The sequence below is a fragment of the Trachypithecus francoisi genome, unplaced genomic scaffold (genome assembly GCF_009764315.1).
Source record: "Trachypithecus francoisi isolate TF-2019V2 unplaced genomic scaffold, Tfra_2.0 Lachesis_group2, whole genome shotgun sequence".
Classification (NCBI taxonomy): Eukaryota; Metazoa; Chordata; class Mammalia; order Primates; family Cercopithecidae; genus Trachypithecus; species Trachypithecus francoisi.
This window is the reverse complement of record NW_022681465.1, coordinates 2,128,074-2,200,162: the sequence shown is the minus strand read 5'-3', so window position 1 is coordinate 2,200,162 and position 72,089 is coordinate 2,128,074. Positions and strand designations below refer to the sequence as shown.

Below are 72,089 nucleotides of genomic sequence, written 5' to 3'. Positions count from 1 at the left end.
AGCAACAGGTCCATACCTCCCTGGGATGGAACTCCCAGTGGAAGGGGCAGGCTGCCATCTTTGCTGTATTGCAGCCTTCATTGTTGATACCTTCAGGTGCTGGAAAATCTGGGTTGACTAGGGAAAGGAGCAGACCCCAGCATACTGCAGCAGCCTTACTAATACGTAGGTCCCTGATCCTGTATCTCCTCACTGGGCAGGTCCTCCCAACTTGGGTCTTCAGCTACCCCCTGCTGAGGTCATTGAGTCTATAGCAGCTCTGCAACTCACTGAGGCAGAGCACTCAGAGGAAGGGAACTGTTGCCATCTTTGCTATCTCACACTTCTCGCCTTTGCTGTTGCCAAGCTCTGGAGAGTCTGCAGGGACCAGGGGCTGGTTCAGACCCCAAGCACAGAGTACCCACCTCACGGAAAAGTGGCCAGACTATTCTCCACATAGGTCCCGGTGTTCAGTTCTCCTCACTGGTCAGGCCACCCAACCTGAGACTTCAGCACAACCACCCTGCCCCCCAACCCCCCTCACCCCCCCCCAACCCCAGTTACTACAATCAGAGGCAACTCAGTGGTAAAAGGCTCACCTACACACAGAGATGAGAAAGAACCAGTGCAAGAACTCTGGCAACTCAAAGGGCCAGAGTGTCTTACATTCTCCAGATGATCACACTAGTTTTGCAATAAGGGTTCTTAACCAGACTAAGTTGGCTGAAATGACAGAAATAGAATTCAGAATATGCATAGGAATAAAGATTATCTAGATTCAGGAGAATGGCAAAACCCAATCCACGGAAACTAAAAATCACCATAAAATGATACAGGAGCAAACAGATGAAACAGCCAGGAGAAAAAGATCACCTAATTTATCTGATAGCACTGAAAAACCCACTAGCAGGATTTCACGATGCAATCACAAGTATTAACAGCAGATTAGACCAAGCTAAAGAAAGAATCTCAGAACTTGAAGACTACTCTCTAAAATAAAACAGACAAAAATAAAGGAAAAAAGAATAAAATTGAATGAACAAAACCTCTGAGAAATATTAGATTATGTGAAGAGGCCAAATCTATGAATCACTGGCATCCTTGAAGAGAATGAGGAGTAACCAAACAATTTGTAAAACAAATTTCAGGATAACATCCATGAAAACTTCCCCAACCTTGTTAGAGAAGCAAACAGTCAAACTCAGGAAATACAGATAAACCCTGCAAGATTCTACACAAGAAAATATCCCCAAGACACATAATCAGCAGATTTTCCAAGTTCAAAATGAAAGAGTGTTAAAGGCAGCTAGAGAGAAAGGGCAGGTCACCTACAAGGAAACCCCATCGGCTAACAGCAGACCTCTCAGCAGAAACCTTACAAATCACAAGAGATTGAGGGCCTATACTCATCATTCTTCAAGAAAAAAATCTTCAGCCAAGAATTTCATATCCAGTCGAACTAAGCTTCCTTAGTGAAGGAGAAATGAGATACTTTTCAGAGAAGCAAATGCTGGGGGTGTTTGTTACCACCAGACCCATCTTACAAGAGATCTTGAAAAGAGCTCTAAATGTGGAAAAGAGAGAGACGATTACCAGCGAATACAAAAACACATGTAAGTACACAGACCAGTGATGCCATAAAGGAACAACATACACAAGCCAGCAAAATAACCCACTAACAGCACAATGACAGAATCAGATCCGCACGTATAAATACTAACCTTGAATGTAAATGTGCTAAATGCCCCATTTTAAAGGCAAAGAGTGGCAAGCTGGATGAAAAGCAAGACCCAATGGTATACTGTCTTGAAAAGACCCATCTCACATGCAATGACACCCATAGCCTCAAAATAAAGGGATGATGGAAAATCTACAAAGCAAATGGAAATCAGAAAAAAAAAACAGATATTGTAATCCTAATTTCAGACCAAACAGACTTTAAATCAACAAAGATCAAAAAAGACAAAGATGGGCATTACGTAATGGTAAAGTGTTCAATTCAATAAGAAGAGTTAAATATTCTAAATATACATGCACCCAACACAAGAGCACCAAGATTCATAAAGCAAATCCTTAGAAACCTACAAAAAGACTTAGACTCCCACACAATAATAGCGGGAAACTTCAGCACTCCACTGACAGGACAGATCACTGAGGCAAGAAATTAACATACATATTTAGTATCTGAATTCAACATTGGACCAAATAGCTCTAATAGACTTCTACAGAACTCTTTATCCAAAAACAACAGAATAGACATTCTTCACACTCCACATGACATGTACTCTAAAATCACCCACACAATCAGACAAAACAATCCTCAGCAAATGTAAAAGAGCCAAAATCATACTAAACACACTCTTGGACAATAGCACAGTAAAAAAAGAAATCAAGACTGAAAAAAACTGCTAAACACCGTGCAATTACATGGAAATTAAACAATCTGTTCCTGAATGACTTTTGAATAGTGAAATTAAAGAAAATAATGAAATTAAGGAAGAAATTACGTTGTTTGAAACTAATGAGAAAAAAGAAAAAAGATACAAAAGTATCTTTGCAGCACAGAATCTTTGGAACACAGCCATTGCGGGGTTAAGAGGAAATTTATAGCACTAAATGCCACATCAAAAAGTTAGAAAAATCTCAAATTAACAATTTAACATCACAACTAAAAGAAATAGAGAAGCAAGAGCAAACTAATCCCAACTGAAGGAGACTGACACACAAAAAACAATTCAAAAGATTGATGAATCCAGTTGTTTGTTTGAAAAAAGAATCAATAAGATATGCCATTAGCTAGACTAATAAGAAGAGAAAGAAGTCCACATACACAATTCGAAATGACAAAAAGGGCCAGGCACCATGGCTCATGCCTATAATCCCAGCACTTTGGGAGGCCAAGGCAGGTGGATCACCTGAGGTCAGGAGTTTGAGACCAGCCTGGCCAGCATGGTGAAACTCCATCTCTACTAAAAATATAAAACAATTAGACAGATGTGCTGGCAGGTGCCTGTGATCGCAGCTTCTCGCTAGAACCCGAGAGGCAGAGGTTGCAGTGAGCAGAGATCGCATCATTGCACTCCAGCCTGGGTGACAGAGCAAGACTCTGTCTCAAAAAAAAAAAAAAAAAGAAGAAGAAGAAGAAAAGAAAAAAAATGACAAAGGAGATGTTACCACCAACCCGACAGACATACAAACAACCATCAAATACTACTATGAAAACCTATATGCACACAAACTAGAAAACCTAGAAGAATAGAAGAAATGAATAAATTCCTAGAAACACACAGCTTCCCAAGACTGAACCGGGAAGAAATTGATTCTCTGAACAGACTGATCATAAGTTCTAAAACTGAATCAGTAATAAATATCCTACCAATCAAAAATAGCTCAGGACCAGAAAAATTCATAGCCAAATTCTACCAGATGTATAAAGAAGAGATGGTACCATTTCAACTGAAACTATTTTTAAAAAATTGAGGAGGAGGGACTCCTTCCCAATCCATTTTATGAGACCAGCATCATCCTGATAAAGAAAAAAAAACTAGCAGAGACACAACAAAAAAAGAAATCTTCAGACCAATATCCTTAATGAACATTGATGCAAAAATCCCCAGCAAAATCCTTGCAAACAGAATCTAGCAGCACATCAAAAAAACTAATCTACCATGCTAAAGTAGACTTTATCCCTGGGTTGCAAGGTTGGTTCAACATATATGCAAATCAATAAATATGATTCATCACATAAACAGAACTGAAGACAAAAATCACATAATCATCTCAATAGATGCAGAAAAAATTTTCGATAAAATTTAACATCACTTCATGTTAAAAACTCTCAATTCAGATACTAAATATCTATGCTAATTTCTTGTCTCAGTGATCTGTCCTGTCTAGGCATTGAATAAATATACCTCAAAATACAAAGGGTCATCTATGACAAACCCACAGCCAACATTATACTGAATGAACAAAAGCTGGAAGCACTTCCCTTGAAAACTAGCACAAGACAAGTATTCCTTCTCTCACCACTCCTATTCAGCAAAGTACTGAGAGACCTGGCTACAGAAATTAGGCAAGAGAAAGAAATAAAGGACATCCAAATATGAAGAAAGGAAATCAAACAATCCTTGTTTGCAGACAACATGACTCTATACCTAGAAAACCCCATAACATTGGCCCAAAGTATCGTCAGCTGATAAACAACTTCAGCAAAGTTTCAGGATACAAAGTCAACATACAAAATCAGTAGCATGAGCAATTGCAACAAAAGCAAAAATTAAAAACTGAGCTCTAATTAAGCTTAAGAGCTTCTGCACAGCAAAATAAAGTATCAACAGAGTAAACAGACACTCTACAGAATGGGAGAAAATATTTGCAAACTATGCACCAGACAAAGGTCTAATATTCTGCATCTATAAGGAACTTGAACAAATTAACAAGCAAAAATCAACCAACATCATTAAAAGTGGGCAAAGGACATAAACAAACACTTTTCAAAAGAAGACATGCATGCAACCAACAAGCATATGAAAAAGTTTAATATTATTGATAGTTAGAGAAATGCACATCAAAACCACAGTGATATACCATCTCACACCAGTCAGAATGGCTATCATTAAAAGGCAAAAAAAAATATATATATATATATATAGCAGATTCTGGCTAGGTTGTAGAGCTTATACATTGTTGGTAGGAGTGTAAATTAGTTCAATCTTTGTGTAAGGCAGTGTGGTGATATCTGAAGGAGCGAAACAACAGAAGAACTACCATTCAACCCAGAAATCCCATTAGTGGGTGTATACCCAAAGGAATATAAATTGTTCTGTTATAAAGATCCATGCACATATATGTCCATCACTGCACTATTCACAATAGCAAAGACATGGAATTAACCTAAATGCCCATCAGTGGTAGACTGAATAAAGAAAATGTGGTACACATACACCATGGAATACTATGCAGTTATAAGAAAGAATGAGATCATGTTCTTTGCAAGAACATGGATGGAGCTGGGGGCTATTATCCTTAGCAAACTAATGAAGAACAGAAAACCAAATACTCCATGTTCTCACTTATAAGCTGAAGCTACATGATGAGAACAGATGAACCCAAAGAGGGGGACAACACTCGCTGGGGCCTACCTGAGGGTGGAGGGTGGGAGGTGGGAGAGAATCAGAAAAAATAACTATTGGGTACTAGGCTTAGTACCTGGGTGAGGAAATAATCTGTACAACAAACCCCCATGACAGGAGTTTCCCTGTAGAACACACCTGCACATGTACCCCTGAACCTACAATAAAAGTTTAAGAAACAAAAAAGAGAACTAATATTTAGCCTGATTACAAGCTATAAAGCAGTGGCCCTGAATCAGGAATTGCTGATGTGTTATCTGCATATGAGAAACACACAATGGGGAGTGAAAAGAATTCTGGAAACCTCAGACCAAAACATAATACCTAGAGAAATCTTGTTTTAGGCTGGGATCACCCACCCATATTGGTTATTTAGGCTGAATTAACTGGGAACTGGCAACAGACAAACCCCCTTCTCAGGCAAAGCTCTTCTCTGTGGCTTGGAAAAGAGGAATAAATATATTAATATACTTCTCTGGGTGCCTGGAGAATTTGCAGGATAATGTCTGTAATGAACTCTAAGCTTCTTAAAAAATAATCCTTGCAAAGTCATGCAGGGAGACTCATTATAATGGTGTCCTCAGGAGAAGCCAGGCCAGGTGAGAAGTGTGTGGCATCATAATGATGTCCTGGCGGTATGTGCAGAAAAAGACCCCTGTGGATACAGCAGAACAGCTGGTGTGTAACACAGAAGTCCAGAAAAGTCATTTTTGCACCATGACCAAATGTTTTTTCTGTCTAGGTAGAGCCCACACCTGTGTGGTGGGACTTGTATGCAGGCATCTCTGAATGTTCATCCTTACTGAACTCCTTCTATGTGCAAAGCAATCAATACAAAGGTCCTTGTCTTCGATTCCTTGACAGTGTCACATGGTAACACCCCTATTTAAACACAAACAAATAAAATGATAAAAACCAAACAACCCCTGTAAGATCTGTGACCCCTGTAGATTGCATGTGATTTTTAAAAGTGTCCCCAAAGCCCCTGGAGGGACAGCGAGCTGCGAATGGAACTATCATGTCCCTGGGCTTGTGCTTATGAAATCCAGAACAATGTTCACATTGTGTCCAGAACTGGGCGTTTCCATAGAGTCATGTCCTCCAAATGACTTTCTTTCTGAGGCAGGAAGGTGGCTGACAAGCTTCCTAATAAACTCCTGATTTCGTGAGCTGACCATGAGCTGGCTCAGTTTCCCCATCTGTGACTCACAGGAAGGGTCACATGACGCGTTTGGTGCCACTGTCATTGTGCACCCTGCGTTGCAGAGTTCCTGGTGTTCTGGATGGTCCGCTGGAAGGCGGGCAAGGGAGATTGGGGGTTCCCATGGGCTGGAGCCTTTGGGAGAAGTCACCTCCCACTTCTACTCAGGATGCTGAGGAACACCACCGTTTTGTGACGCTCAGCATCTTTCTTTCAGACGTCACTGAACTTGACGGGGCTTCACAGTCATTCTGACAGATCTGTGGAGCATGCAAGCAAACCGTGATGGGGCCAGCCCGGGCTGCGCCCTGGGCTCGCTGCCATTTCCTAGCAATCCTGACACATGGCTCAGGTCTGGGGAGGTGCTGAACATTAAAACATGCAGACAGTCCAGAATAGCAGCCATTGCCAAACTTTAGCAGTTATATGGGAAACCCACGTAGGTGCCACGACCTTCTTCGGTGCTATTTTCAATGTGAAATGGTTTTCTAAAATGTAAATGGGCCATTGTAAAGCCCCATGTTTATTTAATTCTGCACCACCTGACAGAACTGGGCATGGTGGTAACACACTCCAGCTGCCTCTGCTCATTCTTTTTGTTTGTTTTTTTTTTTTTTTCCTATTTGTCTGCGGTGCCCTCTCCTACTTCCATCCCCACTGTGTTCAGAGCAGTCATTTAACGAGGCGCTCTAATTAGCAGTGCTTTGGGTTAAGGTTGGACACTTAAAGTAGTTCCTCGCTCCCCAGGCTTTCTTCCTCAGTAATAATTAAAAACTGAGGACGAGATATTTAAACTGTTTTGCTGAGACGATGGCCACAGTTTCCCTGGAAATGTCAGGAGGGCACGAGGTGCGAGTCTTCAAAGCACCTCTGGAAAGTTTGCAGGCTCACGATGCGGCATCGAGAATTTCAATGAGATCTGTATTCAAATGACCAAGAAAGAGAAACTTACGCAAGTTGGAGGAAAAGGCATTGGTTACAGTTATAATAAAGATCTCAACTATATTTAAAATACATTGCTTATGAAAGGAAAATAAAGTTTTCCTTAATATCCAAGTGCATAATTACATGTTTTATTTTCATCACAATTTGTATAATTTTTCAGAAGGACTACCAATAGGAGAATTTAAAATTAAATTGAGGTGATTTGTGTCTCACACCTGCAGAGTGGAAGGAGATTTAACAGTGGGTCCATGCAGCTAACTCCAGTTTTAAACTGGACACCACGTGTTGGCCTGAAATCTGCCATAGCATTCACGCTACCAAAATTGACAAGTGCTATGCATCAGGCTGGATTTATTGTTTTTTGATCATCTAGACTTGAAAGAATAATGGATAAATGGTAATGATGCAGATATAACTAAGCTGTGGTGTTTCTACAGCTATTATGTTGTGAATGGCACAGAAAACTAAGGAAGCATTCTTTCAGTATTCAAAAACTACTGCACAATTCAGCAAAGAAGTTGCTCTCATTGTTGCATTGATGAACAAGCCCAACGTATGTTTTTGCTGTTTCACTTTTGTCTTATTAATGTAAATAAAACATCAACGAACATTCATGTCAAAACTTCAGTTCATTACGTGTGTGTGTGTGTGTGCATTTTGTTTTCCATGTAGCTACCACTGAATCTTTCAATTAGATCCTGCTGACTGTTGAGTTTGAATGCTCTCCATCAGCATCTCTCATGGGGACAGCAATATGTGTTATCTCCACCAATAGGAAAGTAAAGCAAAGTGCTATACAAAGTAAATTTCATTCGTCTCTACGTTCTCTGTTCTTTGACACCTTCTTATTTCTGGTTCTCTGAAGATTCTCCACCAAGGTTTCTCGTGTTTTTGTGCAGAGCTGTTTCTCCTGGCAGGTGTATTTTATTTTGTTTTTATTGTGCCTGTGTCTCCAGAGATATTTCTAATTTCTGCATCATAATTACTCACTGCTTCTTTACTGCCACCTTCCCCTCTCCTCATCTCTCAAACTGCAAGGAGTGGGAAGGCAGACAGGCAAGCCAAGATATGCACAACTGCCGTAAATGCAGCATCTTCGTGGGCAGGAGCAGGATTGCCAAGGAAAAGGGGCCCAGGGGCCTAGGATTCTCCATCCGTCTGCTGCAACTAAAGAGGAAAATACGCTTTTGATGTGACACTGATCACGGGAGCTGTCCCGGGTGGGCAGGATTTGCAGCCTGTATCCCAAGTCTTCCAGATTTGTGAGTGGATCAGGTCATAGACACAAAGGAGTGTGACTGTCCCTCCCTGGGCAAACTCCTCCTGGCTCTCTCGGAGGGTCCCCGGCATGCCTCGCCTCGCGTGAGTACCTTGGGATGACTCTCCGGGACCTACTTTTTATCTGTCCATCTCCTGGGGTTGTTTCTGATGCTGACGCCCAGATCAGCAGCTCTAACACCAGCGCCCTACACAGGTAGTGACAGTAGGCTGCAGTCCACAGACACCGTCTCACAACCACCAATGCCTCCTGCCAGGGCTGCTGTGGCCCAGACAGGGCCCATCCCGGCCGCAGGAGGAGCTGCTGGTGCCAAGTCAGTTGGTAGCTGGACCTTTCCATGAGCCACAGAGATCACAGGAAACAGGGGTTCCCCTTCCCTGTTTACCAGCCGTCCTTCCCTGGAGGCAGGTGAGAGTCCATGCGGTTTGGGCTGTAGGATTCAGAATCACCCTAAAATTTAATCCCATTCCCTCAGGGGGCTCTGGAGGCACATGCACTTGGGCCCTTCCATACTTGGACAGGCATACAGCCCTCTGGGTGCCACCGCCCAGGGCTTCTCCCTGGGACTGTCGTTGTGCGAGTCCTCCCCTGTTAGAGCAAGGAGCCCACAACTACCTCACAGGTGGCTTGTGTTGCACCAAAGTTAGCGTTTCTCCAGTCTCACCGCTGTGATGGGTTGAATCGGTTCCCTCAAAATTCACACTTTGACGTCCTCACTCCCAGCACCTCAAACGCTGACTGTGTTTGAAGACAGAGTCGTTAAAGAGGCAACTACCTGAAAATGAGATGATACACACAGGCCCTAATCCAATCCAGTGATGTCCTTAGAAGAAAGGAGAAATTAGGACGCAGACAGGCAGGGACAAAAATGCTGTGAGGACCCAGGAAGATAGGTGCAGTCTACAAGCCCAGGAGAGAGGCCTCTGGAGGAACCAGTCCTGCAGACACCTAACCCTTGGGTGGCAGCTTCCAGAACTGAGAGAATAAAGGTCTTGTTTAAGGCCCTGTCTGCGGCGTTTTGTCCTGGCAGCCCAAGCACATGAAGACAGCCACCAAGTGTCCCCAGGCACATTTATGTATCCAGGGCCTGGATGTTTGCAGCCCCCAAGGCAAAGGCTAGTGAAGTCCGATGTGACCACAGTTTGGATAACGTTAGAACGTGTGTCTGTTCTGTAATGTATCATGTCATTATGTGAACGGATGTTCAGTTTCTCAAAATACTCAACTAACATTCACAATTCTGAAAGGAGCCGTGTGTTCAGCCTGGATCCACGTGGTCGGAAGCCCATAGATCAGAGATGACACAGGAACAGAAGCTCAAGGCTACAGCACAATGCATAGCATGAGCCAGTCATGTGGACACTTCCAGAGGTCACAGGAAGGTTGGAGAAAGGACGTTAGTCCTCACCTCATTTCCATTCAATAGGTTTGCATTTAAAAAGAAAGGGAATCTGCAAAATCAGAGTCTGAAGGAGTCAGCTGCACTTTTTGCTTTTGTTCTTTTTAAAGCAGCGATTGCATTGATAACCCAAACATAGACTGAGGCATGCGCCCCGTGGGGGGAGCCCTCTTTAAAGCGTCTGAGAATAGGTGGTGCCGGGCAACACAGCAAGTGTCCTCGGGTGCTGGGGACCGACCTTTCCACACAGACCACAGGCGCAGGGGCGGGGAGGCCTTCCTGCCACATCCTGACAAAATGAGCCCCTTTTCAAAGGGAAACAGCATTATTGATCAAAGCGTAGGTGGCTCCATATGTACAGAAGAAACAGCCGGTGTCACCCTGGGCCACTCGCACCCACGGGCACAGACACCCCCTCTCATTAAAAGCGGGTTGGATTGCATTCCAGGCCCAGCCTACAAAGTTAATGATGAGCTCGCAATAAAGCACCCGCACGGGCAGGAGCCTTGTACTACCCCGCGATGGCCGGTGTTTTATTAGCGGGCCTGAGCAGCGTGCCTGGCCGGCTGGTATTTGACACGCAGACGGGGATGTTCCCAGGCGCGCTGCGCGGCTGACTCACTTCAAAGTCCCAGCCCTGCTGGCTTGGCTTACACCTGAGCCAATTAGCTCCGGAGATCAGAAGAGGCCTGAAAAAGGAGCCGAGCCCTTATTCCCGGGATGGAGAAAGTCACTTGATCCCAGGTAAGTGATACAGAAAGAACAATGGAGGCGGGGGGCGGGCGCAGCAGGGCAGGACGCTGTGCCCCTCCGGAGGAGCTGAGGCGCAGGGACTGGGTGTTGGCCAGCGCGGTGGCTCAGGGTGTTTGTTGGGCTTTTATTGGCAACAAAGGGGCAAATTGAAGTGAAGCCATCTGCATTCTGTTTGCTGCACATCAAATATGCTGTAAGATATGCTGATTCGCGCTTCTCCTGAATTATTGAACACTGAGGCTTCCAGAAATCAGGCGGTGGGGGGAGGCCCAGGAGGAGGGGCCCTGACAGAGCAGCCCTGCCTTTTGCACGCTCCGCTGCGTCTGCAGAAAAAAGGGAGGCCTCCAGTGCCCCCTGCACTCTCCTCAACTCCCCGTCAGTTGTGAAGTTGCTAAATGGGCCTAGGGCCGCAAGGCAGATGAGGCTTGCTGCCGTTTTTGTTTTTTGTTGTTGTTGTTTGTTTTGTTTGTGTTTGTTTGTTTTTGAGACGGAGTCTCGCTCTGTCGCCCAGGCTGGAGTGCAGTGGCGCGATCTCTGCTCACTGCAAGCTCCGCCTCCCGGGTTCACACCATTCTCTTGCCTCAGCCTCCCGAGTAGCTGGGACTACAGGCATCACCACCACGCCCGGCTAATTTTTTTTTTTTTTTTTTTTGTATTTTTAGTAGAAACGGGGTTTCACCGTGTTAGCCAGGATGGTCTCAATCTCCTGGCCTCGTGATCCATCTGCCTCGGCCTCCCAAAGTGCTGGGATTCCAGGCGAGAGCCACTGTGCCTGGCCTTGCTGCCGTTTTTTGGTTCCTGTTGGTCAAGGCTGCGGCTGGAGGAGCCTCCTACACAGAGCAGCTATCTATCCATAAGCCAGGTGGGATGTTTACACCTCCCACAGGTGGAGTAGGCCAAAGAACAGGATATACTTGAGCCAGGGCAAAGTTCTGCCCATTAAACGAATGTGTTCTGAACACCTTCCAGGGATGAGGCGACACCTTTTGGTGTTGGAGACACAGGATGAAGGGGGCACAGCCCCACTGGCATGGCAGCTTGGCCTCTGTCTGGCAGGGAGTGATTGACACAGGAGTCCCTGCTACTGGCATCACACAGGTATTGTGGAAACAAGAGTGGAAATGGAGTTCCCTTTAGAAAAAACATAAGAAGCAGCAGAATATATCTATTTTAAAGAACCAGTGCATGTATGTGGGTGCGTGTTCCTGTGTGTGGACACGTTTGTTTCTGTACAGTGAGATGAATGGTGCACAAGTGATGACAAGGGAAACATCAGGCAAACCCTTGTCACAGGGCCCCAAATACAGTGGCCAGAACAATTCACTTACTGAAAGCCTAAGGTTGTGTCTTGATTAAATTCCTTCATAACTTAAGATATGTTTTATTCCCATGGTAAGTTGGAACTACACTCCTGAATTTTGCAATAAGACAAAATCTCAGGCATTTTTTTTTCTGTGATGATTCCAGGTGACTGCATCTCCAGGAATGGAGAATCAACTCTTTGTCGGGTGGAATTAGAGATCATGCTAATTAGAAGGCCCTCTTTGGACAGCTCGCTTGGAGTTTAGCCAAGACGTCCATAATTATTTTTCTAATAATGGGAGTGTGGAGCCCATGGCCTGTGGGTACGTCTGGCTACGGAGTGAAGCTGTGACCACAGCCTCTGTGGGACAGGATGGGATGACATGAGGCCCCTCCCCTAGAGGAGAGCCTGCCCACTGCACATGGAGGGAGAAGAAGTTAGGGGCCCCTGGGGGACTCGAAGATGCTGCTGGCTGACTTGGGCCCCACTTCCCAGGATTTCCTTCCTTCCTCCTGCCACACCCTCCTAGAGAAGGGGCCTTTCTGGCTTCACTGGGTCCTGGATACTAACCTGCTCTACACTCATGGTGGACATTTGGCAGGGTCATTAAAGGAGAGGGGAGCAAACTTAGAGCACTCCAGGTTTTGTTTCCAAACATCATCCTCTTCTAGGACCCGTATACACAGTTCTAAGGAAAGTGAGGTGTGAGGGTTACTTTGAGGGTCCTGGAATCAATGTGAAATGTGTCCTTCCTTCTCTCCCTACTGCTCCACTGCTCCCACCGTCTCCTTCCAAGACAAGCACCAGCACGACCACACACGCATGTGCACACAGACACACACATGTATCATAAATACATACATGCATGCACACAGCAAGGCAAGGCACATATATGCATCACTGGTACATGCATGCATACACATAGCACACACACGCATCGCAGGTACATACACATATGCACACAGCAACACACAGGCATACACATGCATCACCGGTACGTGCACACACAAGTGCACACATGCATCATGGATACATGCATGCACATACAGGCACATACGTGCATCAGGGGTACGTGTGTACACACAGGTACACACAGGCATCACCCATACATGCATGCACACACAGGCACACACATGCGTCATGGATACACACACACACAGGCACACACAGGCACATGCATCATGGATACATGCATTCATGCACACAGCACAGGCACAGACACAGGCACACACATGTTGATATGATTTAGCTGTGTTCGCACCCAAATCTCATCTTGAATTTCCACCTGTTGTGGGAGGGACCTGGTCAGAGGTAATTGAATCATGCGGGTGGGTCTTTCCTGTGCTGTTCTCATGATAGTGAATAAGTCTCACAAGATATGTTGGTTTTAAAAATGGGAGTCTCCCTGCACAAGCTCTCTCTTTGCCTACTGCCATCTGTGTAAGACGTGACTTGCTCATCCTTGCCTTCTGCCATGATTGTGAGGTCTCCCCAGTCACATGGAACTCTGAGTCCAGTTAAACTTCTTTCTTTTATAAATTGCCCAGTCTTGGGTATGTCTTTGTCAGCAGCATGAAAACGGACTAATATACAAGTCTACTGCTTTCCTTTGTGTGCAGCTGCCCAAGGTTCTTGTGGGTTGTCTGTACTCACTCTCCAGGCAAAACCCTTTCTGCTGCCTCCTCGCAGCTCAGCACTACACAACCCTCTCTGTGCAGCCACATGGCCACCTTCCCCAGAGAGCCTTGATTGTCTCCCCTGAAAAGAACAGTCTGCATTGCATTTTTCCCATAGCATTTCTGTTTGGTAAAGCAGTGAAGCAGACAGATCATCTCCCAACTGGACAAAAAGTTTTCCAAATGCAGGATTACTTCATTATTTTAGTAAATGTGTATTGAACGTCGACCACATGCCAGAACCCACACCAAATGCTGAAGTGGGAGGGGTGGCAGGTGCTCAGAGACAACGTCATCACTGGTGAGGGGCACCCGGTGAGGAGCAGAGACCCATCTGCCAGGCATTGGCTTGGTCCTGCTGTGATTCAAGGCTCACTGTTAGTAATAGACACAGACAAACATTCCAATGGCAGTGACTTGCAACAATCATCATTTTAGTTTAGTCTTCACAAACTTGTATTATTAAAATGGCTAAATACTTTCCAGATAGGAATTAGGTGTTAAAAATTAGAGCTGAAGTAACAAACGTGTCTCATACTGAGACATCTTTTCCTTCTGACAACTTTTGGTTCTGCTGAAACGCTGTTAAAACACGCATGCCGAGATAGTTGGAGTGGGTGGCTGTACAGGTGAGTGGCTGAGCTTTTAGAGTGGCAGCTGGACACTTTCCAGCCCTCTTAGCCAGGTGTGCGTGGGGCCACCCATTGACCAAGCAGCCCTGGATCCCTTCCTGTGTCCTAGGGTTCACGGGTTAGATTCAACAACATGGATACAACTTCACAGTGAGGTCTTTAACTGCATCCCCAAGTTTAAAAACATTGATTTCAGTTGTTTGTTTGTTTGTTTGTGATGGAGTCTCAATCTGTTGCCCAGATGGAGTGCAGTGACACCATGTCGGCTCACTGCAACCTCCCAGGTTCAAGTAATTCTCCTGCCTCAGCATCCCGAGTAGCTGGGATTATAGGTGCCCACCACTACGCCCAGCTAATTTTTGTATTTCTTTTAGTAGAGATGGGGTTTCACCATATTGGCCAGGCTGGTCTCAAACTCCTGACCTCAGGTAATACGACTGCCTCAGTCTCCCAAAGTGCTGGGATTACAGGCATGAGCCATTGTGCCCGGCCTAAGTGCAGTTTTAGGAAGGGGCTCCTCCCCACTTTTACCAGGGCTGGGCTCTGGTGGAGGGCAAGTGTTACCCATTTTGTAAATAAACGAGCAGAGCCTGTGACGCCGACTGGGGAGAGCTGAGATTCCTGGGGAGCTGAGAGATTTGCTGCCGGGACCTGAGCCCCTAGACCACATCTCCCACCCACAGTTGGCTCTCGGGGCCCCCACGGCTGCTGTAGAGGATGAGGTCAGGCAGGCATGCGCTCTTTTCATTATTAGTCTTTAGCTCCAAATGCTTCTGCAGGAACCCAGGCTCTGGGGAGCTGGACTGACCACACAGGAGCCCAGAGACCTAAACCTGACGAGACCCAGCCTCCCTCCAAGGCTGCCTCCCCTCTGACCCACTGCCTGCTTGCCACAAAGGCAGGGAGCATCACTGGCCTAAGCCAGCTTGCTGGCAGGGAGGGTCCCCAGGGCACAGGCCAGCGCAGACCCCCAACAGCAGCAGGGTGGGTGGCTCCAGGAAGCAAAGCCATCATGTGGCTTGGACATGCAGCAGCACCCAGGATCTCTAACTGGAGCCCACACTCCCTGAGCCCCTGGTTCAGAATATCAGGTCTCCTGTCCATCTTCTGGGCTGGAAGTGGTGCCATTTACTATGATATTTACTCCAGCAAGCAGCAGTTAATAAGCACTTCAAGTAACATTTCAAAGGCCTCCATGTTTGGAGAGCAGGAGGCGTATTTCCCACTACGCCACCTGCGAAGGATGGAATGAGGCCCCCCAGCATTCTGTGTTGAGCCTGTCTCCCCCAGTGTGATGGTGTGAGGAGCTGGAGCCTCTGGGAGATGCTGAGGTGGGAAGGGTGGAGTCTCAAAAACAAGATCAGAGCCTCACCAACCGGGCCCAGGGAGCTCTCTTGCATCCTCCGCAGTGTGAGGACACAGTGAGAAGTCGGTAGCTGCAAGAGGTCCCCATCAGAGCCCAACCCTGCTGGTGCCCTGATCTCCAACTTCCAGTCTCCAGAACTGTGAGAAATGCTTGTTCATTGTCTAAAAGTCACCTGGCCCTTGGTATTTTGTTATAGACCTCAAACTAAGACCCCACCCATGAAATTCACATACCGCTTGTTCATGGACATCCAGAATTAAGTAAATGTCATTGAATATCTTGGGCCATCCAGCAAACGTCTCTGGGAATGCAGACATGAATTCACCTCTGCGAAATATTAGCATGTAAAATTCCCAGGCATATAATTGTGGATTTCTGCACCATATCTCCTCATGGCAGGTGTGAGAGACACTTCCATGTAGACACACCCTGTGATCCACATAAGAGAAAGCTGTTATCACGGTTTCCAGGGCTGGTGCACGTGTGTGTGTGAGCCCACTCCCACGTGCCGGGTTGGAGGTACACAGATTCACAACACACATGCTGTCCTCAGATGGCCAGGCTCACAGTTCCTCCAAACAAAGGAGGACTTGGAAAAAGGAAAGCATCCGAATAGGTACACAGAAGGCTGGAGGACTCCAGTCAGACAAATTAATGCTTCATCATTGTTTATGTCTAAATTAGATGAACAGACCACCGATCCCTTTCCACAGAGCCCTGGACCTCCCCCAGGGCACAGAAGGAGGTTTGGGTACCACAGAGCCACACTATGAGGGAGCTGTGGCTGGCAGCGGCAGCCATCCCCTCCTATCAGGCATTCTCCCAGACCGTGAAGACATTTGATTATATGAAATAGGAGGAAATCATTTTTTGGTGCTCCATATAAAAATAGTTCTTTGGCAGATACCCTCTTCACTTCAGTAAATATTTAATATTTTATATCCAGAGTTGTGTTAGAAATTTGGCCCGAGGGTGGAGTGGGTGACTATAAACATTGGCCCAGGCTGGCTTCCAGTTTTGTAAATAAAGCTTTATTGGGACTCAGCCATGCCATTCGTGCCACAGCATCTGTAGCTACTTTCACACCACAATGGCAGGCCTAAGGAGCTGCCCAGGAGACCACACAACCTTCAACACCCAGCTGTTTATGGAAAAAGTCTGCACCCCTGTTTTGAAAGAGCTTAGATATGCAGGTATTGGCAGACACACAAACCCACAATCACCTTGGTAAGGCTTGGGCTGAACTTGGGAACAAGAGCAGACTGAGGCATGGGGCTCATTGCTGGGCCAGAGAAATCAACTTGATTAGAAGGTGCCATCTGAAAGAAGCGTCTCCCAGCACTGGAGACGGGAAAGACCCAACTGGATGGTGATTCCAAGGGAAGTGAAAGGCTAGATCCTCTCTTCCACTGCTGAGGTGTCGGGGGCAGGCCCCGTGTATCTCAGCACGACGAGGCCAGGAATCCAGGGACACCAAAGGAGACTCTAAGGGGCCAGTGATGCAGAAGCCAGAGCAGCCCCTCCCTCGGAGCACTGGTCTCTCCCCGGCTGCAGACTCCCCATGGGCTACCCATGGCCTGGGACCTGTGCATGTCAGAGAGGAGCCAGCCTGGTAAGTCTCATTCTCACGCAGAGGAAGCAGCTCTGGAGCAGAGGGAGGGGCCACCAGCCAGTCAGAGACCACTCAGGGAAGCAGAGCCACCAAGACCTAGGGGAAGGTGGCTCGGAGAGAAATTGCCCCCCACCCACCTGTGGAAGCCGGAGAACTGCAGGTCCAGGAGGCCAGGAGGGGCCACCAGCCAGCCAGTGGGCCCAGTTTCCTGGGATGGCCCCTGACTCTGATGCCAGCAACAATGACTCCTTCCTTTGTCTTTCCAGGCTGGACGGTAATGCCTTACTATTGCTTAGAGCACCAGGTTGCTTCTCAGTGCCTTGTTTGACTTCTCAGCCATCCCAGCTCTGTTTTAACCATATCCTGGTGTTAAGCCTCACGTGTGCCTCTCTGGACTCCTAATGACGGGGGCAGGTGTTCAGAACACTCATCCCCTTTGGACCACACAAGGATGTAAGCTTGGGCCAGAGTGTACATTTCCATTTATCAGAATCTTGGCAGAGACCTGGGAAGCAGTGTGGACGGGCGGTGTCAGAGTGTGAATGGCACATTTTAAAGAACCAGGGGTGAAATCAACGAAACATGAAGCCACAGCAACCAGGGAGCCACAGGTCACTGGGGCACAGTGGTGATGAAGGCAGGTATCTGGGTCCAGGTATTGCAAAATACAACACCCTGGAGTGATGCCCTGCCTCACTGTCGCTGAACTGGCCCCATCCCCGAGGCAGCTGAGCCCTGTGGTCAGCAACCCCCTGCCTGCTCAGCTGGACCTGGGCTTCGGTCCTGGCTCTCAACCAGTTCTGTAAAGTAGAAATTGCAAAAGCCCCTTCCTCCGACAGCTTTCATGGAACCCAAATGGAATAAGCCACGGTTCCAGGCACACTTAAGTTCTTCCCACAGACTGCCTTCTTACTTTCCTCTCCAGTTTCTTCCAGACCACACTTGCTCATGCTCGCTCACTCCGAGTTCTTTTCTGTCTCAAGGTGATTGCGTGGGTTACAGTATTTTCCTGGACTTGGGTTCTTGCCTTTGCCCACGGTGAGTGTCGAGAGCTCTGCTCTTCTCCTCGGCTTTGTAACCCCACTTGCTGTTGATGAATGCTTCCAAAATGTGCTCCTGTGTTTCTTCCACGTCCAGGTGACACAGCTCCCAGCTGATGGAAGACATCCCCAGGCAGAGGAGGGAGGGCAGGTAAGACTCATTTCAGGAACAACGTTGTGTTCCTAAAATTTGCAGTTGTTTCCAAAGGACTCTTGAGAAGGGATTTTGACTAGGAAACAATGTTTTACCACAACAAACATAGCAGAGAGCTCAAGGAAGACCATTCAAATATGTGTGTTATGCCTATCTAGATAGATTCATCTGTTTTTTTGTTTTTTCTTTTTTTTTTTTTTTTTTTTTTTTTTTTTGAGACGGAGTCTCGCTCTGTCACCCAGGCTGGAGTGCAGTGGCACGATCTCGGCTCACTGCAAGCTCCGCCTCCCGGGTTTACACCATTCTCCTGCCTCAGCCTCCCGAGTAGCTGGGACTACAGGCGCCCGCCATCTCGCCCGTCTAATTTTTTGTATTTTTTAGTAGAGACGGGGTTTCACCGTGTTAGCCAGGATGGTCTCGATCTCCTGACCTCGTGATCCACCCGTCTCGGCCTCCCAAAGTGCTGGGATTACAGGCTTGAGCCACCGCGCCCAGCCTGTTTTTTTTTTCTAAAATTAAAACTACAAGCAGCCAAACAGGGTTATAGTTTCAACCTCAGGATTTAGGTTCCAGGCAAATGAGTAAAATGAGTGAAACATACAGAGATTAAGAAAGATACATCAAACGGCAAGAAAACTCAACAAATCTGAAAAATGTTCCTGCCCCTCTTTTCCCCATTCACTGTTGTAAGTGTCTACCTTATCATTCAATACCAAATTCCTAAAATGCTGCTCGACATCTTCTGCTTCCGTTTTCTCATCGTTCAGTCCTTTTGCAACTATTTGCCAGAAAACGGACTGCATCTGATTAGAATTAACTTTGATCAATTCATGTTAAGTTATCAAATAAAGACTCAACAGCCTTTCCATTAATCCCATTAGAGTGAAGTTTCATACCTCTCATCAGGCAGCCCGTTTTATTCTCATTTTCCTACTGTTTTCCTCCAGGCTGTAACTCAGAAAAGCACTGTTTAGTGAAGACTAGTTCCTTAGGAAGACAGACATTCTTGGCTGGACTCCATTTTTATAACGGTATTTCCCCCACTGGAGAGAAGAGCCTCAACTTTTTACCTCAGAAACGTTGTTTTTCACCACAATAAAAGGGTTACTTTTCTTTCAGGAAGAGATTTTGTGAAAACGAATGTTTTATCAAAGAACAAAGGTAGCGAGGACCAGCTGATCCCTCTGCTTCTTTCTGGAAAGATTCTCTCCTGAGACCGACCCTCCACCTGCCTTGTGGTAAATGTCAGGGCAACACACCTAGAAAGGAGATCCCAGGACTTCCTGCCTCGCTCCGGACTGCGGCTGCTGCTCGGGGTTTGTGGGTGAAGATGGAACTGGGAAGGACAGGACCCACCAACAGCTGCCCCTACCCACCTCTCCTGCTGCTGAATGAAAATCGGATCAGTGTAGGGGCACAGTCTCAAATGTCAGCTCACACTCCAAAGAGAACGTTGCAAAAAACATCTGCCCACCCTACCTCCACCCCAGCCCCAACTCCTAATCCACAGGGCAAAATAATCAACTATTGGGCTGGGCGTGGTGGCTCATGCCTGTAATCCAAGCACTGAGAAGGTTGAGGTGGGAGGATAGCTTGAACCCAGGAGTACTAGACCAACCTGGGCAACACAGGGAAACTCTGTCTCCACAAATAAAAAACTAAAAGGAAATTTGCTGGGCATGGTGGAGTACATCTGTGGTCCCAGCTACTCTGGGCTGAGGCCAAACAACGGCTTGAGGCCAGGAGCTAGCGGCTACAGTGAGCCATGAGTGCGCCCCTGCACTCCAGTCTGAGCAATAGAGTGAGACCATCTTAAAAAAAAAAAAAAAAAAAAAAAATCAGATTAACTGTTGACTCTTTTAGATGTTTTTCCTAGCATTCCATTTCGTATTTCAAGTAGCACATTTATACTGCTGCTTTCTGATTATTTAGGGTTAGAAGCTGGATACTGACTCTCTCCTATGGATAATTCAGTGGATGTATTCCTCAAACTCCACTGCACATGCGCATGCGCACACACACACACACGTTCATAACCACCATCCAAAGTAGACTACAATTTCCTTTCTTTGTACAGATTTTTCTTTTTGTTTTATTTTTCCTGGTTTTCATAATTTTCTTTTACCTATCACTCCTCTGCACCCAAACTTTTTGTTGGAGCTAGAAGATTCCTCAAGATGCAGGGAAGCACATCAGCCCCTTTCATTAAGGGCTGGAAGAGTCTCTCCATCCTGCTGCCCCAAGGCCAGGTCCCCAGCTCTCCCGGGGACTCCCCTTCACCCTTCTCCTGCTGGCACTAGTAATTTTTTTTCCATGTCTGGGACTGTACTTGGGATCCTCCTTCATTCTCTTGTTTGAAACACAATGCCAGTTAGCTTTTGGGGGAAAAATGCACACAAGATCTTTCATTGAAACTTTGAATGTTTGAAAACACTTTTAAATTTTACTTTGACATTAGAAACCTTAGACTATGTTTTAGAAATAATTGAAAGAATGTGAGTGTGAGTGTTTGTGTGTGTACATTATTGTTGGAACTGAAAGAATCCCAATCTGAAAACCATTAATGAATTCAGGGGTCCTGGGTTGGGGCCGGACAGTTTTCTGAGAGGAGAAGGCTCCAGGCTCCATCCACCCCTTGGAACTGGAGAGGAAAGGGCTGGGAGGCCCTGCATGGGGCTCCGGGTTTGGGAAGACGCCTGCCGGCGTCCTGAGCTGTGCAGGCGTCTTAGGGACCACAGCCCCACCGGGTAAGGCCTCCAGCTGAGCTCCCTGCCTGCTGGCCTGTGTGGGGGTCCAGGGAGCAGCTGCATATCTGTGTGTGGAGTGGGGCGGGGGGCAGCAGGGGTCTGTGCATTCTGCTTTTCATCAAACACAAAGAAAGACTCATCCCACTTCCTGCCCTCCCCACCGTTCTGGCCTTCAGGGCTTCTCTGTTCTGATTTCTCCTGGGCTTGGTGATGCCCCTCCACCTCCCGTGTGGGTTCCCCTTCCTGAGGCGGTGCCGTTAGTTCCCTACATTCGCGAGGCCCAACCACCTTGAACTTCCAGAATCACCTGAACTCACCTGTTGAGCTTTCATCCCCTTTTCGGTTCTCTCTCTCTCTCCTAAGTCCCTGCTTATTTTTATTCCTTTATTTTATGAAAGCTCCGAGCAAGAGGGGACTCAAGTGAGCCTGTTCAAATATATGAGATGAACTAGAAGCATATTGATTGTATATTAAGAAAAACAAAAGAAACATTGGTTTAAAAATATATTGGACCATTTTCCCATTATGTTCTGACAAAATAAATTCTGTCTACACTTAGAGGCTCGAGGCAGACATAGAAGGAAGTTGCAGGTCCTCCTGGGGCTTTCTCTTCTCCCCAGTGGCTTTTCTGGATTCCTCTGTTGATTTTTCCGCCCTGATTTTATATGGGGTTGCCAGAAAACAAACAACAACAACAAACACGCACATGCACACAAGTGCGCACACATACACGCACAGGCATGCACACTCACACACGCAGACACTCACACGTGCACACTCATGCACGTGTGCACACATGTACACTCATGCACACACATGTGCATACACACACGCTCAGGCACGCATGCACACACAAGCAAGTACACACTATCACTTGCACACATGCACACACATGCACAAACACGTGCACACACACAGACACACACAGTTTTTCAGAACTCCCAGGACCCAGCACATGCCTCATGGTCTTTCGGTGGATGGAGGCTTGAGGCACTTACACCCACCACAACTTGGTCTGCCATTAGGCCACTTTAGTAAATACTTTTATATCTAAATTTTCTACAGGAACTTTTCACTTTCCCTTTCTGATTTCTCCTGGTATTTCATTTCTTCTGCTGCTTTCTCTGCCTCTGGGGCCGGCCGAGGCCTCAGCTTCATGGTCTCTCAGCCTGGGAGACGTCTCCTCTGCCTCGCATCCCATGTGCCCAGGCCCCAGCACCCAGCACCCAGCTCCTCCTCCTTGAAGTTGGCATCCTTGCAATTTCACTTTTGCATCATTCCTCCTGTAGCCTCTGACTCCCCCAGTAGACAGTCACTGTTCCTTGTGCAGCACCATGACTGGCTCTAACCAAATGGCAGGTTCCTGACAGATATTCCCAGAAAGCAGCTACCCCAGCTCTCTGTCCTGATACACACAAGTCCCTCGTTACAGACATTCCATGATGTGCACCCACCTCCACCATTTCAGGTGGGAATTTTAAAATAAAATGTATGTTCTTCCTTTGATGTTAATAACTACAGAGTTATTTAAAATCCTTATTGGATTTGATTTATGAAAATAACACATTAATTTCCAAATACATAAAAAATACTCCCAATTCTTAAATGAGTGTTTTTATGGAAATTTTTATACATAGGTTGAATACCAAGTTTGTGCTCATCATGTTAAATACTGAAACTCAAGTGATAAAGTGATATGTGGCACCCCAAGGTACACAGTGAACCACATAAGCATTTTAATGTCATTCTATTTTATTTTTATCATGGTCCCCTCACACACATGCACACTTGGGTGTTTTTTCTTTTGGTTGGAATAGGAAGAAGTCAACCCTGCTGTTTAAGAGTGTCTTGCAACACTGAATTTTTGTTTCTATTAAGACAACTGACATCTTTCTGTCTCTTTTTTCCTCAAATAACTCTGTCCCCCCTCAAGTGGCTTGAATTTGTGTCCCTGCCCAAATCTCATAAGAATTAGGGGAAGAGCCTGGTGGGAGGTGATTGGATCATGGGGGTGGATTTCCCACTTGCTGTTCTGGTGACACTGAGTGAGTTCTCACGAGAGCTGGTTGTTTGAGGGTGTGTAGCACTTCCCCTTTCACTCCCTGTCTGCCCTGCTCCACTTTAGTAAGACATGCTTGCTTCCTTTCCACCTTCCACCATGATTGTAAGTTTCCTGAGGCTTCCTAGCCGTGCTTCCTGTAAAGCCTGCAGAACCATGAGCCAATGAAACCTCTTTTCTTTGTAAATTACCCAGTCTCGGGTAGTTCTTCATAGCAGTATGAGAATGGACGAATACACCACTCAAGGCATCTTTCTGTCACAGTTTTGGCTGCGTGTGGTTGTGTACACCTGTAGTCCCAGCTACTTGCTGAGGTGGGAGAATCATTTGAGCCCAGGAATTCGAGGCTGCAATGAGCAATCATTGTGCCACTGCATCACCAGCCTGGGCAACAGAGCAGGACCCTGTCTCGAAAAACAAAACAGAAACGAAGCAAACTAAAAAGGACAGACAATTCCACAGGCCCAAGGTCTGGCTTGAGACTTGGCACCGCGAATGTGCTGAAATTCAGCTGTGATTATTTACCTGTTGTTCTTTCCCCAGTCTGAAATGTTAAGAACATGCAAAATAGAAAGTTACATTCTTTATTATTTATTTATTTATTTGAGACAGGGTCTTGCTCTGTCCCCAGGCTGGAGTACAGTGGTTCAATCTCGGCTCACTGTAACCACCTCCCGGATTCAAGCACTTCTCCTGCCTCAGTCTCCCGAGTAGCTGAAACTACAGGTACGCGCCACCATGCCCTGCTAATTTTTGTGTTTTGAGTAGAGATGGGGTTTTCACCATGTTGGCCAGGATGGTCTCGATCTCTTGACCTCATGGTCCATCAGCCCGGCCTCCCAAAGTGCTAGGATTACAGGCATGAGCCACTGTGCCTGGCAGAAAATTACATTCTTTAAAAGTCTATGTTTTAAGCAATTTCATTGTTTTACCACTTAATTACAGCTTATTAATTTGCTTGATTTTAAAATAACCATTGAAGTTAATAAGGTCTATAATGTGGCAACAAATATTTCCCAGGGTACAAATTCTCTAATGCGGGTAAATGCATTCACATGGCAAATACTATGAAGAGTAAAATAAAATAGCAGTTTTTAAAATACAAGGCTATTAAATTTAACTGTAGGCTTGTAAAAATTAACTTTCATTGCCTTCACATAATTTTAAAACTTATATTTCTTTCATTGAATCTTAAGAAAGCAGAAACAAGATCAGGACAAGACATTTATATTAAATAACAAAACGAAAAGTTCCCAGTACCAGGAGCTATTTGATATTTGAATACATTACCAAGAAAAGGTGTGAAATTTCTGAAGCTTTAAGGGGAAAAAAGTGACACCAGGTTGTATCTGTTTGGTGTAACTTAAGTATAAATCCCACAGTTGAAAACGCCTGGCTGAAATGGTGGAGGGCAAAGCTGGCACTCATATCTACTCCAGGGCACCAGGGCAGAAGATTTTTGACATTGCTGAAATGTCAAAGAATAAATACTGTGCTTATAATTTACAAGTATCACAGTGAAATTAGCTGTCAATATTTCCCAAGGTTCTTTTTGCACAACTTAGTACTTGATTGGGTCATCATCTTCTCCATCAGCCGTCTCTCTCTTTCTTGTTTCTTTGTTTATTTATTTTTATTTATCACTCCAGAAAGGACATGCTGAAATATGCATAAAGAGAATGTTCTAGAATGAAGACCAGGCAGTGTAGGGTTAGATGGCCAGGACTGGGAAGCAGGGGTGGGGTCAGAAAGTGAAGGGAGGCCGGCTCCATGCACACCTTCCCCCAGAGTAGATTTCAACCTATAGCCCAAGGTTGACTATCCCAAAGGAATAAGCTGAACGTTTTCTTTTTCTTTTGATTTTTCATGGCTAATGATAAATTCAAAAATCGAAGCAAGGGAAAATTAGGAGAATTCACTGGATAATTTATAGTTAGATTATGAAAGAACAAAGCATGCATTTGTACCCAGACTGTCCATCTCCGTGAGTGGAGATTCTCTGAGCATGCCTGGAATTCTTACCTAAATCACTGATCGATAAATATTGGCACAACGCAGCATTCCTTTCTAACCATCTAAATATTCCATGACACTCGACATTTCTGCCTCTCAGGGTGGCTTTGAGAGGTAAATGAGACAATGAACATAGAAGAAATCCGTGGACTATGAAGAGCTTTAAAAATGAAGGAATCTACCTTTTATGGAACAACGTTGTTGTGGAAGATCTTCATTCAACAAAATGACCATTCTTGCACATGTCTGATTCTTTGTGTCATAAGTTGGAACAGAACTCTATCTGTATTAGTCTGTTCTCACACTGCTAATAAAGATATACCTGAGGCTGAGTGATTTATAAAGGAAACAGGTTTAATAGACACACAGTTCCACATGGCTGGGGGGCCTCACAATCATTGTGGAAGGTGAAGGAGCAAAGGCACATTTTACAGGGTGGCAGGCAAGAAAGTGTGTGCAGGGGAACTGCCCATTATAAAACCATCAGATTTATTCACTACAGCATGGGAAAACCCTCCCCCATGATTCAGTTATCTCCATCTGGTCCCTCCCACGATCAGTGGGGATTATTAGAATTCAAGGTGAGGTTTAGGTGGGGACACAAACCACATCACTATGGTTTTTACCTTACCAGGCAGCATTGTTTACAAGGGCTTGGTTTTTCAGATGGGGAAATTAGCCCAGTTCCTTCTTCTCCCTGAGGATTAGCTGCTCCTTGGTCACACCTGGGCTTCCCTAGTCACACAAAATCCAAGGGGCTGTGGAAAGTGCAGCATCGATTTTTCTTGACCACTCTGCCCTCCCGACCATGGAGAGCACAGCATCCATTTCCCACCCTCCTCTTGCACCTGAATGCTTCTTGGATTAGTCGCCTACAGCCTCAAATCCTGGGTAATACCCGGAAGGCGCCCCAGCCTTTCCAGCTGACATCCTTCCATTGCCCAAGAGCAGAAGCTGCAGGGAATGCAAGCCCTGGGTGCAAACGTCCCCATGCTGTGTGCGCCTCCCGGTGCCACTTCCAATGTGGAAACTGATCTAGACCAGGCTGGGCAATGCCAGGACCCGTTTGGTCTCTTACCACCCCAACTTCCACCCCCATGAGTGCTTGGAGTTAGCACCACACTCCTTAGGCTGCTGTCTCCTCTTCAAAGGGTGAAATGTGGCCACACACGGATCCATGTGACTTCTTAATTCCCCTCCAGGGCATCCTTTTCTTCAGCAGATGTTTTCAAAATAATTAAGTGATGGGGATCATGCATTATTGAAAATGCTGGATGCCTCCCTAATGTTCTTCACATTTGTATATTTGTCAGCACAAAATTGAGTGCTTGGAAATGTTGTGCTTATTTATTTTTCAAATTACTGAACACTCACTCTAGCCAACTGAGGAGAGCAGAGGGGAGCAGCAGCTCAGCATTCTCTCTGGTTCCTGCAGATGTTCCACAATCAGTGGTTCAGGGAATCATGAAGTCCTGTAGGATTTGGGAGCAAGGAACCCTTTTAAAAGACTCTCAGCTGATCACCCATCCTTAAAAGAATCCCTAGAATTAGGGCTATTTCTTTCTTTTAAAATTTTCAGGAATTTCACATTCTCTATTGGTAACCATTTTCCAGTATTAAATAACTCTTGGTCTAGGAAAATGTCTTTTTCCTCGACATATCTGTCCAGTATCTAGAATCTTAAAGTCCAGTTCACCTAAGGCCCTTACTGTAGCCTTGGAACTTGCTTGGGGCAAGTATTACATTTCTGGAGGTGCCCCAGTTATTTTTATGTGATTCTAGATTGCTATCTCCCTTTAACAGCATATTTTTGGGATTGGCACTTATTGTTAGAAAATATTTGAACTTGGTGCTGCAAGTCTGGGCTGACGACCTGCAGTTTTTCACTTGGTGTCTCAGATCTACTTGGTAGACACTCTCTGAGATCACAAGTGTCTTAGGATAAGATGCTTTCAACAAGGTAGGCAGATTCTCATGCCCCTGAGAGCTGTTCGGATAAAAGCATGTCTTTCTAAAAGAGAATTTTCTGGAAAAATACATTGTTCCAGAATGCCTTGGCTTTGAAGGTAAAAAACTTGCATATTTATTTTTGCCACACATATTTACAGAGTAGTCACCTGGTTGCAAGGTCTGTCAATTCAGCCATAAATGTGACGAAAGACCCCTAGCTTTCATGGAGCTTAAACAGATGGGAAAAGGTACTCAACCGTGTCTTAAGGCATGTCCAGGTCTCCTGACACCTGTATGCATGCAAATGTGTCATTTCCTGGTGATCATATCCCCAACTGTCCCATGCCAAATTGGGAATTGACCCTGTTTTCTGGGACTCACAGGGAGGTCATAATTGAGGTCTGGGTTCAGGGCAGCTGGTCAGTTGTGGTGATCTCTGTAAGAGATGTGGCAAGCAGGACAATGACCTCACACACCATCTTCCCCCCTCACACCGCTTTGCAACGAGGAAGCACCAAGATTAGTGCCAGAACCCATCCAAGATTCTGAAATGGGATTTGTGAGGAGGTGTCAAACAACATGATGTTGGAGCTTGGGCTCTCGTAGTACAAGACAGAGGAAGAAGGGGGAGAAGGATATTTAAAACACAAAATCAAATAGTATTTCTGGTTCTAAATCCCTGAGGAATTGCCACACTGTCTTCCATAAGGGTTGAACTAATTTACACTCATGCCAACAGTGTAAAAGCTTACCTATTTATCCACATCCTCTCTAGCATCTGTTGTTTCCTGACTCTTTCATGATCGCCATTCTAACTGCCATGAGATGGTATCTCATTGTGGTTTTGATTTGCATTTCTCTAATGACCAGTGATGATGAGCTTTTTTCTTACGTTTGTCGGTTGGGAGGGGAACATCGCACACCAGGGCCTGTCAGTGGGTGGGGGGCTAGAGGAAGGATAGCACTAGGAGAAATACCTAATGTGGATGATGGGTTGATGGGTGCAGCAAACGACTAACAAACCTGCATGTTCTGCACATGTATCTCAGAACTTCAAGTATAATAACAATAAAAAATAGCAAATACAAAATCAAAAGAAAAATAGCATGTATTTCTTTTTGATATTAAAATGGCATTTTTGGTAATTTTTGACAAACGATTTTTAAAAATCATCACCTAACACTATACTCTTTAAGAGACTTTGGATATTAGAAACAAGGGACATTTTTCACACCTGATTGAAATGTTGTGTCATGAAAGTGGAATAACCAATCAATATCCTTTCAAATAGGAAGTATAAAACTGATGTTTCAACATGTTGATATCACCAAGATTTAGAAAAATTCTTTTGGAGAAAAATGAATGATGAGAGAACTTCTGTTGGGGAAGAAGCAGTACATTTCTCCTATCTCTTTCTCTAAAAATAACTAAAAACTCTGGGCATTGTATAAGAAGCAAATACACAATAACTTTGGAAGGTAGAGAGAAGACAAACTGGCTAGAAAACCTGGGATCAAGGGAACAATTCAGTGATGAATTAGCTGGATTTTCTTTCCTCTCCAGAAATCCCAGACTTGATACTAAAGTTAGCAACTCAGAAATTCAGCAGGTGCAGAAAAACACTTCAAGAAAAGCACTCTCTGTATACAAAAGACCAGCAAAGGAGTAGCCTAGCAAGACAGAAAACTTTAGACAAATCCACACCTCGCCCTGCCAAATGCCACCTAAAAATCATAGCCCCACCAAACCCATAGCAGCCAGGGCCAGTGGAGCACTTAGACTTCACCTTCATGAGGTTTTAATGAAACATCGCAACATCCCAGCCAGGTAGTGGCAGAGAAGGCCAAACAGGGAGTCTGGATTCTCCTCAGCATTAGGGAGTAACCAGGCCCCCACCCAAGATGGAGGGACCACATGAGGAGCCTGAAGTTCCACCCCAAGCAACAGTCATGCGGTACACACCTCCCCTTGCTTCTGGGTGGGGAGGCCTGGTAGAGAATCAGGACTTTCACAACTACCCAGCAGCAGTGAGGCCAGCCCACCAGTGGGTCAATGGAGCCCACTTGAGAAGCCAGAGTGCCCACCCCAGCATGCAGGAAGAAGAACCCCTCCCTTGTGATGGCAAAGGAGGTTATTGGGAACTTGGACATTCAGCCCCACATCCTTCCACTGTTGAAGTGTGCCAAAGAATATCAACTAAACTAAATGGTATAAAGAAGATTCTGAGTCTCAAAATAGGATATAAAAATATGGTTTCTGTTAAAAATCACTCACCATACCATAAACTAGAGATGTCATAAATGTTAAAATTGTCTGACAAAAATTCAAAGCAGCCATGAACAAAAGAGACTTCGGGAAAGCATATGAACACACTTGAAGCAAAAGTAGAAAATGGGAAAATCCCAGCAAACAAATAGAAGATGTAAAAAAAAAATACCAGATGGAAATTTAAAACTAAAAATACAAGAATTAAAAAAAAAGTTTACTTGATACTAGCACAGAGGAAACAGAAATGGTAAACTTGTAAATAGAATAATAGAAACCACCCAATTTGAATAGCTGAGAGCAAATAGAAAAAAAAAAATGTTATCAGAGCCTCAGGGATCTGTATGATAATGATTGTTTTTAAACCAACATTTATGTCAGTGGAGTCACAAAAAGAAAGGGGAAAGAGAAAGGGATTAAAAAGTGCTCTTAAGAGCTGAGCGCAGTGGCTCACGCCTGTAATCCCAGCACTTTGGGAGGCCGAGGCAGGCGGATCACGAGGTCAGGAGATCGAGACCATCCTGGCTAACACGGTGAAAGCCCGTCTCTAAAAAATACAGAAAAATTAGCCAGGCATAGTGGTGGGCGCCTATAGTCCCAGCTACTTGGGAGGCTGAGGCAGGAGAATGGCGTGAACCTGGGAGGCGGAGCTTGCAGTGATCCGAGATCGCACCACTGCACTCCAGCCTGGGCGACAGAGCGAGACTCTGTCTAAAAAAAAAAAGAAAAAAAAGTGCTCTAAGAAGTAATGGCTGAGAATTTCCCAAGTATGACAAAAGACAGAAATCTTTAGGTTAAAGAAGCTGAACAAAACTTTCTCAAAATAAAATTTCCAAAGGAATACAATTCCCCGAATTTATACAAAGACACATCATAGTCAAGTTTCTGAAAACTAAAGACAATTAGAATCTTGAAAGAGAAGCGATACCTTACCCATAAGTGAAAAAATGGTTCAAAATACAGCAGATTTCTCAAAGGAAACTATGGAAGTCAGAAGGAAGTGGCACAGCATTTGTGCCACTGGAAGAAAAGAACTGTTAACCCAGAATCACAACCAAGTAAGAATCTTTGAGGAATGAAGGGTATATCTAGACATTCACAGATAAAGGAAAACTAAGAAAAAACTTTTCATCAGCTGATTTACCCTAAAATAAAGACATTTCTTTAAACAAAAAGAAAATAATAAAAGAAGAAATCTTGGAATATCAGAAATAAAAAAGGAAGCTTAAAAAAGCTGAAATTACAGGCAAGTGCAATCGGTTTTTCTTCTTCTTGAATTTTACAGATTATGTTTAATAATTGAAACAAAAGTTTTAGCAGCACTTGATTTACTTCCAAATATTTGCATGGAAATGCTTAAAATTATTTATAAACAAGGAGGGTAAAATCACATAAGAAGAAGTAAGGTCTCTATATCTCACTCAGACTGGTAAAATATTGTCACAAGTTGACTGTGAAAAATTATGAATATATAATGTAATACCTAGAGCACCCCCTAAAATGCTATATAAATAAATACTCTAAAAAATTATAGGTATAGCAAAACTAAATTTGAAAAAAGTACTTCAAGTAACTCACTGGATAAAGAAACAGGAATGAAAAACAGAGGACACATAGAAAACAAATAATAAAATGAAAGTTTTAATTTCCAACACATTAGTAAATGCATTAAATATAAATGCTCTAATATCACTTAAAAGACAGAGATTGATTTAGTGGATTTTTTTAAAAAGACAACCATGTCCAGGTGCTGTGGCTCATGCCTATAAGCCCAGAACTTTGAGAGGCTGAGGCATGTGCATTGTTTGAGGCCAGGAGCTTGGAACCAGCCTGGGAAACATGACAAACCCAGTCTCTACAAAAAAATACAAAAATTAGCATGTGTGGTGGCATACATCTGTGGTCCCAGCTACTCAGGAGGCTAAGGATCACCCAAGCCTGAAGAGAATGAGGCTACAGTGAGCCATGATCATGCCTCTGTACCTCAACCTGGGTGACAGAGTAAGACCCTGCCTCAAATAAGTAAATACATACATGCATACATACATACATACATACATACGTAATTAAAGAGACAACTATGACAACTATATACCACCCACAAGAAAATCATTTCAAATTTCACAATAAAGGCAGATTAAAAGTAAAAGGATGGTTTAACATGGTTTAATGCAAGACCTATTATAATCCTACCAAGGTTTTTTTGTAGATATAGACAATATTACTCAAAAAAATATATAGAAATCAAAAAGAAGTAGAAGAGTTAAAATTTATGAAAAAGAACAAGAGAGTTAAAAATCATGAAAAAGAAAAATAAAGTGAGAAGAAACGGTCTAACTGGTTTCAAGACTTATTTTATGGCTACAGTAATAAAGACTGTGTGATACATGGTGGATAAATGGTCACATAAATTAAAGGAACAGAATAGAGAACCAAGAAATAGACTCACACAAATATGTCCAACTTATTTTTGACAAAACTCCAAAAGCAATTAAAAAGGAGAATCTTTCAACAAGGGGTTCTGGGTGCAACTGGGCATCCACAGGTCAAGAAAAGAAAAAAAAAATCCCTGAAGTAAACCTTACAATTTATATAGAAATAACTCAAAATAGATTATAGACTTCAATATAAACTGTAAAATCATACAACCTTTGAAAAAAAACCATAGGAGAAAACCTTTGAGATAGAGGTTAGGCAATGGTTCTGAGATTTGACACCAAATATGATCCACAGAGGAGAAAAATTGATAAATAGGACTTCATTAAAATTAAAAACCTTTACTGTATAGGAAAAAATGTTAAAATATAAAATAGCAAGCTACACACTAGGAGAAACTATTTGGAAACAACATGGCCATCTCAGGCTAATATCTAGATTATATAAAGAACTTTCAAAGTATTTTTTACGATCAAGTAGAAAATGAGAAAAACACAGGAACAAACATTTCGTCAAAGACAATATACAGATGGCAAAAAGGCATGTAAAAATATTATCAACATTATTAACAATTAGGGAAATGCAAATCGAACGAAAATGAGACATCATTGCACAGCATTCAGAATTGCTAAAATTAAAAAAAAAAGAAGAAAAAACAGTGACACCACCAAATGTTTCAAAGATGTGGAAAAGCTAATTTCTCACACATAGCCAGTGAGAATGTAAAAATGGTACAATCATTCTGAAAGACAGTTTTGTAGTTTTTTTTTTTTTTTTTTTTAATATTTATTTATTTATTTATTTTTTGAGATGGAGTCTTGCTCTGTCACCCAGGCTGGAGTGCAGTGGCCGGATCTCAGCTCACTGCAAGCTCCACCTCCTGGGTTCACACCATTCTCCTGCCTCAGCCTCCCAAATAGCTGGGACTACAGGCACCCCCCACCACACCCGGCTAATTTTTTGTATTTTTAGTAGAGATGGGGTTTCACCGTGTTAGCCAGGATAGTCTCGATCTCCTGACCTCATGATCCACCCTCCTTGACCTCCCAAAGTGCTGGGATTACAGGCATGAGCCACCGCGTCCTACTGGCAGTTTTGTAGTTTGTTAGGGAAATGTGTGTCAACCTAAATAACAGAGGCTCTTTAAAGAAAAATGGTATCATTTAGGAATAGGACATAGCAGTGGGAAACATGCCATAGCAAACAATGTGTGTACTCAGGGAGGTCAAAGAAGACAAAAGTTTTTAAAGGAAAATTGAGGAAGATGATATAATTATCTTGAAATAATTATCCTTGGCTACAGGTATCAAAAACAAGACAGACTCCAGTCCAAGGTTGGACAGGCAGTTGCATGACGGGTGTTCTTCTAGGAGTGTGTGTGTGTGTGTGTGTGTGTGTTGTGTGTGGGGGGGGGTTGCAATGGCCTTTGTGCAAGGTTCTGTTTTTTGCCATTTTTTGTGATAATTCTTTCTATTAGTCATTTATACCTGAGAATCCTCCCTCCAAGGCCTTTTCTGGCTGTATTTGTCAGGGCTTATTTGTTTGAACACAAGTGACTCCATTTTGACTCTGACAGCTTTCACACATGCGACCACCATTTGACCCAGCAATTGCACTGTATGCCTGGGTCATTTTCCCAAAAAAATAAAAATGTCTATTGGTAGCAGCTTTGGCATAACAGCCAAAAACCAGAAACCAACCAGATGTCCTTCAATAGGTGAATGATTAAACAAACGGGTCTGTCTACATCATGGAATACTGTTCAGCAATAAAAAGGAAATAACTATTGATCCATGCAGCCACATCAGTGAGCCTCCCAAGAATTATGTTGAGTGAAAAAAAAACAATTTCACAAAGTTACATGCTGTATGATTACATTTATATATTAAATTATAGAAATTGAGAACAGATTGGTGGTTGCCAAGGGCTCAGGAGAAGTGTGGGCGGGAGGAAGTGGGTGTGGACATCAAATGGTGACAGGGAGATTCTTGTACATGGAAAGTTCTGAGCCTGGACTGTGTCAGTGTCAGGTTCCTGTCTGTTACATTGTACTACAGTGTTGCAAGATGTTACCATTGAGGGAAACTGGAGTATGTGGGATCTTGCTTTACTATTTCCTACAAAGCAGGGGAGACTTCTAAGTTCTTGAAATTGCTTAAATAATTGAAAAGACAAAGAACAACGTAGAAGCTAGACGTGTTTCCTCATTTTGAAAGAAAGTAGAATTAAGTCAGTTATTTATACTTTTATTTCATATATGTCCATATATAATACATACATCGTAGCAGATAGAAAATGTTTTGTGTTTGCCCTAATTGGAGCATGGAATAAATAGAAGCTGCTTATCTTTCAAAGTCGAAACTTCTGTGAGCAACATAACATTTGGCAGTTCCTGCGGTTGGTTCCATTAATTTTTGTATTAACATCTTCTTAGATAATTGTCTTGTTCACCTGGAAGGAGCCAAAAGAAAGGCAGAAAAACTGTACTAGTAAAGGAAGATACATCCAAAAAGGAATACAGAAGACTTACAAGGATATTGCCAGGAAATCTAAATAGCAGACTGGCCTGAGATGTGTAAAAGTGTGATAGAGTAAGCACAGGCCTTGCAGTGTTTCTATTTAGAATAAGCGGAGCAGGAGGGCAGCCAGGCCCAGGTGCCTGATGGAAGCTTTGTGAAGTCACTCGTGGAGGGACGGTGGGAGCTTCCAGCCCCACTGCCTGTGGCTTTCACATTCTTCAGCAGGTGAGAAGTTGTGTGTTCTGCTTGCCCAGGAACAGTGCTCTTAGTCGGAGTGCTGAGATAATTTGGGCAGGGATCATCATAAATTACTCTGCTGTCACTTCCCTTTGTCTCTCATAATACAGCTGCTGGTTCCTCCGAGCCAAGCCTTCAGGCCCACTCTAAGCGCCCCTACATTCCATAAAAAGCAGGACAAGTCTCCCTGGCACGTATCAGTTTACGGAGTGAAAACATTTGTTTGGTTGGTTGCTTTTGTTCATGTCTGGAAACAAATTCTAAGTTCTCCAGGCTGTGAGCAGGCTGCGTTGCTGAACACATTCTGGTCACTATAAAGTGGTGATCACAATAGCTGCTTCAGTGTGCGGTCTGCAAAGACAGCCAGGAACTCTCCCAGAGCACCTAGTTCTGAAGAGGATGTGGCGTTCCAGTCCTCTCTCTTCCTTGTCTAGACTACAAGATGCTTGATCGTAAAGGTCATGTTTAAAGTCACATTTGTGTCTAGTACCTGGCAGCACAGTGTCTTCAAGGGATAACTGAGGTCCCTGAGCTATGCTTGGTGAGGTTGAGGACACACACACACACACACACACACACATACAGAGAGAGAGAGGAAAACATACACACAAAAAACACACTCACACATGTGCACAAAAACAAAAGAGAAAACATACAGAGACAGGAAACAGACAGGAAGCACACACAGAGGAAACACGCAGAAAACACACTCACACACTCACAGGAAACACACAAAGACACACACTCGCACACACACATGTAGCTGGAGATGAGCACAATATCATCTCCTATTTCAAAAAGGACGGCCCTTGTCAGCAGCTCTGGGCCACATTCCAGGGTCAGGTGAAATGGCCAGCCCTCCGTACCCCAACTCCAAGTGCAGAGATGCTCCGTAAGAGAACACACCCCACTAAACATGGTGCTACAAGACTCATGCTAAAATCTATGTGTACATATTTCTCCAGGTCCCTCATAAGATCGATACAAGCAACATGGAGAAATGTTGGCCTGCTGGAAGTAGAAGTGCAGAGACTCCCTCCTGTGAGAGAATAAGGCATGGAGGATTCGCAGAACTGTATCCTCAGAGGTCTCATAATGATACCATCTTTTATTCCTTTAACAGCCTCATCAGTGCCCTGAGTGAAGGTGTGTCCATGTCTTCAAGGAAATCCAGGGGAACAGAATTCCACTGTGATGTGTTTCCCGACTTGAAATTCATCACGGTTACATTTTAATCCTTGGGCAACCAGAGACCATCAGCATCATAGTGATGCAAGTGGCACTTTAGTTACGATCCCCATTGCTAAGAAAAGTACCAAGAAAAAAAAATTAGGTTAAGTGAGAGACTTTGTTTCTGCAAACAGTAGAGCAGTTTGCAAGCCAGGGAGACACAGTCGTTGGTACAAAACAAAGATGCCAAGAGAGAGGCCGTCTTTTGTAGAAACGGTTTCCTCCCACGCTCCCATCTTGTTCCACTACATAAGTAAGGGATGCAGGCTTGTTTGGATTGCATTGGCTTGTTTGGATTGCATTGGTTGATAAGATTGATGTAGACCAAGCATCCTAGTCCACTATGTAAAGAGGGGATGGAGGCTTGTTTTATTTCATTGGTTGATCAGACTGACGTAGGCCAAGGTCTGTTGTGTAGGATCAGAAGGAAAAGTGGGAGTTCCCATCCGCCATCAGTTCAGGCACCGTGAACAGGAACAGGCAACCCTGAGGTTCTCAAGATGGCACAAACATGTGTTTTCTGCCAGGAACACAGAATAATACACATGTGACCTGCAGTCAGCCAACAGCCAGGTGCCTCCACCTTGAATTTAGGCCGGTCAGCCACTTGGGCCCCATCTTGAGGGGCCGGCTCCTTCGGGTTCACACTGTGGACCTCAGAAGGGAAGCGTGTGTCGTAGACACCGGGACGTTGTGTTACAGTGGGAAAACAGCACCACAAAGGCATAAACCTCCTCTAACTGAAAAGGTCCCACACGCAAAGACACGGAGCTCCAGTCATGTGAGAGCACATTCAGTTTGGGGAAACCTTTTTTGGTCTCTTCCCATTCTCTCTCCAACAAGACACATTCTGTGCATTCCGAAGAGATGGAAAATCTTGCACTAGCCAGTCCCGTGGTGTGCGTTGGTAACTCTCCAAATTTACAGCGTGTCGGTCTCATCTTCATAGTTTGTTAAAAATAAATGTCCTCAACTCGCCCCCACCCCAAAATTCTGATTCAGTAGCTCTGGAATGGGGCCCAGGAATCTGCATTGAAGACTGTCTTGCAAGACACCCCCAGGATCTGACTTTGGTGGCCTCTGCACTGCGCTGAGAGGGAGGACTGTGCCATTCAGAAGCCTCCTGTTAGGGGCTGTGTTAGGGGTCATGGGGTCCCAGGGAGGCTCCAGTATGGTTCCTCCACCCTGGCAAGGCTCTCTCCACTGGCAATGGACAACACGCTCCCAGAGTGACCACAATCACTGTGGAGCTTCGTCAGTCTCTTTTGTTTGTTTGTTTCTGAGACAGAGTCTCACTCTTTCACCCAGGCTGGAGTACAGTGGCGTGATCTCGGCTCACTGCAACCTCCACCTCTTGGGTTCCAATGATTCTCCTGCCTCAGTCTCCTGAGTAGCTGGGATTACAGGCACGTGCCACCACGCACAGCTAAATTTTGTATTTTTAGTAGAGACTGGGTTTCACCATGTTGGCCAGGCTAGTCTCAAACTCCCAGCCTCAGGTGATCCATCTGCCTTAGCCTCCCAAAGTGTTGGGATTATAGGCATGGGCCACTGAGACTGACTGGAGGTTCATCTGTCTTTTAAGCCTGCTTTAATAACGTCCAAAGAATACATATTTTCTTTAACATTCGTAGATTGTTTCTTCCCCTTTAAGCTTGAGAAACAGCTCGTTTGGACATGGGTGTGATCAGAAGGATACATATGAGCCAAAATATATTAGCACGTTTCATTTCCTGAGGACTTCCACCATTGTAAAATAAATGTCATTTCACTTTATGCCTTCTTTTAACATTTGGTCAAAGTAAGCTGCCCATGCTTTCTTTCCAAAATGCTTGGCCCTAGTTGTTAGAATACGTCCATACCACTCTGTGAGCTTCACGAATCAGTGAGAATTCAGCTAGTCATTAAAAAGGCATACAGAGTTTTAAAACCTCGTAGGCTTCTGATAAAATGCATTTCACTCTGAGCACTTAAGAATTTCCATGGAGTTGATGAAGAACGTGCCAGGCATTCGAATGAAGGGGGCGCAGCCTCTTTCCTTGCATCTGCACGAAGGGGAGGAGCTCTCGTTATCCTGTACACATGACTCAGCAAGGTCTGCAGGTATTCCCAGGCCCAGGTGAGGACAGAAGCGTGACGACAGCACTCAGAGGACAGGAGAACGCTGGTTCCTGTGCAACCTTAACATTGTTGCAGAAGAAGCCCCGCACGGTTTTACAGTCAACCTAATAGGTGCCTCTTATTGAAAGAAAGATTGGGATCTGCTGATGGGGACTGCCAGCTTGGGAGGGACGACCACCACGGCAGTTCCATTTGGGTTAATTATGTGTGGTTTGCCCCCAGATAGAGTGCTCCCTGGTGGAGTTTGAAATGGTGGGTGGCCATCTCCCCAGCAGACCTAGGAGCTATTTCCCAGGGGTCGTGGGCAAAGCAGTTGAGTGCTGTGCTCTGCAAGGGGACCTGTGACTTGCGTGCGTTTACAAGGTGCCAGGTGGCCATATCTGCAACTCAGGCGTGGACTTGTTGAGTCCCCTGACTCAGTGCTCTAGCCTCAGTTGCCTGAGGGCCTGGACTCCACTCCTGAGTGCACAGAAGGATCTCTGTGCTGCAGGAGGCCCACGCCATCTGCCTTGCCTTGCCCCATAGGAAAGGTGTGACTTGCTGAACCTGGGGCCCCCCGGGAAGAATCCTCTCTTGGTTTCTTCTCTTCTGTCATCGGGCCCTACCCCATTTCTGCAAGAACTGCCTGCCTCCCGTCACACGCTGTTGCGTGCCTTGCCTCTTGCTGCCTGATTGGAGCTGGAATAGAAACCCCCTTGCTTCCTGTGGGTTTGGAGATAACCTCAGAAGACGAATTGTGTAGGCCCCTGAAGTTGCTCCTGAGAGCCCTGAGGCCAGGTGTGTCAGTAGCTTCCCAGGCTGCCTGCACAGCCCAGCACTTGTTTCTGAACTCCAGGCTTCAGCCCTTTCTTTCAATGGCATGGATGGCCCTGAAAAGATAGAGGTATAAAGCATGATGCCAGAGGAAAGGGTTTTTCCAGAACATTGAGGTCCAAAGATCTCAATGAGAGACGAGGACCATGTGAGGCCGTAGCAAGAAGGTGGCTGTCTGCAAGCCAGAAGGAGAGACCTCACCAGAACTCAAACCCACCAGTCTCCATCTCAGACTTCCCAGCCTCCAGAACTGTGGGAAAATAAACTTACGTTGTTTAAGCACTCAGCCCATGGCATTTTATGGCAGCCACAGCAGATTACTATCCCTGTGCTTTCTTAAGCTCATAAAACATTTTCTGTTCACCAAAGGTCAGCTGGAAACTGTTTGTGGGAGAAAGCAGGAGGGGTGTGGGGTGGAGTGCTGGCACAGAGCTCGGCCGGGCTGATGGGCAGCTCTTTTACTTAAATGTGACTCTTACTGCAATTGAAGACCTAGTTTGAAAATTTCCTAACTCTTTTCTGGCAGCTGCAATTTTTGTTCTTTGCATGTGGTTGGGAGGTGTGATGTGACTGCTTGCTTGCAGCAGTTCCGGATGCGTGAAGGAGAAGGAGGCAGAGGAAGTGGATGCATGTTCAGTGCGTGCGCAAAAGCTGCATATGTTTGAGAACCATCACACCATAAACTCTGTTTCCTGCTTCAGGCCTAAGCTGTGTTTGCCAGTGTCAAGGACAAGACACACAACTTGATTTTGTGGAAGACATTTTCCTTTATTTAAAATAAATGGCTCTTTCTTGTTACAGCCTAAGAAGTAAAATGAAAAGTAGCGTGCAGAGATGAAGTAGGTTGGCTGGTGCTATTGAGCTGGCAATTGTTCCCCGTCCAGCCTGGAGCTAACCCCAAGCCCTGGGCCTCCCTAAACTTCTGGGAAGAATGGTCCTGGGGCTGCCTACTGCATGTGGGCCCCTGGACTGGGGTGGCTGGGCAGGGAAGAGGGGCTGGGAGATGCCAAAGGACCCACATTCCTAATGCCAGAAAACACTAAGTAAAATAGGGTTAGACAGGAGTGAAGTGAAGCTCAGGCTCCAGCACATTTAAGAATATCTGTAGTAACATAGAAGATATTTATGCTACCATGTTAAGTACAAATGCACTTACAGGTATCTATAAAGTATAGTGTCTGTGTGTGTGTGTATGCTTAGGAAGAAATTTTAAAAACAAAATAAAATACAAATTAACTCAGGCCCAGAACTAGAAGAACAGTTAAGAGAGGCTGGGACTGCTATGTCATAAATTAATCTTGATGTCCTAAGGGGCTCTTGTACCCTTGGATTTAAACGAGGTTGTGCTGGGAGGAGCTAGCAGGAGGAGTCTACAGTGCAGGCGTCTTTCTGCAAGCAGAGGCCAGCCCTCGACAAGGGTTTGGTTCAGGACTGGCCACTGAGGTGCTGAGCACCTGGGCTTTTCCTCCTGGCAGACAGTGATCTGAGAGAGGCTGAGGTTGGTTTCTAGACCATTCCTGATGCTCTAGAGTTAGTGAATTTCTTCACTCCTGATGTGAGGCCTCTTTCCTTCATATACATATAGGGAAGCTAAGACGAGGTGTCTTTTCAAAGGCCAGGGAGGGGATCTCTGACCTTTTTAAATATTTAATTTTTATTCTAACTTTTTTAAATTATGCAGGAAAAGAAATGCGCAAATACACAATTCTTTTTCTTTTTCTTTTCTTTTTTGTTTTTGAGACAGGGTCTCACTCTGTTGCCCAGGCTGGAGTGCAATGGCATGATCTCAGCTCACTGCAACCTCCACCTCCCAGGTTCAAGCAATTCTCCTGCCTCAACCTCCCAAGTAGCTGGGATTACAGTCTCCCATCATCATGCCTGCCTAATTTTTTGCATTTTTAGTAGAGATGGGGTTTCACTATGCACCAAGCTAGTCTGGAGCTCCTGACCTCAGGTGATCCACCTGCCTCAGCCTCCCAAAGTGCTGGTATTACAGGCATGAGCCAACATGCTTGGCCAAATAAACAATTCTGCCCCCCAGATTCTCAGACAGAAGGGCAGATCTCAAGAAGAGCTTCCAGTGAAACCCCGCCTGACCCTCACAACCTGGTGAGCAGCACCAGGCAGCCATCAGAGATTGCCAGGCCCTGGTCTCCAGTCCTCTCTTTCTTGCTATCCCCCTTCTCTGTCTCCACCCCTCTGCTTTCTCTGAGCACGGGAAGAGCCAAGTAGAGCCACAGTTCTGGGCAGAGCTGCCCCGAAGGCTGTTACTCCCCAGGAAGAGCTGGCAGGCTGGCCAGGTAAACACTAACGCAGGTAGTGTTGGCATCACTGACCATGATTTTGCATCACAAGGAGACAGAAACACCAGAGACCATTTAGTGAGTTTATCAATGGACCAATCCACTGTGCCTACCGTGGACCACCCACATTTCACCTGTTCACCAAGAGAAGGTTGGTCAACTTGTACCTTACAGAATGGCCGACACAAGCCAAACATTAGAATATAAATGATGAATGAAATATTTGACTGTGTCTATACTAAAAAAAGAAAATGTGAAGGACTTCTCAAACTAAAAACAGAAAACCAGCTCTTTGCTCACGTTCCAAGCATGAGCAGAGGCCACAGTGGACCTCGAACGAAGGCCACGTTTTCACGTTTTGGGATTTCTCTGGCCTATGATCTAAGAGAAAAGGCAAAGGGGGTAGTTGAAAAAAAGACGCTCAGAACTTTGATATTATGCTGCTTGTTGCACAACATCACCTGCTTCAAAAGAAAAAGAACATGCAACATTCCTTTTGTGTGTCTGCCTGTAATCACCAAAATGAGTCTTTCTCTGAAAGACATTTAACAGTTTTCACCATGTTACATAAACCAGTGATAGGAGCTGCCAGGAATTTGCTTTGGGTTGGTGAACTACCTTTTACCGAGTTAAACATGTTTGGTCATTGTGCATGTCTGCTGTCTCCACTATATTTACATCTTCTGAGGTTTCTGTATTATTTTGTTTTCAGTTATTATCTCTTTTTTCAAAAGCTAAAGATACGGAAACTAGTTGAAAAGGCTTTCTGGGCATCAAATTGTCTCTTAGCAAGTATGCCGATGACTTCTGTGTCAATGGATTTCAAACACAGGGCCCACGTTTCCCTTAACAGCTCATGACTTCTGAAATGCAGGGGAAAGAGGCTTTGCAAAGTGGTGCTTTTCCGAACCCCTTGCCGGAGACCAAATGCACTTTGATTTCCACATGACGTTTTCCCCAAATAGCTGATGTGACATGTCAAAAATCAGTTATTAAGAATAAGTGCACACTGACATAAATACATATAGATACATATCTACAAGTGGGTGTTTATTTTTAAAGCTAGATTGTAATAGAGAGTTGATGCTGAGATTTCAAGATACAATTCAGGAAATATGGAATTGGTAATAAAATGGTATAAAGCAAACACTATTAGAACTACAGCAGTTCAGAACTTCTTAATGGGGAATCATGTTAATTCCATTTCTTTCTTTTCCTTTTTCTTTTTTTTAACATGCTGATGAGAAGATGCGGTGACTTTCGTCAGGACAGCATTCTCCATTCTGGCTGTGGGTGACAGCCTGAGCCTGGTGGAGTATTCCTGCTGGCCTCAGACGGCCCTCCCAGGTAAAACCCGGGGCCAGCCTGTCCGCAATCTGAAATGCCCTCCAGATTATTCCAAATGTGCATGTTAATGACCATCAGATCTGAGAGCTGGTGGAGAAGTTAAGATAAATAGAGAAAATCCTGACCGTGTTTGCTTTGGACCACACGAGACTCAAATTATTTTGAGGCTTTAAGGATGATGCATGCAGGGCACTCAAGGACGGCTTCAGCAGCAGATGCTTGGCCTCTTACTTCTTTGGGCTAAAAGCTCTGAAATTTGAGAAGCCACTGCTGTGCCTGCAAAAAGCACTGAAACTGGACTGAAAGAGACACAGGGAAACCCACGGAAGCTGCTGAAAAGTGTGACTAGGGGGCGTCCTCTGGGGGGCTTCTCTTGGGGGCGTCCTCTAGGGGGCGTCCTCTGGGGGGCTTCTCTGGGGGGCATCCTCTGGGGGGCGTCCTCTGGGGGACGAAGCAGTGAATGAACCGCAGAACTTGAGGGTTCGTCAGCAAGGCAAAGCCCCTGATCCCACGTCTGCCTCTTACACCCGCACATGGAGAGGGGGATGCAGAGGGGAGCACACACACTCTTCAAGATAAATTAGCAGTAGAAGCCAATTATTATCTATTAAAGAAAACATAGTCTCCTACTAAGTCAATCCTGAGGCAAAGATTGGCAGTCCTACCTCCATGCCTGGCCTCCAAGCCGTGAGGGAAGGATCCTGTTTAGTTTTCATCAAAACCATTTGAGGAATAAAAACACGTTCCTTTCATTTGAAAATGAAGTAGCTAATATTGGTGGTGGCGCTTACAGTGGGGTCTCTTGTGAGTTCATGTGAGGCCAAGAGTAAAGAGAGGAGACTTTCTTTGCCGTGGAGCATCTGCCTACTTTTACATTATTATTAATTGAATTAATACCCTGAGCCTTAAATACCTGGACACTTTGTACGTGAAAGGCCAAAGAAGGGATCAGAGCCACTAGAGATGAACCAATCATTAAAAGCGGTAGGAAGCGAGGACCGACTGAGAGTGGCAGCCCTCACGATGGGTGCCACAGGACAGCATTGCGCTTGGGCCATCTCACGCTGTCTCCCAGGCTCCTCTCTCCTGCTCCCTAATATTTTTAAGCACCAATGCAGATAATTCAGCTCTTCTGAAAACCCAAGTCTAACTTAATTACAGTTCTGCTAAAGGGGGAAAAATGATATTAGATGCCCAAGCTAAAATAAAATGAACTCCACTTTTTTCTTTCTTTATTAGATTTTAATGGTATTATTATAATAATTAAGCTTTTCATTAATTTTTCCATGCTTATTGAGTCATAGTTCCCTGCAGATTTGAATCATATTTAACGTGTAATTATGGCGGTCCATTTTCAGAAGAAAATGTGAATGTGGGGATGTGGGAATCCACCTGGGCTTCCTAAATTAAAAAAGGCAGCAAGGGGCCAGCTCGGCAGGTGTGTCGGGCCAGACAGGGCAGTGGAGCCAGTGTCATATGCTCTGAGGGTAGCGGGGAGCTGCCCGCTCCAGGTTGGATTCACCGTGTTGTGCCTGATTCAAGTCAGCTCTAGAGGCCTCAAAGATGAGTGGGTGAAACACGCCAGTGTGTGTTTGCTTCCGGCATCTGGGGGGATTCAAGGTGGAACAAAGCAGTGGGCAGGTCCCGACTCTCCTGTTAGACTTCGGACACCAGGCGCTCTCTGTAAAGGTGTCTGGGGACTCCATCTCCATGCAGACCACTTGGAGACAAGAAGGCCAACAAAGTCCACACGCAATTTCAAACAACTCAGCCGACATACTAGTCCATTGTTTTACCTCCTATTCAATGAGGGGTGAAGACTGTTCACTGCTTGACATGGGAAGTTTAGTCATGAGACAGGTTTATCTGACAGCAAGCCTCAGGTCCCCTGTTCCTCCAGCTGAAGGAAAGAGGGGAATGAGGACAGGAGTGGAGGCTGGGGTGAGTGAGCGCAGAGCCCCCCGAGGGAACATGGGGGGTGAGCATGAAAGGAGTTCCCCATGTGCAGGGAAACTTCCGGAAGAAAGTCCTAGAGGCCCTTCCACTGCCCGGGGGAGGGAAGGAGAGACAGAAAAGCCTGAGAGAGAGGCAGAGGGACAGAGATAGAGAGAAGGGGAGCGAGTGTGAGAGAGAGACAGAAAGGAGACAGAGACAGAGAAGGGGAGTGAGAGAAGGGAGAGGGAGAGACAGGGAAAGGAAGGAGACAGACAGGAGAGAGAGATGGGAGAATCTAAGGGATGAGAAGAGCGAAGGAGATGGGAAAATCTGGGATCCCAGGGTAACAAACACAGACTTTTTGGCATTACACAGAATCGTTTAAAATACGAGCTTTTCCACGGAAGCTGGCCCACCTTGGGTAAAGTACTTACCCTCTTTTAAGCTAGTTTCTCCTCTATAAATCATACCGGCCCAAGCACCACTGTTTTGAGGAGCCGCCCAGGGAGCCACAGTGGGGTGAGCTGCTGACGGCTGTGTCTGTCCTCTTGCAGGTCCCAGAAATGCGGGGAGAAAGCCTCGGATATACCTTGCCCCTGAGGTCTGCCTGGGGAGGTGCCATTCCAAGCTCTCAGTCCCCAGGAACTCGAAGCAGTCTGGCCCTCTGCTCTCTGCAGCAGGTTCCTACATCAGTGCTGTGTTCTGCAGACACTTGGGGAGTGCCTTCCATGCAGGGCAGCCACAGCCAGACCATGCACCCGGCCCCAACACCCAACCAGGACGCGGGGCCCATGGGGACTCCACCTTCCCCCTGGATGGCAGGCACGTGCTTGGCAGCCTGTGAACCTCTGCAGTGGGCCCAGGGGCAACACCAGAGCTGCATTTATTTCTCCAAGACCCATCACGTAACTCATGTGAGTCCTCCAGGAGCGAACTCCTGCGGTGGCATCTTCTCTTCTTCCCCCGTGGGGAGCTGCCTTCTGAGACACACGGCGAATGACGGACCTCAGCCTCCAGGGCTGTTGTTCTGATGCCACTGGGCACTGGGCCCCGGCCACAGCCCAGACAGCTGTGTCAGGAAGTCACCCCTCCCCCTCAGGGAATGAAACCAGGGCACAGAGATACCAGGTGAGTTTGCCCAAAACCACCCCAGCGCCCTGGCCCTCAGAGCCAAGTTCTCTGCATGAGGTTAGATCTGAGAGCAGAAAGATCGCCAGTGACAGACTCTTGCCCAGGACACTTGACATGGCCAGACCCTAAGCCTAACACCCTCCCTGCTGGTCCTGAGCATGGTGGGCAGAACACGGCCACATGGGAGGGCAGCTGTTGTCAGGGAACAGGCACACCACACAGGCCAGGCGGCCACCAGGGTGGGATGGGGCTCTGCGTCTGCTCCCCCAGTCAGTGCTGTGGGTCTGCAGAGTTCCCACACAAAACCATCCCTGCCGACGAGACACAGACTCTGGAGCACCTTTATCCATTCAGTGGAAGCACGGTATCTGCCTCAGTTTCCTTATTTATAAGCTAGAACTCACATGCCTGCCTTTTGGGATTGTTTAGAAACTGAAACGAGAACATAGAACAGACAGCAAGGGATTCCTCACCTCACCTGGGCACACCTTCTCTTCCTTCCACGCCCTAGAAGAGCTGCAAACAGCCCCAGGCAGAAGAGGTGATGGCGTGGAACTGTGGCTCAGGGCAGTGCTGGAGGAAGCACTTGCACCCTGTTTTGTGGAGTATGGTGTACAGGGGGCCGGACTTGTGGGAAGAGGTCACTCCCTGATCCTGGGATGAAACCTGGCCAGGGCACTTAGAAGCCCTCAGTGCCCGCCTCATGCGGAGGGTGTGGAACTGAGACCAGGCCCTGGCAGCCGCCTTCACACTGACCTGTGCTCACATCACCCCCAGCCCGTGGGGATGCTGCTGGGGCTCAGCCAGCTCCCCGCACTGCTGGAGTGGAAGAAGAAAGGAGACCCCAGCCCAGTCAGCATTGTGATAGCCTCTAGCCTCAGCCTGGACAACCTGCCGGCATCTGCCTCCGAATCTGCAGTCCCTGAAGCCAGTGATGTGTGTCCCAGGGTCAAGCCACCCGCTGGAGAAAAGTTAAACCTAAGGAAGAAGCACAGGCCCCTGGGATTTAAGCCAATGAATTTATTCTTTTGCAATGAAACAAAATTTTTTGTCATTAAAAAATGTGATAAACATGACTAAAATTTTGACACTGCCGAAAGTACACTGTGTGTGTCTTGACCTTCTGTTTGGTTGCGCTTAGAGCGTGAGTCCCCAAAGGCAACTGAGCAGAATCATGGTCTGTGCTGGGCAGGTGTGAGGAGTGACTGCAGGGGCTGGGCGGGCGTAGGACAGGTAGGCAGTGTCATGCAAAGGCAGGGACGGCGGCAGGCAGCGAGCGAGGCCCACGCGTCCACCTGTGCGTTTTCTGCATCTTTTTTTTTTTTTTTGAGACGGAGTCTCGCTCTGTCACCCAAGCTGGAGTGCAGTGGCCAGATCTCAGCTCACTGTAAGCTCCGCCTCCTGGGTTCATGCCATTCTCCTGCCTCAGCCTCCCGAGTAGCTGGGACTACAGGCGCCCGCCACCTCGCCCGGCTAGTTTTTTGTATTTTTTAGTAGAGACGGGGTTTCACCATGTTAGCCAGGATGGTCTCAATCTCCTGACCTTGTGATCCACCCGCCTCGGCCTCCCAAAGTGCTGGGATTACAGGCTCGAGCCACCGCGCCCGGCCAAAAGTTTTCAATTAGCAATAATCGCGCCTCGGATAAACCTCATTGGCTACGATACTGCCACTGCGCAAAGCTGTCTGCATCTTATCTGTTAGGAAATACGAGTACTTTCTGGAACAGGAAGCATAAATCCCCATAGGATTGTGGATGTCCAAGCATTTGGGTTTCTCGAAGCTGATTTTCACTTTGCAGAATGTGCATTGGAGCTCACTTGAATGCAAGTGTCCTTCCTCATTATAGACAAGCACATTTCCACATCTTTGCAAATGTGTGGGTGTGTGTGCCCAGGCCAGGCCTGTGTGTGTTGATTGCGTGTGTGTGTCTGGTCAGGGATGTCTGTGTGGCCTGGGTATCCCGGCACCAGTTGCGGAAATGGATCTGAAGCCCCTCCAGAGGTGGGTCCAGCCAGCCCACCCTGTGCTATTTGCTTGGTGTGTCTGTGTCAGGGGAGCAACTTGGCTCCTGTCTGCCCTCTTGGTTTCCTGGCCCCATCCCCTTTGCAGCTCGGCCCTCAGGATGGCCCTTTCTGGAGTGTTGGAAAGATGTACTGGCTTCCTGGCCCAGTGCCTATTGTTTCCCTGGCTGTGGACGTGGTGATCTTGTGTTTCCGTCATTCCCTCCCACAGATCAGCCTCTGGTGCTGTGCATTGCCTCCTGGGTGCCCTCCAGGGAACAAACCCTGGCTTCATCCAACAGTGTGGGCTCTGGTCCTAGGACATGTCCATCATGGGCAATCCTGCCATTGCTGTGTGGTCCAGGGTTTTCAGGCTCTGCAGGCTCTGGATGAAGAATCTTCCTGCCTTGTCCAGCCTCTGGGGACCTAGTGCTCTTGGGCATGGGGTCACATCATTCCAAACCCCGCCTCCATCCTCGTACAGCCTCCTCCCTGTGTGTCTCTCCAAGGGCAGTTGCTGCTGGATTTATGACCCATCCTAAATTTGGATGATCTCATTTGGACATCTTTAACTTAATTTTGAGGACCTTTTTCCAAGTAAGGCCACATTCTTAGCCTCTGGGGGTTAAGATGCGGACACATCTCTTTGGGACCACAGTTGAGCCCACTGTAGGAGGCGTCCCCTGTCTCTTCTGTACCCCCTCACATTGGAACTAGAGGTAACCTTAGAAAGTAACTGTTAGGGCCGGGCGCGGTGGCTCAAGCCTGTAATCCCAGCACTTTGGGAGGCCGAGACGGGCAGATCATGAGGTCAGGAGATCGAGACCATCCTGGCGAACACAGTGAAACCCCGTCTCTACTAAAAAATACAAAAAGCTAGCCGGGCGACATGGCGGGCGCCTGTAGTCCCAGCTACTCGAGAGGCTGAGGCAGGAGAATGGCGTGAACCCGGGAGGTGGAGCTTGCAGTGAGCTGAGATCCGGCCACTGCACTCCAGCCTGGGCGACAGAGTGAGACTCCATCTCAGAAAAAAAAAAAAGAAAAAGAAAGTAACTGTTAGGATGCAGCTGGGAAGAGACAAGACAGGAAGTGGAGCAGGCATGCAAGAGGGAGAGGCCCTCAGATCCGGCGCCGCACGCTCCCCAGAGCTCCTGCTCTTCAGACCAGGCCCTGCACGCACCCCAGAGCTCCTGCTGCTGCCGTGCTCCCTGCTTCTGCCCATGCGCCACACCTCTGAGGAAGACAGCAACAGGCTGGGTGGGCGGGTGCAGGCAGTGTAGTTTGCCAGATGCATCCAGGGTGGGTTTCTGTGATGCGGACACGGGAAGGCAATGGAGGCATTGCTCATGCACACACATGGACTGGGCTCCAAGCCCAGAGACCAGTGTGGCTGGGGCGACTCAGGGAAGGGGCTCACTGCGAGGGGGGTCATGGAAAGCCCTGCAGACCACCGTGGGAACACAGGTGTCAACCGTGAGTGTGGCGGTAACTGCGATGCCATGTGGGCTGGGAGGGGGAGCATCAGGCCCATCACCTCATGGGAGGGACCTGGCAAGGCTGAGAGGAGCAGGGTGACTGAAAGCTGTCCACGATCACCCAGAAAGGGCCACAAGAAGAATGACTCAGGCCTTGCCACAGATGCCGGAAGATTCCATCCAGCCGCTGCACTAAAATCAGTGTGGTACTGGTCAGGGAATGGTCAGTGGAAAATGCAGGTCCTAGAAGCCGGGAGGTGTGTGATCCACTGATTACAGAGTAAGGATGGTTCTGACGGCGTCAGTGAAGGGGCTTCCTGTTCCACCAATGCGGCTGCACCACTCTCATTTAGAAGGAAAGAAAGTCACACTCCTACCTTCCACCACCAGTAGGAGTAAAATGCAGACAGATGAAAGACTTACTGGAGAAAGATAAAATAATAAGCTCACTGCAGACACTCCTGGGAGTCCACACATATACCACGGGCTGCTGGCTGATGGGGAGCTCCGGAGCTGTAAAGGAGATGCCTTTGAACTCACACACATCGAAATCACTTCATATGGTGAAAATGCAACAAAACGTCAATAGACAAGCAAGAGATTTGGAAAAAGAGTACATGTGGCAGGTCCAAAGAGAAAAGCCACTACACAGAGGAAGAGGTAGCTCAGAGATGAGCAGGTGCAATGGCCGACAGGGCAAGAAACAGTGCTCAGACTGTGGAAGGAGGGATGTGCAAGTGAAGGTCATGATGGCAAAAGTCAAAATCAGCAATGACACTCTGCAGCCTCTGAGAGGTAAGAGGAAGAGCACTCACTCCGAGGGTGGAGATGCAAAGTTCAACAACCTCTGTGAAAAACAAAATTTATTACAATTAGGGAAGCACGTACACTTTGACCCAGTCATCTGACCCTTGGGAATCAATCTCCTATCCCTAAAAGTCCCAGCATTTGCAAAGTCGCAAGGGGCAATGCTGTCCACAGCTGCAAAAAGCCAGCAGCAGGGCGAAAAGCCACTCCAGTAATCCTGGTTCATTCCCACAGTGAAATACTAGGCAGCACGGAGAAGAACCAAGAAAGCTGCCTCACAGAGAAAGATCCTGGAAGTGTCTTTAAGAAGTAAAAGATGTGTAGAAATATGATTGTTCTTGTGTGAAATCACAGAAGGGGTGAGAGAAAAGAAAACTCTGCCTGGACTGAACAAAAAGGAATGTGTGAGTGGTCTTTTTAAATCTCAGAATTTGCATATTTGTATGATTGCATTTAGTCACACACATTTGCATAAAATGCCTGTGTGTTTATACCTGAGTGGGCGTTCTTTACATGCTTCCCTGGACTTAACACTCAGCTCTGTTTTGATGGAAATTTACATTTCCTTTCTTTACCAATTGTTGCCTGAAGCATCCCATGTCCAATGTGCTAGTTAATTAAATGGAGGCATTTGGAGGCTGCCCTAACCCTAACCCGACCTCTGGCTCAATGAGCTAAAACGTGCCCCCGAGGAAAGGTGAATACTGAGGGATGGCATAATGGGGAAACCTGTCGTATCCAAAACCGTCTTCCCTGAGAGCTCCTCTCCTCATGGGAGATCCATCTGTGGTCTGGGGATTGTGGGGTTCATCCCTTTTGAGGACTGAGAAGAGAAAAGGTGTGATTGATAATTATGCAACAATAGGCCTTCGAATGTAAAAGCTCGCAGACACAGGCCCCCTAACCAATGGGACAAGGACTCCTTAGACCGGACATTCATGAGGCTCCTCTGAACCTTCTTCTCCATGAGGGCTTGTCCTTGGTCAGCTGAGCCCAGTGTTAGCAAAACTCCTAAGCCAGCCTAGGAAGGATCCCCCACCGTGACATCCGGCCAGACCTTTCCTCCTGCACTCTTGGTATCTGGCCAAATTCTTCCTGGTGGTTTTCCAGCTCCCTTCCACTCTCACCCCACTATACATCTCTGCTGGCCCTTCTTTTATTTAAGTTGAATGCAGCCCCTCTCTCCTGTTGCAAGTCTTGAGTAAAGTCTTCTTTCTGTTTCTAACATCCATTAGAATAATTTCTCTGTAACAAATTTGAAGTGGTGCTTTTCTCATGCGAATTTGCTTTCAAAGCTCCAGTCCTCCCCAGCTGGATTCTGACGCCTCAGAACTGTCCCTTGACAGGACCCAGGGAAAAGGGAGGCACAGAACATTCTGGGCCCTGGGTGGAAAGCACCCCACAGATGGCCCTGCAACAGGCACCCCGGACCATCCGTGGCACAGGGAGGCTGGCTGCCTGAAGAGGTCAGGAAAAGGTCTGTGAACCCTGAAGGAGCCAGTTCCTCAAGACAGATCTCGAGTTGCAACTGGTCCTAAATTCAAATAGAACCCAGAGGCCAGCGGCTGACTCGCGGCCGCATGGGTGCTCAGTGTTCTAACTCTGTTCCTGTTCAAGTGTCTGAATTGATGGTTGCCTGCAAAACCCATTTCACCTCCTGGACCTAACGGAAGACTGTGACCTGAGTGGACCAATCAGAACTGAGCACGTTTGCATCTCTCATTTGCATAGTGGACCAGGGTGGAAACCTCGGTGGGAACTTTCTCTGTAAAAGATATTCTCCCCTCTTTGTTCTCTCAGAGCACACCTTTGTTTTGAACCAAGGTTGTATCTCCTCAGTGCGCCATCTGTTTGCTGGAATAAAATCTCTTTCCTTTTTTTTTTTTTTTTGAGACGGAGTCTCGCGCTGTCACCCAGGCTGGAGTGCAGTGGCGCCATCTCCACTCACTGCAAGCTCTGCCTCCCAGGTTCAAGCCATTCTCCTGCCTCAGCCTCCTGTGTAGCTGGGACTACAGGTGCCCGCCACTGTGCCCAGCTAATTTTTGTATTTTTTTAGTAGAAACGGGGTTTCACCATGTTAGCCAGGATGGTCTCGATCTCCTGACCTCGTGATCTGCCCGTCTCGGCCTCCCAAAGTGCTGGGATTACAGGTGTGAGCCACTGTGCCCGGCCCTCTTTCCTTTTTTAAAAAGAAAATCCTTTTCAGTAAGTAGATTTGTTAACATTTCCAAACTCCAATGGTGCTGGGTGCACTGGTGCCACCTCTGATGTGGCACACAGGGGCCCTGCAAACTCCCATCCCTAGATGTTCAAGGAGAACCTTTGCTGAGAGAATGAACTTCTTACTGTCATAAATTTAGTAAGTTTGAGAAAAAAATTATAGTCTTGTCATTTTCCCAAGTGATGCTGTATTGTTTTATAGTATGCATGTTGTGGACTGTAGAATAATATCCCTGGAGTGTCAGCTGGCCAGGGATGGACACAGGGCAACCTTGAGTCACAGCTCCTACAAGGTGAAACCCCTGATTGAAAATGGATTTACTCAGAGAGGCCTGGAAAGGTAACACGAGAGGGGCCCTTTGAATATTACCATATAAATGAAACCCACGTCTGAGTTGATAAAATGTTTGAAAAATGCTTTTTTCTAAGGAATGGTTTGTAAGTTGTTTTATTTATTGAATCCTCACCTGAATATTCGGAGTATCTTATTTTGGAAGATGTGTGATGTAACCAAGCACAGCACACAGAGGGCACGTGCACGATAATTAATACCTGTGGAAGACAAGCTGCAGGAGGCTTCCAACGCAGAACAGGAAATGCACATTCTAATTTAATTTTAATGTAAAAAAATTCCTACGAGTATCACAGAATGTATTTGTTGACATTTAAAGTGCAACAATTTACACACACAATAAACCAGTATTTGTCCCTTCGTAGGAAAGTGAAAATGGCAGCGACTCCTGCTGTTTCTTCCGTAAGTGAATAAAGACACAGATACATAAGCCTTTGTGGGGATCCATCTCCTCGCCTTTGCCTTGGCAGGACTCTGTCCCTGTGTCTGTGGATGGTGACTGTGCCAGGCAGGTGACAGGAGAGCGCTGTGCCCTAACATGGCCTCAAAAAGGAAAACCGAGGCTGAGGGAGGAAGCACCTTCTGCAGACATCCACCGAAATCCATTTCCCCCATTAACACCAGCAGCCACAATCCTTCACAAATCAGTAATTTAAATGACCTCGAAGATGCATACGGACAGCAATACTCTGTAGACGTATTTTCACACTCAGCCTCAGTGTTGGTTCAAGGTACAGCCACAAAGGAAGATTCCAGTTTCAAGGTGGGACCATCTCTGCCTCCTCCTACTTTCTGGAAAGCACATCACGTGCCCTTTAACCCACTTCCCCTGCTACCCTGACGCATCCTTAGGCCAATTCCAGAAAGGTTTTGTGTAAAGAGAAATGTCACAAATGAGTCATTGAAGAATACGCACCACTCAGCATGTAAGGCCTCACTTTTCTGTAAGGAAACCTGACATCATTATTTTACCTTCAGGGTTCTCAAGAAGAAAACATCCCCATACAGGACCCACCCCCGACTCCAAATTCCCAAGGCTCCGGAGCTTTCTTCTTGGCGACCTCTCACCTCTGCGGATGCCCCCAGAGGTAGCTCTGGCCCAAAGGTGGCCCCGGGTTCCGCAGCTGTGGCCTCTAAAGGTGCCTGCCTGGAGACTAAGAGGAAAATCACTGAAGAGATGCTCATCCACGCAGGAAAAGGGGTTGACAAGCAGAAGCGCACTGCCTTGAGCTGGGGCTCGCGGCAGCAAATGCCCTTTTTTTAAAAAAAAAGAAAAATATATTTTATTTTAGTTTCAAGGGTACATGTGCAGGTTGCATGTGGTAGGGGTTTGTTGTTCAGATTATTTCATCATCCTGGTCATAAGCATGGTACCTGATAGGTATTTCTTTTCATCTTCATCCTCCCCTCATCCTCCACCCTCAAGTAGACCTGGGTGTCTGTTGTTCCTCTCTTTGTGTCTGTGAGTGCTCAATATTTAGATCCACTTATAACTGAGAACTTGCAGTCTTTGGTTTTCTGTTCCTGAATTAGTTTGCATAGGTTAATGGTCTCCAGCTCCAACCATGTTGCTGCAAAGGATGTGATCTCACTCTTTTTTGTGGCCACAGATTATTCCATGAGGTATATGTACCACATTTTTTTCTCCAGCCTACTATTGGTGGAAATCTGAATTGATTCTGTGTCTTCATTATTGTGAATAGAGCTATGATGAACAGATGTGTGCATGTATCTTTACGGTAGAACAATGTATATCCCTTTGGGTATATAACAAATCATGGGAGAGTTGGGTCTAATGATAGTTTCCTTGTAAGTTCTTTGAGAAATCTCCAAATTGCCTTCCGCAGTTGTTGAACCGAATTGACTTCTCAACAGCAGCGTGTAAGTGTTCTGTTTTCTCCTCAACCTTGCCAATATCTGTTACTGTTTTACTTTTTAATGATAACCATTCTGACTGCTGTGAGATGGTATCTCATTGTAGTTTTGGTTGCATTCCTCTAATGACGAATGATGTAGAGCATTTACTCATATGCTTGTTGGCTGTGTGTATGCCTTCTTTTTCTTTTTCTTTTTTTTTTTTTTTGAGACGGAGTCTCACTCTGTCACACAGGCTGGAGTGCAGTGGCCGGATCTCAGCTCACTGCAAGCTCCGCCTCCCGGGTTCCCGCCATTCTCCTGCCTCAGCCTCCCGAGTAGCTGGGACTACAGGCTCCGCCACCTCGCCCGGCTAGTTTTTTGTACTTTTTTTAGTAGAGACAGGGTTTCACCGTGTTAGCCAGGATGGTCTTGATCTCCTGACCTCGTGCTCCACCCGTCTCGCCTCCCAAAGTGCTGGGATTACAGGCTTGAGCCACCGCGCCCGGCCTGTATGCCTTCTTTTGAAAAGTGTCTGTTCATGTCTTTTGCCCACATTTTAATGGGGTTGGTTGGTTTTTGCTTGTTAATTTGTTTAAGTTTCTTATAAATTCTAGATATTAGACCTTTGCGGATGCATAATTTACAAATATTTTCTCCCCAGTGTCTGTTTGTTGATAGTTTCTTTTGCTCTGCAGAAGCTCTTTAGTTTAATTAGGGGACCCCTCGTGTGTCCATTTTTGCTTTTATTGCCATTGTTCTTGGATCTTTGTCATGAAGTCTTTGCCAGGCCTACGTCCAGAATGATATTTCCTAGGTTTTCTTCTAGACTTTTTATAGGTTTTGGTCTTATATTTAAGTCTTTAATTCATCTTGAATTTATTTTTGTATGTGGTGGAAGGAAGGGGCCCAGTTTCAGTCTTCTGTGTATGGCTAGCCAATTATCCCAGAACTATTTATAGAATTATGAAAAACTATTCTAAAATTCATATGGAACCAAAAAAGAGCCTAAATACCCAAAGCAATCCTAAGCCAAAGGAACAAACCTGGAGCCATCACACACTTGACTGACTTCAAACTATACTACAAAGCTACAGTAAACAAAACTTGACAGTACTGGTACCAAAACAGGCACATTGACCAATGGAACATGATCGAGAGCCTAGAAATAAAGCCACACGTCTACAGCCATGTGAGTTTCGACAAAGCTGACAAAGACACACAATGTCCTCTCTGTCTTAATGTCTGTCTTCCTTTGCCAGTCAAGAGCATGTGAGGCAGAGACGTGGCCTCAGGAGTCTGCACCAACCATGAGCTGAGTGTCCAGGTCCTATCCAGTGACCAAAGGGACTTTGACCTGCTGTCCCCATGAGACTCATGGCCCAGGGCAGGGAATTACACACAAGAAAGAAGAGAAGGCTCAGTTCCATTTGTTCGTGATGACCTGCTTTTAATAACAAACTTAACAGACAAATGCCAACTTGATCAGGACAGAATTAAGGGCTCTGGAGGCAGATATGCCTGAGCCTACATGGAGGATGTCCATCCTACTACGTGACCAGGGGCCTGTGGCCCTGAGATAAGCATTGCTGCTCCCTAAGCACCCTAAATTTTAGGGCCCATGAGGTGAGACACCCCTGAGACCACATGAGATGGAGTGAGACAGCTCCCAGACTAGTGTCCCTAGTGTCCATGCTCAGGACAGACTTGGCTCCCAGCCCAGCATCCATGCTCAGGACAGACTCGGCTCCCGGCCCAGCGTCCGTGCTCATGACAGACACAGGCCGACTCCAGCTCAGGCCCCATGCTCGGGACAGACACTGGCTGACTCTGGCACTCCACACCTTCCTGGTGCTCGGGCTGCCCCTGCATGAAGCACCAGGCCTGCCTGCGGCTCCTTCTGCCCTGCAGGAAACCATGACTTTGGCTGCATCTCTGGGGTTGCCCAGGTGTTGAGCCAGCTTCTGGGAATTGGTGTGGGGATGTCAGGAGTCTGGTGTCACCTCCTCGGGGACTGACTCATACCTATTAGGAAAATCACAAGGAGGAAGAGACCTCAGCCTCTCTCACCCTCGTGCGGTAGATGGGTCTCTCCGCACTGAGGCCAAGCTGGACAGGAAAATCACAGACCCCAGAGCTGCCTCGCTATGAAGCTGAGAACCAGTGTGGAGCCAAGGAAGTTCCCGCAGAGAAAGGAAGATAGGCTGGCTGAAGGCGTGTGCACTGGGCAGCCTCAACCTCAGCCGGGTGGTCAGGAGCTGGGCGGAACAGCAGTCTCTGGGAGCTTCACGTGCTCATGGATCCCATCTGATGTTCTGACAAAGAGCATCCAGCCCAAGCCCCAAAGAGGAGCCTGCTCTTCGGGCTGCACACCCCAGGAGTGCCTGCTGACATCTGCAGAGTACACACCCTTCTTCCTTGATCCCATGTATTTCCCTATGAAAGAAAAGAAAAGAAAAGAAGAAAAAGGAAAAAGGAAAGGAAAGGAAGAAGAGTGGAAGAGAGAAAGAGAGAAAGAAAGAAAGAAGGAAGGAAGGCTCACACCTGTAATCCCAGCACTTTGGGAGGCCGATGTGGGCAGATCACCTGAGGTCAGGAGTTTGAGACCAGCCTGGCCAACATGGTGAAACCCTGTCTCTACTAAAAGTACAAAAATCAGCCAGCATGGTGGCAGGCACCTGTAATCCCAGCTACCCAGGAGGCTGAGGCAGGAGAATCCCTTGAACCCAGAAGATGGAGGTTGCAGTGAGCCGAGATCACACCACTGTACTCCTGCCTGGGTGACAAAAGTGAGACTCCGTCTGAAAAACAAAAAAGAAAAGAAAAGAAAGAAAGAATAAAAAGGACCTAGGACTGCAGGGGCAGGGAGATGCAAGGATCCTCCACTTCGGTCTTCTGTGTCTCCATTATTCACTCAACCAATGTGAGGCGGCCTGTCCCGGAACTCTCGGTAGGACTCCATGGGCCAACACAGACATGCTCTGTTGTTCCACAATAGACTCACTGCACTGCTACTGAAGGTCCCTGTGCCCTCAATTAGCCGAGGCATCGTCCCCAGCAGCGGTTTCATCATCTGTAACGTGAACTCTGGAACCAGATTAAAGTTCTCAGACCTCAGTGTGTCTTAGCAGCACCCAGAAAGCCAGACACAGAACAGCCGGGGTGAGGTGGTCCTTGGAAACTGTGAGGCTCACAAACACACCTGGGAATTCACAGACAAGGTATCTCTCCCTCCTTCCACTCTGCCTGCTGGGATTCCGAGAAGATCTCCATTTGTAAGGCATATGCACATTTCTTTATGCCACGAATGTCTTTGGAGTTCACAGAGAATAGATTCCAAAGCTTTTCTATAATCTTTTATTTTTATTTTTATTTTTTTATTTTTATTTTTTGAGACAGGTTCTTGCTGTGCCTCCCAAGCTGGAGGGCAGTGGTGCAATCTCGGTTCACTACAACCTCCGTCTCCTAGGCTCCAGTAATCCTCCCACCTCAGTCTCTTGAGTGACTGGGACTACAGGTACGCATCACCATGCCCGGCAAACTTTTGTATTTTTTGTAGAGAGGGGATTTCACCATGTTGCCCAGGCTGGTTTCAAACTCCTGAACTCAAACAGTCTGCCCACTCGGTCTCCCAATATGCTCTTCTTTTAAATGTCTCAGGACCGGGAAACCTTGGGGCCAGCCTTATTGGAAGGCATCCAGCTTGCTTGGGTACCTTGGGGTCGGTGGCGGTCAGGCACCAAGAGGAAGGCAGAGCGTGGACCATCTCCCCAGCCCAGGCCATGTGGTTTCTGCCACTAAACCCCCCAGTTGCAGTAGGCAATTTTCTGAAGCTATACTTGGAAGGTTTGGCAAACCAATATTTATGTTTGGAAACAAACAAACAAAAAACATTGCACAGAGTTCGGATGTCTTCTTCAAATCTCATGTTGAGATGTGGTCCCCAGCATTGGCGTGGGTTCTGGTGGGAGGCGTTTGGATGGTAGGGGTGGATCCCACGTGGCTTGGTGCCGTCCTGGTGATGGTGAGTTCACCCGAGATCTGGTTGTTTAAAGGTGTATAGCACCTCCTCCTCCACCCACGTGCTCCCCGCTCTCGCCACGTGACTGCCTGCTCCCTCTTCACCTTCCGCCATGAGTAAAATCTCCCCAAGGCCTCCCCAGAAGCAGAGAAGATGTCAGCACCATGCTTCTTGTACAGTCCTCAAAACCACATGCCAATTAAACCTTTTTTCTTTATAAATTACCCAGTCTCAGGTATTCCTTTATGTGCAAGAATGTCCTATCACACCACCCAAGGTATAAATAAAAATACAAGACACAATGAGTTTTCCTCCTGGGACAGGGACAAAAGCATTCATAGTGGGCAGGCGCTGGTCTTGAAGCCCCTTGATGGTCTGGCCCTGGGGTTCACGGCCTCCCCAGCATTTTGATGCCAGTTCCACTGCAGAAATTCCTACAGCATGGTCATCTCAAGAAAGCCCTCACAGGATTCCACTGGAAAGTCGATCACTGATGGCGGTGGCCCGCAGCTGCTTTGTTCCACAAGCCAGAGGAAGCACTCTCCAACAAACACCGAGAGGTCGGCCTGTGGGGCCGGTGCTTCCTCAGAACCACGAGGCTGGCGGGGAGGGCTCCAGAGCGGTCTCCTCCCTGAATACACTTTGCGAGACGGCGAGGCCCTTCCCAGCAGTTGAACGTTTGTGGGGAGAATGTGTTTGACATTCCCAAGCTGCTCACATCAATGTATAATTAAAGGAAAAGAGAAAACCTCTAAACATTCAACTACAGACTGTGGCACGTTGTGACTGTGGTACGGGGCTGCAACTTCTTTCCAAGTATGCTCAAGGCAGACCTCCCCTTGATGAGCAAAGAGAGACCATCTTTCCTGAGCCCTCGTCCCCAAGACCATCCTTCATCCTAAGGGTATCTTCAAACACCACCTCCTTGTCTCTCGCGGATCCTCCTTGGCCCCAGCCAGGAAGGCCGCTGGGCGGGTCAGAGGAATCAACACAAAGGGATATTGTTGCTGACGTGTTGTGAACTCTCTCTCTCTTGTATCTGCAGAGAGCACGAGGCCTTCTGGGCCTCTTTGTGCCCTGTTTCATTTTTAATGACTGTCCCTGAAAAGCAAGGAGAGCAGGATGTTGTCACCTCGGCCTATTTCATCCCTGATCAAACACTGTCTGGCAGCTGTTCTGAAGGTCCCTGGCTGTGGATCGGTGGGGACAAGGCAAGACCCCTCTCCACCTGCCCCCTTTTCTTTGCAGGACATCAGAGCCCAACCTGTGGCTCCTTCCCTGCGGCTATAACTGGAGAATCGAGGGAGCCTGCGCTGCAGAAGAAACATTCCCAAGGTGCGGACCCTGCTATGGATCCTGCATCAGACCCAGGTCTGCAGGCCCATTTGCAAATCCATCCAACTGTATCCCCAATCTCTAGACCCAGTGCAGGTATGAGAACTGGGGCCCTGAAAGGCCTTCAAAGCCACCTTTCCTCTGAGGCACCAAATTGCTGCCAGCCCAGACACAAGGACACAGTGTCTGTTGTCTGCCTTGCTGACTGAGTTCCCTCGTGAGGTCCTTTAATTTCCTGAATATTTCAGTTTCCCCATATGTGTATAAAGGGATGACAGGTGCCTACGCACTCCCTCAGTCTCCCTCAGGGAACGGTGAGTGTCCCGGCAGATTGGTCCCCAATTCTAAAGTGAGCTTTATTCTCTAGGAGAAAATTCCCTTTTTCATCCTTGATGGAGAAAACCAATGAAAAGTGAAAATTTCGGTTGTGCAGAGTCTTCTTTCTTCAAGAAGCCAAACTGGTTCATGTCTCCCCCACTGGGGCTGACCTGTTGTTTGGGGTGTGTAAATAAACCTCACCTACGTGAAACTAATCCCTGACTAAAAATGGAAGCTTAATTTCTTGGAAAACCTCAGTGTTTAAAAAGAGCAGATGTCCAAATGTACAGATATGTATAATTTTCACTTTTCTGAATAATTTCATTGTTAATCATATACAACATAGTGACAACTTCGTGCTGGTGAGGACATGGAGAAACCGGATCACTCACACGTCGATGGAGAGAATGTGAAATGCTGCCATCACTCCTAAAGAGTAGGGCAGTATCTCGCAAAACTAACATGTACATACTTCTCGTACCACCCCGAAACTGCAGTCTTGGGCATTTACCCCAGAAAAAATGAAACTCTGTGTCCACACAAACCCTGTACAGAAATGTTTGTGACAGCTTTATTCATAATGGCCAAAAGCTGGAAATGACCCACGTGACCTTCAGTGATTGAAGGGTTAACGAGACGGTGGGACCTCCACACCGCAGGTTACAACTGAGCAATGAAAAGGGAAAGCTACAGGTAGGTACAGGCAGCAAATAGGAGGGACTCGAGATCATCGTGCTGCACGAAGAAAGCCAGTCTCAAAAGGTTGCATGCTGCGTGACTCCATTTATCATACATTCTTAACATGATAAAAATGTAGAGATGAAGAAGAAATTAGTGGTTTCCCAGGGTTAGGAAAGCAGAAAGTCGGGGTGTGGTGGTGGCTGGAAACAGCTCCGGGTCCTTGTGGTGCCACAGCTGTGGATATTGATCATGGTGGTGGAGGAGATAAGAATCTGCATGCGTAATAAAACTGTAGAGAACTAAACACACACGTGCACATGCATACATACGTGTGTACACACAGATGTTCAAGCATGCACACACACACAGGCACACAAACACATGCACCACATGACATATACACATATATGCGCACACACACTCGAAACACACGTACATGTGCATGTATACACATAGGCCCGCACATGTTCATATACACACAAGCACACACACACAAATGCATGCACCACACATGTGTAACACACACATATGCACACACACACTGGAAACACACATGTATGTGTGCATACATACACATGGGCACCCATATGTTCACACATGCACTAACACAGATACATGCACTGCATGACATATACACATATGTACACACACACTGGAAACACACATGTATATGTGCATACATTCACATGAGCATACAGACATGTTCATGCATGCACAGATGCACACACACAAACACATGCACCACATCACATATACACACACACGCAAACACACACTGGAAACACACACCTACACGTGCATGTAAAACTGGTCCAATCTGAATAGATTCTGTGGATTGTTCCAATAGCAATTTCCTGCACCCTCACCCCAGTGGGACTGGGCTGGCCTGAGAGAAACCTAGACCTGCACATCACGGTGAGAAGTCCTCTCGCTATGCTGCAGAGAGGAGGATTTGGTGTGGATGCACTGAAGCTAAGCAATGTCCTACCACGGGGGAAGCCAGGTGGAAGGTACAGAGGGTCTCTAGCAACACTTGGAACTAAATGGGAATCTATCATTACCTTGGAATAAATACTCTAATTTTCGTTGTTTTTTTTTTTTGAAATGGAGTCTTGCTCTTGCCCAGGCTACAGTGTAGTGGCATGATCTCTGCTCACTGCAACCTCTGCCTCCCAGGTTCAAGCAATTCTCTGCCTCAGGCTCCTGAGTACCTGAGATTACAGGTACCCGCTACCACACCAGGCTAATTTTTTTGTATTTTTGTAGAGACGGGGTTCCACCATCTTGGCCAGGCTGGTCTTGAACTCCTGACCTTGTGATCCACCCACCTCGGCCTCCCAAAGTTATGGGATTACAGGAGTAAGCCACCATGCCTGGCCTAATTTTTGTGTTTTTAGAAATGAAAATTAAATTAATCTTAGATTAATGTAACTATGAAGCTCTGCAGGTGCCTATACATGCACACATGGGTATAAATATATACGCACATATTCATATAATATACACACATTTTATACAGGTGCATATGATTATATAGTAGCATTTATTTCACCACGTTTTGTGTGTAGGGGAGAATAGAGGCAGTAGAGGTTTTCAGATAAAGACAGCACGGGTGGGTGTCCCTTAGGGTTGTCTCAGGTCATCGATTCATCTGATGCTTCATCTGTCGGAATATGAGGAAGACGTTGTTAGGGGTGACGAGGGAGGCTGCTGATCCCAGACCCATGCTAGCCCTGAGTGCCAGGTCCTGCATCACTTCCCCACCTGGCTCCTTCCCCGCTGCCTCCGTTTGGTCGCGTCCTACCAGGTCTGAGATGATAGCACACACTTCCCACGTGGTGGGGCACTGGACATGTACGTTTCCAGCTTGAGTTTTTCAAATTATTTTTTCAGCCTAGGTCAAACTGGTATTTGAGACAATAAAACAAAACTGCCTTGTTGAACAAATTTGATGTTTTGGATTCATTTCTTCCTTACTTCCCCTGTAATTGAATATCAACTTGTTACCAAGAGCCAGTGATTTGCTAGTGTATGATGTAGAAAGTGAGGACCAAAGGGCACCAAACTGACCCCTCCACAGGGACATGCCGCAGCCCCAGGCCCGGGACGAGGTCACTCCTATGCATATGGGAAGGCAACTTCATCGAGATTCCAAGGCTGGAGGAATGCCAGCTCCTCCATCCTAACTGCCTTGAGTGGTCCACCAGCCTGGATCCTATGGCTATTTTCAAAATACTCAGCTGAAGGTGAAATTGAGGTCTGGGAAACAGGAAGGGAACTATTCTCAGGTCCCGGTGGGGACAGAGCTCAAAGCTTCTATGTTCATGTGCAATTAACTCATCCAGCTCCCCGCACCCCAAAGGCTCCATTTGTCCCTCCTGGATTGTCTATGAAGGGGTGAAGCCGACCTTCGAAATTCTGAGCCTTCCTCTGAGAAAGGCCGCTGAGGTGAGCAGCCAAGGGGAGATGTCCAGGAGTTAGAGGCTATGATGGCAGCCAAGGGGAGATGTCCAGGAGTTAGAAGCTATGATGGCAGCAAAGGCCAATGGTTCTTTCCTGCTGCCATCTCCTCACGCAATGACACTCATCTCAGCAAAAAAACAGCTCCCTTCGTAGCTTCAAAGAGCTGGTCACCACCATCGATTTTGTTCCTGGGAAGCTCCTAGCACGTCAATAATGCCTTTGTAACTATTCGCGTGTAATGAAGTCCTTGCTTTCTGACCTCTGAACCTATGTAATGTGGCTCTGGACCCCCACAAAGTGAGAATTTGCAGAGGGTCCTCCATATCAGCTCATCACAAATCCAAGTACTGATCAGGGAGCCACCATTTCTTTCTTTTCCCAGTAGAGGCAACTCTTAAGATCACCTGGACTTTGCATCCACTGCTGCCTCCCCTGAGTCCAGGAGCCTCCTGTCCCACCCCTGTGGGTGCGGCCCCGTGATCAGCTTTTCTCTCTGGCCATGTGGTCCTCACCCATCCAGGTCCTGCCATCTCCACAGGGCCCTGATGGATCTGTCTCCTGTCTCACAGGTGGTGTGGTCCATGAATTGCCAACATCATGAAGCAGCCAGGTCCAAAGCAGAAAACAGCCCTTCTCCCTCACTGAGAAGTCCATACAGGACACGTGGAGCAGCCGGCAGCTTCAGCCCTTGCCTTTCAGGGTCATAGGGCAAAACGGGCCTGCAGCGTGGACCAGTGCCCATGCAGTGTTCCTCACTCTGCTCCTTTCAGCTGGGGAGGCCTTGGGTCCCTCTGAGATCACCCTGGCCCCAAACCCGACCCGCAGACAGCAGCCTTGGAGTAGCAGCCTTCCCGACCAACGGCCCCTGCAGCCAGCCAGGCCCCCAGCCCAGGCTCAGCCTAGGCTCAGCCCAGTGGCCACGGCCACCATGCACCCTCAATCTGGTGGAACTGGCCAGCCTGGAAGAAATCCAGACCAGCTGGTCACCGTGAGAAATCCTCTTTCTAACTGCATGCAGCTGCAGAGAGAAGAATCTGGTGTGGATGCCGAGAGCACCTACACTTTTACACCTCTGGCCTTTTACTCTTCCAAGGAGTGGGTCACACAGCGTAACACTGTGACTTTATTTTGTCCTGATGCTTGGAAAACTCCTTTTGTCCTAAGCTGCCGACCTTCTCAATCTCCATTTAATCTCTCGGCTAACCCCAATTTAGGGCTCTTTCCCTTAACAAATGGAGCAGTCTCTCATCATAGAAGGTCATGTCTTGGGGACAGAGAGGCATGTAAAATAAATGAGGTAAGCCGAGGGCGGGGCTGGTGCAGGAGAGACGTGACCCACCCTCCTTCCCACATGGTTAAGGTGGCCAGTGGATTAGGACCTTCCAAACCGGGACCTGCTTCTGCCTTCTCTCCGAAACACGCAGTATATCCACGCAGTCTTTTCCTGTAAGTACGAAAACAAAACACAAGAAACAAGAGACTAAACGAGTTGAAGAGGGTAAAAGCCTGGCACGTATGCTGGGATTGTGTAATTCCCTGGTAGAAACCATAAAGCTGTTACAGAACTCTACTTCTTTGTCATTATTGCACAGGAGAAAAAGCGCGATCAGAGCCCTTGAAAATAGAGCAAAGGGCCTCGAGGGCCAGGAGGCTAATCCAGGATTAAGGAAAATGAGCTCTGAAGACAGACAGAAAAACGCTTCCCCCATGAGGCTAACAAGGAACACAAAAGACAAATAAATTGTGGATTGGGAGCAAGTGGGAGATACTGTCAGTTAAGGTGACTCATTTCATTTAAACACTCCAGCTCATCTGGAGGAGACATGCAGAGAAGAAGAAACCCACCCGGGCCAAGGACAGGACATTTGCAAAGAGCTCATCCTCATCACAGGAGACAGAGCCCTCAGTAGCACGCCAGCTCTCCGCCTGCTGTTCACCCACTGCAGGCCCACCTGCTCCTCACCTGCTGAAGGCCCACCTGTCCCTCACCTGTTTTAGGCCCACCTGCCCCTCACCTGCTTTAGGTCCACCTGTCACTCACCTGCTGCAGGCCCACCTGCTCCTCACGTGCTGCAGGCCCACCTGTCCCTCATCTGCTTTAGGTCCACCTGTCACTCACCTGCTGCAGGCCCACCTGCCCCTCACCTGCTTTAGGCCCACCTGCCCCTCACCTGCTTTAGGCCCATCTGCCCCTCACCTGCTGCAGGCCCACTTGTCACTCACCACCTGTCACTCACCTGCCACAAGCCCACCTGTCCCTCACCTGCCCACAGGCCCACCTGCCCTTCACCTGCCTACAGGCTCACCTGCCCTTCACCTGCCTACAGGCTCACCTGCTCTTCACCTGCCTACAGGCCCACCTGCTCTTCACCTGCCTACAGGCTCACCTGCTCTTCACCTGCCTACAGGCTCACCTGCTCTTCACCTGCCTACAGGCCCACCTGCCCTTCACCTGCCACAAGCCCACCTGTCCCTCACCTGCCCACAGGCCCACCTGCCCTTCACCTGCCTACAGGCCCACCTGCCCTTCACCTGCCTACAGGCCCACCTGCCCTTCACCTGCCTACAGGCTCACCTGCCCTTCACCTGCCTACAGGCTCACCTGCCCTTCACCTGCCTACAGGCTCACCTGCTCTTCACCTGCCCACAGGCTCACCTGCTCTTCACCCACCTGCAGTTCTACCTATTCCTCACCTGCCCACAGGCCCACCTGATGCTTACCTGCCACCTGTCCATCAGGCCCTGCCTACTCCTCCACGTTGCCCAAGGAGGGCCTGGGTCAGGCCTGCTCTGCCTCTATCTGTCCTTGGCCATCACTGGACACTGTGACCCAGTCAGAGGCCAAGCCCCACAATGGCCCTACTGACCTTTGACTGGGCTGAGCCCACCCCTGCCTCCTTCCGGAAGGAGCAGCCAAGCCATGAGCACCGTTGTGCATATAATTGGGGCTCCCCTCGGCATGTCACACAGAACGTGTTACCCACACATGGATTTACCAGTCATCCTTACTCCCAGGGGAAGGGTGATGGCTGCCCGGAAACAGGATCCCAGGTACCAAGCAAAGAGCAGGCTGCAGTGTAAAGCCCTTGGCCCCAGGTCAGGGAGCAGGGGCACCAGGATTGCCTTCTGAGGAGAGGGGGAGCTGAGTGTGTTCATAAGAAAGGGACGCCGTGAATTTCACGACTCACTGTCAGGCAGACCTGCCCACGGCAAGCTCTTGGCCCCTGATGTTAGACTCTGCCATGAATGCCACAGGTGCTGTTCATTGCTGTGTTTACTCTACATTCCAGTGTCCAATAAAATACCTTAAACTTCTATTCTATACAATGGTTAAAATAACTGTTAAAGCCAGATATTATTACAAAGTTATATTTTAGTTGGTTACTTAATCCAAAGAAGACTGTTTCTTCCGTCCCTTTCTGTAAGTGAGGAAGTCACTCATATATCTGGGTGGGTCATATCCCACCACTGCCCCATTTAGCCACTGGTCCTCATCTGGCAGAGGCAGGGCTCCATGGCTGATGCCCCTTTGTGCAAGGTTGCTGAAGGAAGTCACAGAACCAGCAACTCCACTATCCCATTCATCCACTCATCCACTCATCCACCCAGCCCATCCACCTGCCCACCTGCCCACTCATTCACTCACCCACCCATCCACTTGCCCACTCACCCACTGATCCACCCATCCACCCATCCATTCATCCACTCACCAACCCACTCACTCATCCACCCACCCACCCAACTACTTTCCCACCTACCCACCCATCCACTCACCCACCCACCCACTCACCCACCCACTCATCCACTCACCCACCCAGTCACTCATTCACCCACCCATCCACTTGTCCACCTACCTGTTCATCCACCCACTCCGCTCATCCACTCACCCACCCACCACCCACTCATCCACCCACCCACCCATCCACTCAACCACCCATCCACTCATCCACTCACCCACCCATCCATTCAGCCACACACCTACTTATCCACACACCCACTTATCCACTTGCCCACCTGCTCATTCACTCACCCACCCAACCACCTGTCCACCTGCCCACTCATCCACTCACCCACCCATCCACTCATCCACTCACCCACCCAGCCACTCATCCACTCACCCACCCATCCACTTGTCCACCTACCTGCTCATCCACCCACCCCACTCATCCACTCACCCACCCACCCACTCATCCACCCATCCACCCATCCTCTCAACCACCCACCCACTTATACACCCATCCTCCTACACGCTTATCCCCTCACCTACCCACCCACTCATCCACCCACCCACTTACCCACTCAACCACCCACCCACTTATCCACTTGTCCACCCACCCACTTATCCACACACCCACTTATCCACTTGTCCACCTACCCGCTCATCCACTCACCCACCCATCCACCTGCCCACCTACCTACTCGTTCACTCACTCACCCAACCACCTGCCCGTCTGTCCACTCATTCACTCACCCACCCACCCACTCGTCCACCCACCTACCCATCCACTCACCCACCCCCCACACATCCACCCACCCACTCATCCACCCACCCACCCATCCACTCACCCACTCATGCACCCACCCACCCATCCACTTGTCCACACACCCACTTATCCACTCACCCACCCATCCACTTGCCCACCTACATGCTTATCCACTCACCCACCCATTCACTTGTCCACCCACCCATTCATTCACTCATCCACTCATCCACTTACCCACCCATTCACCTGTCCACTCCCTCACCCATCCACCTGCCCACTCATCTACTCTCTCACTCATCCACTCACCCACTCATCCACCTGCCCACCCACCCACTCGTCCACCCACCTACCCATCCACTCACCCACTCATGCACCACCCACCCATCCTCTTCTCCACCCATCCACTCATCCACCCATCCACCTGCCCATCTGCCCACTTGCCCACTCATCTACTCTCTCACTCATCTACTCACCCACCCTTCCACCTGCCCACCTACCTACTCACTCACCACCCACCCATCCTCTTCTCTACCCATCCACCCATCCACTTGTCCACCTACCTGCCCACCTACCCACTCATTCACCACCCACTCATCCTCTTCTCCACTCATCCACTTACCCACCCATCCACCTTCCCACCTACCCACTCATACACCCACCCAACCATCCACATGTGCACCCACTCGTTCACCACCCACCCATCCTCTTCTCCACCCATCCACTCATCCACCCATCACCTGACCATCCATCCACCTGCTAAGCCACCCACTCATCCACCCACCCACCCACCCATCCACCTGTCCATTCATCTACTCATCCACTCATCCACCCAACCACCTGCCTCCTGCCCACTCATCCATCCACCCACCCATCCCCCTGCCCATCCACTACCTATCCAACCATCTGCTCATCCACCCATCTATCCATCCACACACACACTTACTCACTCATCTACCCACCCATCTATCCATCTACTTACCCATTCATCCTCCCACTCATCAATCTGTTTACACATCCACCCACTCTTCCACCCACCCGTCCATATATCCCTCCATCCACCCACTCATTCACCATTCCACTCATCCACACATCCACTCTTCTTCTCATCCACCTGCCATTTATCTACCCATCCATCTGTCCATCCATCCACTCACCCACCCATCCACCTGTCTATTCATGAACCCGCCCATCCATCCACCTACCCACCCAACCACTCACTCACCCACCCACTCACTCCCCCGCCCATCCACCCATCTATTCATCCACCACCCATCTGTCCATTCATTCATCTATCCATTCACCACCTACTCAATCACCCACCACGCAGAAACTTCCACCAAGCCACAGAACCACCACCCACTCAATCACCCACCCACGCAGAAACTTCCACCAAGCCACAGAACCACCACCCACTCAATCACCCACCCACGCAGAAACTTCCACCAAGCCACAGAACCACCACCCACTCAATCACCCACCCACGCAGAAACTTCCACCAAACCACAGAACCACCACCCACTCAACCACCCACCCACGCAGAAACTTCCACCAAGCCACAGAACCACCACCCACTCAATCACCCACCCACGCAGAAACTTCCACCAAGCCACAGAACCACCACCCACTCAATTACCCACCCATGCAGAAACTTCCACCAAGCCACAGAACCTTTGGTTTACCTATGACACACCCACACACGTCCTCTTTCCAGGGGAATAGGTAGGTAAAAAATTCTGCCTGCAATGTGAAGAGGACAGGAGGAAAGAGAGAGCTGCCTTCCCAGCTCACGCCTTGAGGAATGCTGAGGGATCAGTTCTTTCAGGACCTGGAGGTGCCCATTCCTCTCATGCACAGAAATTAGAATCAGAATCAGGAAGGGTGTATCTATTTATAACACAAAGAAGTTAGGAATGGTGCAAACGGATATTGAAGGCCACAGGGGTCTGCCTCCTGACCTTTAATGAACACTCAGAGTCCCCAAGTTTGTAATAGACCTGGCTGTCTTTGTGTCTAATTAGATGCATACGAGAATTGACATAATCTTTGACATCCACATAATGGATGCAATGATGTTCCTTGTTCTCTCCACCCATGAGGTTAAATGGAGTTTTTAAATAAATACATAAATACCTAACCTGTGGTTGAGGCCCATTGTCTCCCTGGATCTCCTGAGCTGTGGCATAGATCTGGCTACTGATATTAAAGCAGGAAGCCGTAACCTGCACGTCTCACGGCTGGGGATGGAACGCCGCACCGGCTCTTCTGAGGCTCCCGCACTGAGAGTGGGCCCCCAAAAGGCAGGACGCCCTAGTTGGTCTGGGACCTCAACCTAAGTGGTTACGCATTGTAATGACAGCTCCTGGTCACTTCTGGGGCTGGCGGCGGGAGGAAGGACCAGAGCATAATTTAATTGCTTTCCCTTCCTCCCTCAGGTCTGCATATTATATTATATTGAAAAGTAATTATGCAGTGAAAGTAAAATGTCACCCGGTGCTGTCTGAGAAGCGGCGGCACAGATGTGAATTATTCTCTTCCTCGCATCTTGCAGACATCTCTATACCTCTCTCGGTCACACACCACGGTATGTGCTCATGGGCTGGAGTATTTATGCACACGAGATGAGATTTGCTGCTTTCTTTATTTTTTTTATTTTTTTCCCTTTTCCCCTTGCAGCATCTAGATCCCAAGCTGAGTTGCCTCGTTGGCAATGATTGATTACCCAATATCTAATTAAACCTGATCCAATCACTTATTATGCAGAGTGGAACAAACAAACTGAAGGCTGCTGTCAGCACCGTGATTGATGATGTGGCCAGCCCGGCTTTTGTGGCTCCTCATGTCCCGACGCTTGTTACAACCAGGCAAAGCCGCGCCGGACCAAGCGCCTGTCACTCCCCGCCACCCACCGCTCCCACCACCCTCGACACCCTTCCCTTCCTCCAAGTGAACTTTTAAGGAAAAGTAAAAGGAGTGGGAAAGGGAAAACAGGGTTATTGAGGACCGATGAGATTCCGTCTAGGTTGTTACATAATGAGATCAAAGTCCTCCTCCACAGAGTCCTGAAGCGTCAGGGAGTGGACGGCTGGGTCTTGAGAGAGATGGGTGTGGAGGAGGAAGAGCGTGCGTGTGTACGGCGCTGGGTGGGGGTGTCTGTGGCGATGTGTGTGAGTTTGCTGCGATGCTGTGTGTGTGTACACCGTTGCACTGTGTGTGTGCACCAGAGAGCTGCCTGGGGCCCGAGCCACAGCGGTGGACGCACCTTGGGGAGAATGACAGACAGGACACTGATGCAAACCTAACAGGGCAATGATTTTTTCTCTATTGTCTGCCAGACAGGATTCTCTTAGCAGCTCTCATTTATAAATTTTTCAGTTTTAATGTTTTAATTATTTAAAATGCAAATAGGTTCAAGAAGAAAGCAGCAGAAAATACAAATTCCCTCAACAAACTCCTTGTGCAGGGGCCACAGAGCTGCAGGTGCAGGCACTGTCCCACCACAAGGGGCTGTGTCCTGAGAGCTGGGGTGCCCCTGAGCTCAGGGGCTGGGTCCTCTCAAAAGGTGATCTGCTTGGATGGGACGAGGAAGGTCTGATGTAGAAGGCGGAGAGGACAAGGGTCCTGTAATAAACACATCTGCAGTTGGGAGGCTGAGCATATGTGGAATACATGCCGTGGGGAAGCCAGCAGCATCATGGATGTCGGTAGTCAGCAGACCTAGCTGTGCTCCCGTCCGTACTCTCCACACACCTGTACATGACTGACTCGCTACCCACGGTCCTGCACCCCCAGATTGCCAAACTTCTCTGACTGACACAGCTTCCTCTCCTTTCTCTTTCTCTCTGAGGCAGTGATTCCACAGGGAAGGGCAGCCACCCGGTCTGTCTTCTCTGATGACTCACAGACACCAGTGCCTCAGGTTTGCGTCCCAGTTGATGAAAAACAACAGCACAAGCTGGACACGGTGGCTCACGCCTGTAATCCCAGCACTTTGGGAGGCTGGGGTAGGCAGATCACCTGAGGTCAGGAGTTCGAGACCAGCCTGGCCAACATGGTGAAACCCTGTCTCTACTAAAAATACAAAATTACTGGGCATGGTGGTGCATGCCTGTAATCCCAGCTACTTGGAAGGCTGAGGCAGGAGAATCACTTGAACCTCGCAGGTGGAGGTTGCAGTGAGCCAAGATGGCACTATTGCACTCCAGCCTGGGCAACTGAGCAAGACTCTGTCTCAAACAACAACAACAAAACCAGCATAGCATCAGGGACCACAGCAGGGGAGAGGCCTGAGGTCTCTCATTTCAGGAAACCCCCGATCATTGGTGGTGGGGCCTCGAGCTACACACGTGAGACTGAAATGTGGACCTGAGAGGCGTGAGGGTCAGCGATGTAGGGACTGTCACAGGGCCGGAGACGCCAACATATGCAGGCGCAGGGGCTCAGCACCCAGTAGGGAAGCCTCCTGTTGGTGGCCTGTACCGTTCCTGACTGTGCTCATCC

At 47.3% G+C, this 72,089-nt stretch overlaps 2 long non-coding RNA genes and 1 pseudogene across 2 annotated transcripts; 2 read left to right on the top strand and 1 right to left on the bottom strand.

The window, feature by feature from the left end:
• The first annotated feature begins 10,557 nt into the window (after positions 1-10,557).
• LOC117064377 lies at positions 10,558-20,127 on the top strand. Its single transcript, XR_004429413.1, has 3 exons — positions 10,558-10,682; positions 18,418-18,471; positions 19,594-20,127. It is a non-coding gene; the product is annotated as an uncharacterized LOC117064377 (long non-coding RNA).
• A 14,538-nt stretch (positions 20,128-34,665) lies between these two features.
• Positions 34,666-42,659, top strand: LOC117064376. Its single transcript, XR_004429412.1, has 3 exons — positions 34,666-34,688; positions 35,666-35,840; positions 42,416-42,659. It is a non-coding gene; the product is annotated as an uncharacterized LOC117064376 (long non-coding RNA).
• A 4,481-nt stretch (positions 42,660-47,140) lies between these two features.
• On the bottom strand, positions 47,141-47,263 carry LOC117066320 (annotated as a pseudogene).
• Positions 47,264-72,089: the final 24,826 nt, after the last annotated feature.